General features: G+C 39.0%; 1 protein-coding gene, 2 long non-coding RNA genes and 2 pseudogenes across 8 annotated transcripts; 3 read left to right on the forward strand and 2 right to left on the reverse strand.

Annotated features, from left to right (window-relative positions):
- The first annotated feature begins 542 nt into the window (after positions 1-542).
- Positions 543-14,386, forward strand: LOC120104658 (uncharacterized). 4 transcript variants are annotated; one of them, XR_015975240.1, is made up of 4 exons: positions 543-777; positions 5,519-5,865; positions 13,306-13,396; positions 14,050-14,386. It is a non-coding gene; the product is annotated as an uncharacterized LOC120104658 (long non-coding RNA). The 4 variants fall into 4 exon arrangements; XR_015975241.1 differs by having other exon boundaries at positions 13,306-13,331; XR_015975242.1 differs by lacking the exon at positions 13,306-13,396.
- LOC103698194 (uncharacterized) lies at positions 6,730-13,154 on the reverse strand. Its single transcript, XR_015975238.2, has 5 exons — positions 12,712-13,154; positions 12,155-12,259; positions 8,357-11,272; positions 7,800-7,904; positions 6,730-6,917 (listed from the first exon to the last, which is right to left on the reverse strand). It is a non-coding gene; the product is annotated as an uncharacterized LOC103698194 (long non-coding RNA).
- Positions 14,387-16,103: 1,717 nt separating the features above from the next.
- On the reverse strand, positions 16,104-19,516 carry LOC149768267 (uncharacterized). Of its 2 annotated transcripts, XM_089928847.1 has the most exons (6): positions 19,149-19,511; positions 18,747-18,907; positions 18,473-18,538; positions 17,727-17,903; positions 17,374-17,472; positions 16,123-16,830 (listed from the first exon to the last, which is right to left on the reverse strand). In XM_089928847.1, the coding sequence occupies exons 1-6, from the start codon at positions 19,165-19,167 to the stop codon at positions 16,567-16,569; spliced, it is 786 nt and encodes a 261-aa protein (XP_089784973.1). In that variant the 5' UTR covers positions 19,168-19,511; the 3' UTR covers positions 16,123-16,566. The 2 variants fall into 2 exon arrangements, with proteins under 2 accessions (XP_089784974.1, XP_089784973.1); XM_089928848.1 differs by lacking the exon at positions 17,374-17,472 and having other exon boundaries at positions 16,104-16,830; positions 19,149-19,516.
- A 2,745-nt stretch (positions 19,517-22,261) lies between these two features.
- Positions 22,262-45,293, forward strand: LOC103723450 (putative lipoxygenase 8, chloroplastic; annotated as a pseudogene). The gene is made up of 10 exons (XR_015974707.2): positions 22,262-22,648; positions 23,845-24,116; positions 37,780-38,020; positions 38,385-38,705; positions 38,793-38,878; positions 39,243-39,344; positions 39,678-39,687; positions 40,506-40,806; positions 43,614-43,880; positions 44,410-45,293. The product of XR_015974707.2 is annotated as a putative lipoxygenase 8, chloroplastic (transcript).
- Positions 45,294-68,492: 23,199 nt separating this feature from the next.
- LOC148714650 (lipoxygenase 7, chloroplastic pseudogene) lies at positions 68,493-69,934 on the forward strand (annotated as a pseudogene).
- The last annotated feature ends 2,155 nt before the right edge of the window (positions 69,935-72,089 follow it).

Here is a 72,089-nt window from a genome sequence, read left to right on the forward strand (position 1 = left end):
GCAGACTATAAAGTAGTGAATGTTTCCTTATGCTCACAATGGTGATTATACCCAACTCCTTTTGCTTTAAGACGGCTGCATGCCACTTCAAAGTTCACACACGTAGAGAACTACGTGATCTCTTTATAAGCAGCCAACTATCTTGGTCTCTAAACCCCTTCATTAGAACCCTGGCCACCCATCTCATCTGAAAGAAGAGATGCTGAAGTCTCAGCTCCTTACAGCGAGCAGTGCTCCCTTCCTCTTCTTCTCCCATGGGCCCCTTCTTTCCTGCCACCGCTGGGCTTCGGCCGGCGACGGTCAAGCTCCAAAAGATACGGAAGCATGACTGCATTCGTTGTGCTTCAGGGAAAGTTCAATCTTCTTCAGCAGATAGCGATGCACGCATCGTTCTCAGAGCTGTTGTCGCCGTCAAAATGACGGTCGGAGGTTTACTGAGTAACCTCGGTCCCTCGCGTACACTCGATGACATTGCTGATCAGTTCGGTAAAAGTCTCCTCCTTGAGCTCCTGGCTGCCGAGGTCGATCCAAGTAAATGATCAGCTAAGCTCATGTAAGTGGAGGCTGGAGAAATCCTTAGCTCATTTTGTTACCCCATACATATTAGTAACGTTTCATGTTTCATATATGCATGGCCGCTAAGACTGCCGTTCACTAGTGCTGTTAGGGAATTTGCCCTTAAAATAACCTCGGTGCATGTCTCAATGAATAACGGACGAGTGAGTACTCATGGGATGGTCGAGCACCCAAGACTTGCCTACCATAAAAAGAGATGGGGTAATAATGTTCCCAGAAACTAGTCTGTTCTTTGTTATATTGTTTTTTTCTGTTCTTTATTATTTTCTGATGAGCTTGGGACATGGAGCTAAGATTTGATTCTATATTTGAGATTTTTGATTCTATCTTTATCATCGATGCAGATAGAATATGAGTTTAGCAACTATTTATTGTCTTCAAAAATATGGGTCGCGCTATAAGTCTATCACGTATATTAATTAGTCGAGGCAAGTCTAAGCTAATTTGACCAATTGTGAAGATTTTAACGAATAATTCAGGCATACAATTAAGCCACACGTTCACATTTTGGAAGGCTCTCGCCAAAGAACATGCCAACGAAATCAAGTACTGGGATTATTTAACAGAATGCTAAACATGTTTTGTGATATATATATTAAGGGCATGGTATATCGATCAGTTGGTCTTAAGTATGATGTCTCTCACCTATCTTTCACGTCGCCCTGCCCTTGGGAAATTTAGCTTCAGCTTTTAATTTGGGTGTCAACCTGGCAAATGTCCCCAGTTAACTTTATATTTCCTGTTCCTTATTTGGATGGCAGTTAAATAGTGTTTTAATCTCTATTAATTTACAAAACAAGACATTATTATTTATAAACATGGTTGGACTGATCATTCAATGACTGGCTCAAACCAAAAGCCCAACCTTAATCACCAATGATGTGATTATATGTACGACCCAGGATCAAGTGACACATGGTTGCCTTTGTCGCCGTTGCACTTACCAGTTCTTGAATGGTAGATATCTTGGATGGTGGAGATGCATCACATAAGTAGGGCAACGCGCAAATTCTCATGGCACGGATGATAAAGGAACAAGGAGACAAATGAAGATAGATAGCTGGAGTAAATTTTATTGGTCATGGCCTTGGCAAGGATTCATTCGGACTGACGTCTGATGATATTGACTGATGTATATTAATTTTTGCATGCAAGAAACGGGACTAGAAAAGGAGACAATGGAGCACTTTTGGTGAAAATGGAGCACTTTTGGTGACAAGTGAGCACCATAAGGAGTAAATGACAGTTAATACAGTAGTATAGTTCACGGAACCCGAGACGTGTCGCCTCCTGACGTCGCCAGCTGGCGCAGGATGTAACGAAGGACGTCCATGTTAACCTTTTAACCGACCAATCCGCTTCGTGCGCGTAGCAATTATAAGATAGATATCGTCGGCATAATAATTTCTACGCGGGGACACCGATCTCCCTCCCATAGCAAAGGGGCAGATGAGATGGTTTCCGCCCGGAGACTCGTACGGCAGATCGGGGTGCTCGCATAGGAATATCGCGAGTACCTTCTGATATCTTACGAGTGGCACGTCCGTACTTTTACATGGCGATTTCTAATTGGCTTTAGTGGGGTACACGTGGCAAGCTTGTTGGGAACGCCTTCGCTTGGAATTATAGAAGTTTCGGTGGTAAAATGGAGCATCATGACCGTTGGATCTGTCGTTTGGTCTCCAGATTCGTAATGGCCATAACTCGAGATGGCATGAGGCGACTCTCCGCGTGTGGCGAGTTGGTGGAGAGGTGAAAGCGGATTTTTTGGGATCTATTTTTATATTTAAATTATTTAAATATAAATAAATATTTAAATATTTAATTAATATCTGTATTTATATTTATATTTATTTTTTTTAACCGATGTAGATATGGATAGATAATTATCTAATCCAATATCTAATTCTATTTTTAATTTTATTTAATTTTATATAGTATTTAATATTTTTTTAAAAAAATAAATGACTATATTAATATACTATTAATTTTATTTATCATTGTAGTAGTTCTTTGATTATGTAATTATAAAGTTTTATCCATATTTCTGATATCTAATTTATATCTCTATCTATTTAAAATAAATATAAATATAAATTTTTATATCTAAATATTTATATTCATATTTTATTTTTTAAATAAAGTAAATATTTATATTTAATATCCAACTCGAATAGTTCGCCGGTCTTCATTTGGGGGGCGTTTGGTAACCCCAACAAGATCACTACGGTGATCTAAGATCTCCGGTGATCTGAATGTTAGGGTAATTTGATCCCTAGTGATCTAAGATCAATGTGTTTGGTAAGCCATGGTTCAGTGATTAAAAATTCACAGGTATCCATGAGTAACTTGTTTAGTATGTTACATAGATCCAAAATCACCGACTACATAATACAACAAATACTCCTGATATATCTTAGATGAATTTTTCATGTGTTTTTAATTCTCATGAATCAAAAATATAAGTCAATATGCTAATTCCTATAATAGTTCCATAATTTTATCACATATTCTACTTTTAGTAGCCCTTATTATATATTTATTAATCATATAAAATATATTATAATAAAATATTAATATAGTTTATCAATATATTAATTATTAATATATTCTATAAAAATATATTTATTACTCTTATAAATTATTAATCTTATAAAAATATGTTATTTTTCATTATAGAATTAATATTTTTATTTATACTTATAATAGATTTTTTAATACTACTAATTATTTTGATTAGGAAAATAAGGTAAATAGGAGTAATATATTAAATATTTTCACTATATAAATATAAAATATAATAATATATTTCTACTATAATTTAAAATTATCCTTCAATAATAATAGGATAATAATATGATTAGTAATATATTATAATATAATATATATATCATTAATATAATATATAGTATCAACATAATATTATATATATATATAATATTGACATAATATATTAATCGAATATTAATATATCAATTTTTCTGCTAAAATGAGGGGTATTTTTGTCTTTAATTTTCAACCTAGGATTACTGCTCTGGGGTGATCTTGGATTCCGGACCTCAAGGACGGATGTCCCATCACCGAGTTGGGCGGTGATTTAAGGAGTGGAGGTGATTTAGGATCACCGCCACGTAGGATTACCGTGGTGCAGCCAAATGCGGTAATCTCATCACCTCCATCCACATTATTCTTGATTCTGGGACGATCATCCCATACCAAACGCCTTGTACGTTGCCTTCCGGCGCTGCTTCCACATGAGGAATTGGTGAGCGAATAAAATAAATAAGTAAATAAATATAGGCGCCTACTTTAAGACATTCTAAAGGGTGTCACTAAGTTGGAAGGGTAAAGATGGATGACATTATGGCAGGCAGAGGGAAAACAAAAAAATATCAGGATGTTACTCCTGCACCTTTTAATTAGATACTGGGTTGGTGCGATCTGGCTCACCATTCTAGTTTGAACTTTGAAGCTTCATTTATTAATTTTCATAGTTTTCTCATAATTTCTTTATCCGATTACATTGCCATGTGATTTAGATGCAATTTTATTGGTGCAATTTTATAAAATTGCAATGCAATAGAAAAAACTTAAATTTTTATAAGTAGTAACCATTTGATTTAGATGCACATATGATTCTTGGAGAGTTCAAGTGGAACGTTGGGATCAGTCCAATTAAAATTCCATAAAAAAATGTTTGCGTGCAGCATAACATCCCCTATGCTAAGTTTAAAAGTGACATCATGGAATTCATATGCCCCTTCCTTTTACTTTTGTTTACATAAATTAAATACTCTTTGACCTACGATAACATTTTGGATTCACCAATATGATATCTTTTTGGATTCACCAATATGATATGATATGATAATATATATATATATATATATATATATATATATATATATATATATATATATATATATATATATATATATATATATATATATAATCAACAATTCCCTGGTGTAGATTAGAGGAGGCATTCTGAGAGAGACTAACAAAAAAAACATGAGAGTGAAAACCTTTCATTGAATTCATATCTTTGACATTGCAATGCAAAGTTGCTGTTGGATCAAACATATACGTCTATATATCTCTACATCCATGTAACACTTATGTCCTAAAGTAATTACGTCGCTTTTTATTTAGTTTTTTTTTAAGAAGAAGTCAGTATCCAAAAGTATGCGTATCTTATAACAAAATTATAGTAACAGAAGATCAAGGTAAAGCTATCCATGCTCCTAATTATATAATAGCATGTGTCCAGCAACTAACACAAGATGCTGAACTCTAGCTAAAATTGAAATCAAATTAATATAGTTTTAGAAATTCTGTTATCGTACGGTCATCTTCTTCATCTCCCCTTGATTGCATCAAATGGGCCAATGACCCATAGAGGGTATCATTCTACTCTCCAGCTTTATAAGAATTATGTTGGAGTATTTATGGGAAGAGCCGTACAGGCGTACGTTTAGTTCCACATTAATTATTTGTCAAAAAAATCGATATCAAATTATTTAATTACTGAGAGTTCATCAAAAATAAAGGTTAAAGCGTATGTTTAGTTCCACATTGATTATTCGCCGAAAAAATAGATATCAAAGTATTTAATTACTAAGAGTTCCCCAAAAACAAGGGCTAAGAAGGGGTAGGACAAGGCAACCTCCATGAGCTGGCCGCGTTTTCCCCGGTCTCGAAGGCGTCACCGACTCTTTCGTCTTCTCCTTCGCTAATAATTGCTTAAAATATGCACTCTGACCCACTATACACGGTAGTAGAATCTAAGGAAAAGAGATTAGCAAATGTTATACGTTATAGTACGTGGAAGGTGATGGTTAGAATATTATTACTGTTATTATTAGAATATCTTTGGGAATATGAGTGGTTTATATGTTCTCCAATGTATCGTATCATTATCGTCATCGTTACTTTTTTCTAGGTGAAAACGTGGTGCTTCTATGTTGAAAAAAATTGCGAAAAGTAAAAGGGATGGATTTGGAACGGATTTTTGTTGACCGAGATTGTATCATGAATTATGGAACCAGTTAGGTGGATGAAAAATAACTGGTTTTGTACGATGGAATGCCCCGAAATGGACCAACAGCGCTATATATGAAGGACTACATGATGCTCCATGCATTCATGGGTGATTGTAACACCACTGTTTGCCATTATTGTTTGCCGTTGTAGCGAAGCTGAATTTAGCACACGGATGAGCTCAAAGTTTGTCATCAAGTCCGAAGAAAAGGATTGAAAATGGCATCGGACCTAATTCTCAAATTGCTGGTAAGTGTTCGTTTGGGATTCAATTTGCTATATTTAGTCGCATTGTGAGTATTAGATATTCGATCTCCTAATTTTTTTTAAAATTGTTTAGGACTGTTTAATTTCTTTTTTTTTTTTTGATGTAAAAATATTGTTTGGCAGTTTGAAGAGGGCAATATGGGTGGAGATGAGATGATGAAGATCTAGACTTAGCTTATTATAGTCATAATTTTTCCAATTGTTTGAGTCTCAGTTTGGATTCATTTATTATCACCAAAAAAAACGGATCCATTCATTTACGACCACACTCTTGTCACTAGAGCCTTTTGAGTACGTTACGTTTGGTGTTGGGCCCAAAATTTATTGGCATAGCTACATTTACATGCCGCGAATCAAGTTTCTTGACCCCATTTACATGCACTTGATTAGGTCAAAATCATGGTGTTAAATCTTTCGAGTATAATTAGATAGTTTTTACCGATAGCAAGTTGCTTGCATCTAAATTAAGATCCCATTTCATTGGCATAAAACAATGGCTTATTATAAGCTCATAGAGTTTAATCTGCCATGACCCTATCAGACTTACCCTGCCTATGTTTGCACCTTGTTTACGTTCTCCCTCTCTGATCACTTTCAGAACACATGGCTCATTTGTCTCATCTTTCTTCCAATACAATTCGAGTAGAACATCAAATGCAGCAAGCACATGGAAATTATTGCCATTTTGTTAGAATTCCTTTTGGTGTCATTATCCTGCAAGATGTTCTCACATATATTGTCACGCCCCAAACCCAGCACCCGGGTCCGGCACGCGACCGGCCGCATGAGCCCTAGAGCAGTGCCCTAAAGATCATGCAAGGCCTATGATTATCAAAAATTCCAATAAATCCACAATTAATTTAGTAATTCAAATAGACAAATCCAACATGTCCACACCAGATAAACAAATTAGTTCAATTACAAGATCTTCAAATGTTCATCAACATCAAAGAAAGATAAACAAACCAACTAACTAATGACTCGGGTACTCGCACTCTGCACCCATCCCGTCCAAATCAATGCATCATGTAACTCTGGTAAAGAAAAAGAAGAAGAGGGGGTGAGCTTTACAGCCCAGTAAGAATCCCTACACATCCACACCAACACAATAATAATATAGATTTGAAAACCACGACAAATCGATGCACATTTCATGAAATCATAACCGGCTATCAAAAGGCCTTAAATAATCAACATAAGTATGTACGTCAAATATCAATGAAAGTCCAACCATGCAAGAATGATATAGCATATGATAGCTCATAAATCTTCATTAATATTTTCAATGCTTTTTCTTTCCATTCTATATTAACTTGATCCGGATCAATTATCTTTCCGACTTTGGGCTACATCCCGGTCACGTTTTCAGCCCGTGACGGGGCAATCGATAGTATCACATTTTCGGCCTGTGATGGGGCAATCGATAGTGTCACATTTTCGGCCTGTGACGGGGCAATCGATAGTATCACATTTCCAGCCTGTGACGGGGCAACCGATAGTATCACATTTCCAGCCTGTGACGGGGCAATCGATAATATCACATTTCCAGCCTGTGATGGGGCAATCAATACTAACGAGATAAGCCCAAAGTCCCTACTCATTTAACCAATTCACATACACACATCAATTCCTTTTTCCATCTTATATCCGGCCTAGACTAACCATGGTCACGTTTCCGGCCCGTGACAGGGCAACCAATATAACATGGTTAGTCCATACCACCACATTCATAAATTCAATTATGTAGGTATAAGATATACACATACATGCATCCATCATACTACCAATCACAAGCCAACACGATCAAAATATAATAAAATATAAAACTATTTTGCTTTGTCTGGATCATAGCAGATCAAACATATATGATGCAAAAATATTTATATCATGCAGGATTGGCGTACAAGGATTCTTACTCTTTATTGAAAACTCAGACAACTAATCACCCACCCTCACGGCGATCTATGAACCGGAATGCGCATGACTCTGCTCCGCGTCCTCTCGTCCAATAGATTGTTCCCCTACAGAACCAAGTCATCATTAAAATTTATCAAAGAGATATGATAATCTAGGACCCCTGTTTGATTCCTCTAAAGGGTCCTCTAAGATCTAGCATTTCCAAGACTATGTAGAGTCCTCAAAGCAATGAACTCCCCGGAACCCAACTAGAGAGAGGAAAATAAATTAAGAGAAAGGGAATGGGAAGCCCCTTTCTCTTTCTCTCTTCTTCCTTCTTCCCGGCGGAAAGGGGAGAAAAGGGGGGTTCGGCAGTAGGCAGCCCACGGCCGGCGACGCTCCATGGTCGTTGGCCTGTGGCGTGCCGGCGATGCCACGCCCGGCGTCGGCTGGCCGGAACGGAAGAGGAGAAGGCCGAACAGGGTTCGGCTTTCCCCATTCAGTCCGGCGGCTTCCCGGCTACAATCCCCAAGAGGTAATGGCCAAAGATGATGGAGGAGGAGGAGGAGGTGCTCACCTTGCCTCCGGCGAGGTCCTCCCGACCGGATCGACGACGACCGCTTCGATTCCTCCCGCGGCATGGTAAAATCCAATCTCCCTTCTTTTTTTTTTGTGTGGAAGCCTGTCGGCTGATGCCCTAGAAAGAGAGGAAGGAGATCTTAGCCTGATTTGGTAGGGTTTTATCACCCTATAATCTCCCCTCCGGAGGATTCGGGAGGGGGAGAGATTTTCGAAACAGGGGAGGGAGCATACTCCGATCGGGAGACTCCCTCCCCCCCTTTTTTTTTCATGTGTTGGGCCGCCTTATTTAGAGGCCGGCCCAATCCTAACATGGGTCTTCACATTCTCCCCCCTAAAAGAAGAATTTCGTCCTCGAAATTGACATACCTGAGGTTTCAAATAGTTGTGGATGGCTTGACCTTCATCTCTTTTTCGAGCTCTCAGGTAGCCTCTCTTTTCGTATGATTGTTTTATTGCACCTTCACAAAAGGAATGGTTTGATGTTGTAGTACCTGATCTTTTCTGTCCACAATTCATGTGGGAAACTCCTCATTGGTCAAATCCTCATAAAGATGTAATGGCTCATATGCTATCACATTACTCGGATCTGGGATGTATTTCTTCAACATTGACACATGAAAAACATTGTGCACACTGGATAAAGCCGGTGGTAAAGCCAGTCGATATGCCACATCTCCAACCTTGTCCAAAATCTCAAATGGACCAACATACTTAGAGCCCAATTTACCATGAACCCCAAATCTCATCACTCCTCTAGTGGGTGACACTCTCAAGAAAACATGATCCCCAATTTAAAATTTCAGTTTTCTCCTTCTATTATCGGCATAAGTCTTTTGACGACTCTGAGCTGTACGAAGTCGTTCTCTGATCACTTGCACCTTATCTATGGTCTATTGCACTATCTCTGCCCTAATAATTTTCCTCTCGCCCACATCATCCTAATAAATAGGAGATCCATGTTAAAACATTCCAAGTCTAAGACCAACCAAGGAATCATCAACCATTAATGCTAAATTTAAGATGCCCAAGATTCTCCCAAAAGTTGTCGACAATAGAAGAACCTACTAGCGAAAATTACATAGCTACCTTTAGATTATCCATAGAATCAACAACATTCTCCTCTACTAGAAACTAACTCAAGTGTTCCATCATAATACCTTTTAGATCAAATATTAATGTCCTTAACCAGTTTCAAAATAACTCAAACCACCACACTTCCGCTGCGCACTCTGATTTAATCCATTAAATACTCTAAAGCTTCTAAATGATTTATGACCGAAATATCACTTTGCTTTAGGAGTAAGAAAATCCAAATTTCAAAACTTTAATTGAGCAGAACCTCCAGATCTCTCTGTCCTCAATTTATGTAGAGTATACTTACCATAACTAACTCTTAAGCCATTAGTCAAGTTTAAGGTCACTACATGATCTCCACAACTTAGAATCTAAAATATCCAGATTTAATTAACTCTGGATTCCTTAGCAATTCAATTACATAATTTAGATTAATCTTCCTTCCAAAAAAAATTACTTCCAATTCAATGGGTTAGAAGTCATTGAGCCAATACACTATGATTATAAATTAACTCTATCGATCTCCAGATCTTTCTTCACCAAGATTCTTAACATCCATCAGCAATGCTATATATGATAATTCATGTAAGCATCTCATGACCAAAGTCTCTACTCAATATGACATTTATTAGTAGCTTTATCAACAATGACAAAAGATCCTGCCCAAATCTTAAATCTAGGCTTGAGTTTTAAATTTAACACATCAAATAATCTTCTACAATTATAGGTAAAATCCAGTAGCCCAATGCGAACATGAGAATTCAAATAATTAGAATTCCCCCGTCAATATGCATACTCTATGGCCTCAAAATAATCAAATACATCAATAGAAAATAGACCTATTTGCAATATCCAACATGCCAATACCAGATATAATCTACATATATATTCAACTTCGAGGAACATTCCTTTCAATATTATGAAATCTTCTTAGCTCACTCCAATACTATGGAAGATCTATGTACAAATCTCACTCTAATAATTAGCAGCAAAATCAAAAGTACAATCACATCAAAACCCATATCAAGTTTAAACTTTCAAGTCATTTAAATAATATATGAGCATGGAATAATCGATATGCCATTGTTGACCTTCCTACACTTATCTTAGGTCAACCCTTTTTTATCATGATCAAAGACAATTTATACTTTCCTTCCACACTCATCGAAAACCAAACCCGATACATACATTTTATCATAATGCCCAGTGATCTTACACCTTAAGCACTTAATTTAATTGTCATGTCCCAAGTGATCATAACCTTAAGCTATGATATATTTCTGTCACAATCCTTAGTGATCTTAAACATATGCTCAGATTCCAATTTTGTCACTATCCCCAATGATCTTAAACCTCAAACTCAAATGCCACTAAGGCCACAGTCCCTAGTGATTTTAAACTTTAGATTATAATATCATTCCTGTTACAATCTCAAGTGATTATAAACCAAGACTCTGATAGTTTTTCTATCATAATTCCCACTCACACTCACCTGAACCTAAACCCTAGGATACCTTAACCTTAAGCTCTGATACCACTCTGTCACACCCCGAACCAAGCACCCGGGTCCGGCACGCGACCGGCCGCATGAGCCCTAGAGCAGTGCCCTAAAGATCATGCAAGGCCTATGATTATCAAAAATTCCAATAAATCCATAATTAATTTAGTAATTCAAATAGACAAATCCAACATGTCCACACCAGATAAACAAATTAGTTCCATTACAAGATCTTCAAATGTTCATCAACATCAAAGAAAGATAAACAAACCAACTAACTAATGACTCGGGTACTCGCACTCTGCACCCATCCCGTCCAAATCAATGCATCATGTAACTCTGGTAAAGAAAAAGAAGAAGAGGGGGTGAGCTTTACAGCCCAGTAAGAATCCCTACACATCCACACCAACACAATAATAATATAGATTTGAAAACCACGATAAATCGATGCACATTTCATGAAATCATAAACCGGCTATCAAAAGGCCTTAAATAATCAACATAAGTATGTACGTCGAATATCAATGAAAGTCCAACCATGCAAGAATGATATAGCATATGATAGCTCATAAATCTTCATTAATATTTTCAATGCTTTTTCTTTCCATTCTATATTAACTTGATCCGGATCAATTATCTTTCCGACTTTGGGCTACATCCCGGTCACGTTTCCAGCCCGTGACGGGGCAATCGATAGTATCACATTTTCGGCCTGTGATGGGGCAATCGATAGTGTCACATTTCCAGCCTGTGACGGGGCAATCGATGGTATCACATTTCCAGCCTGTGACGGGGCAATCGACAGTATCACATTTCCAGCCTGTGACGGGGCAATCGATAATATCACATTTCCAGCCTGTGATGGGGCAATCAATACTAACGAGATAAGCCCAAAGTCCCTACTCATTTAACCAATTCACATACACACATCAATTCCTTTTTCCATCTTATATCCGGCCTAGACTAACTATGGTCACGTTTCCGGCCCGTGACAGGGCAACCAATATAACATGGTTAGTCCATACCACCACATTCATAAATTTAATTATATAGGTATAAGATATACACATACATGCATCCATCATACTACCAATCACAAGCCAACACGATCAAAATATAATAAAATATAAAACTATTTTGCTTTGTCTGGATCATAGCAGATCAAACATATATGATGCAAAAATATTTATATCATGCAGGATGGCGTACAAGAATTCTTACTCTTTATTGAAAACTCAGACAACTAATCACCCACCCTCACGGCGATCTATGAACCGGAATGCGCATGACTCTGCTCAGCGTCCTCTCGTCCAATGGATTGTTCCCCTACAGAACCAAGTCATCATTAAAATTTATCAAAGAGATATGATAATCTAGGACCTCTGTTTGATTCCTCTAAAGGGTCCTCTAAGATCTAGCATTTTCAAGACTATGTAGAGTCCTCAAAGCAATGAACTCCCCGGAACCCAACTAGAGAGAGGAAAATAAATTAAGAGAAAGGGAATGGGAAGCCCCTTTCTCTTTCTCTCTTCTTCCTTCTTCCCGGCGGAAAGGGGAGAAAAGGGGGGTTCGGCAGTAGGCAGCCCACGGCCGGCGACGCTCCATGGTCGTCGGCCTATGGCGTGCCGGCGATGCCACGCCCGGCGTCGGCTGGCCGGAACGGAAGAGGAGAAGGCCGAACAGGGTTCGGCTTTCCCCATTCAGTCCGGCGGCTTCCCGGCTACAATCCCCAAGAGGTAATGGCCAAAGATGATGGAGGAGGAGGAGGAGGTGCTCACCTTGCCTCCGGCGAGGTCCTCCCGACCGGATCGACGGCGACCGCTTCGATTCCTCCCGCGGCATGGTAAAATCCAATCTCCCTTCTCCTTTTTTTTTTTGTGTGGAAGCCTGTCGGCTGATGCCCTAGAAAGAGAGGAAGGAGATCTTAGCCTGATTTGGCAGGGTTTTATCACCCTATAATCTCCCCTCCGGAGGATTCGGGAGGGGGAGAGATTTTCGAAACAGGGGAGGGAGCATACTCCGATCGGGAGACTCCCTCCCCCCCTTTTTTTTTCATGTGTTGGGCCGCCTTATTTAGAGGCCGGCCCAATCCTAACATGGGTCTTCACATATATACCCTTAGTAAGGGAAGTGACTCTGCATGCACATTGCTCATTAGTATGAGAGGACATTATCATCCAATCATCCTAATCTAGTGCAGGCCCTTGGTTGTCTGTTCTAATTAAAAAACTGTTTTCTCTTCTTCATCACATGAATTCTATTGGGATTATATTTTAGCTACTTGTCCCTTTGATACAAGCACATGCAAACATTAATATTACTCTTTTTAAATGCATGCAACGGTGGTTACGACTTTGCCGACGGTGGTTCAGGAGCTCTTGTCCAGAGTTGGTGAGAGGTAAGCATCGCGGGGTCTTTTCTTAATTTGATTCCCACTGGAGGGGGAGAAGAGGAAGCACAATGGTTAGGCCACGTTCTCCCTTTCTTCCTTTGATTTGTATTCTGGAATGAGATGGGTTGTTTCTGGACACTCAACAATCTCCTCATTAAAGTCATGGTCCACCTTCACCTACACATCCGGCAGCACAATGGTTAGGCTCTTCTTTTTCTTTCTCCTCCCTTTTTTATGGAGAAGCAACCGACTGAACTCGTTCCTCTGCGACGTTGCTCCATCTTCCACAGACAAAGTTAATGCCACATGTTGCAATTTACTTTGCCATGATTTTTGACCTACTGATAGATTCCATGACTGTCCTTGTTATTTCTTATATCAACTAGTTGTGGTCCATTGGGATCTTCTCATGTTTCACTGATTTTGCTTAAACTAAATTATTATGCATCTCCTGGTTGTTTGCTTATCACATTTGCAATCACAGAAAATTACTTCTTTCTTGCTGGAGTTCTCCAAGGTAAGGAGGGGGAGGAATAAAGGGAAGGAGAAGCATCCTTTCTGGCTTTGTCTTTTCTGACACTCTCATATGAACCAAGAAATCTATAAACTATCATACAAGAACCAAATGATCAATAAATAAATTATAGCTATATTTCCGGATGAAAGTACATAACACGATTGGCATTGCTCAGCCTAGTAACTCCATCTCACTTGTCTGATACAGGGGCTATTGGACAAACTGGCTTTGGGCGCCGTTCATGATTCGAGCCACATTTGGGTGATAAAGGAGAGGAAATAACAAAGATTGAAGAAACCATGCAATCAGAGTCAACTGGACTCGGGCTTTTTGAAATTTCTGCACATAGGGTAGCCATCAGCAATGCACTTGGATCCTCACCACTGCGCGCAATTTGTTAGGCTGTATAACATTTTTCTAAGTAAAAGTTGTTTGTAAGAGATTTAATGTTTTAGCAATTTTATTTCAAAAAAAATATGTGTACATGTTTAAATTCATTAATTCGAATTTACCTATGAATCTGACATGAGATGCAGTTTCTTATCTCAGCGAGACTTCATGTGGTGCTTTTTTTTTTTTCGTTTTTTGTTTTTGTTTTTGTGATGATGATGATGAACCTCTGACCGCATACTGCATACTCTCTCGGTAAAACAGGTTATATTTTATCCAATGAGTAGTTCTTAACTTACTTGGGATGCGGGAAAGAATTAGGATTTTACTCTTGAAAGACCAAGCACAGTCTCAAAATTGCTTATGATTGCAAAGCTTGCGGCTTGCTTAAGATTATGACCGATTATAGTTAGATTACATGATATTGCTTATGATTTATTTTATTTTTTTTTGGTGAGAAGGCCCAGAGCAATCACAAGACAAAATACGATCAAATGCCTGCGGCACACGATCGGACATACCTCATAATACAATTCCGGAGTGGTAGGCTGCATAGGAGGCGACGCAGTCTGCAGCACTGTTCGCCTTCCAAAATACATATAAGACCTGAAATAAAGCAAGCTCCTCTACTATGCGCCAAATATATATTCTAGAGTAGTGGGTGCAGATCCAGCTTAGCCTGCCGGCACCGGATCCAGTCGACCACTGTGGCCGAGTCGCCCTTTAGGAATATCCGCCGAGCACCCAGATGCACTCTAGCACAGACAAGACCCTACCATGCCACGTGCAGCTCTGCCACAAGAATGGTTCCACCGAATGTACGCCGACCTCCGTCCATAATCATCTGCAGTCCTGGTCTCTAATCACAAAATCCACGCCACCCCTGTTACCGCCATCCGATATGTTGCCGTCAAAATTTATCTTGAGAAAACCAGGAAGTGGGGGCTCCCAGGATACCATCGGTATCATCGCATACCTAGGCGCTACAGGAGCCAAAGAGGAACCCCAGGTGTCCTTATCATTTCTAGGTGAAATATTAGCTGCAGCGCTCACCAACTCAGCTACATATGCAAAAGCTCTATCAACCACTGATCTCGGGTAAAACCCTCTACCCTCGAAGATCCACGCATTCCTATCCAGCCAGATATGATATGCCACATAGGCCCATGCAACTCCCCAATCTGCCATGTCAAGTCTCCGAGCTGAGTGTCTCAACTGACTCAGAAAGGACTTCGTCGAAGAGAAGGTCTGCCGGTGGATCGATGCAAGGCCCCAAATTTGAAGCGTTCGCGGGCAGGTGAACAAAACATGACCGATGGTCTTCTCCACCCCAGGGCATCTCTCACAGTCACCTAGTATCTGAACCCCCCTCCTTATGATAGTTTTAGGATGCATACTTACTAAACTATGAGGATCCATACACTACCAGAAAACACGCGTATAGTGACGAAAATTTCCGTCACTATACCATGTTTCCGGTCACTAATACGGAATTTGTGACCGGAGCTCCCGTCACTGAATTGGTTACAAAAACACGCGTCACTAAATTCTCAGTGACGGCGGCAATTCCCGTCACTAAACTCCGTGACAGAATCACCGTCACTAAACCATTACAAATCCAAAAATTAAATATTTAAGAAATTATGTATTTCCCGTCACTAACCAGTCATTGAGTTAGTGACGAAGGTAACTTGGTCACTGATTTTGTCACAGAATTCGGTCACAAATTTGGTCACTGATCTGTCACAACCTTCAGTGACAAATTTAGTCGTTACAGACATGGTCACAAATTTTGTCACTAAATTTGTTATTAATTCCGTCATTGATCTAGTAACAAGATTACCGTCACTAATTTGTCACAACTCACTGAGCATAATCAATTTTTAGTAACCAAAACTCTGTCACTAAATTTATGGCTGCTCGTCACAATACTTGGTAAACAATTCAGTAACCAAATTTAGTCACTGATCACATTCCAATAACCTGGTACATTTGGTACATTGATTGGCTCATAATAATAATAACAATATCATTAATAGCAAAGGCATTCAACATTACGCAAAAGTTTTTTAACATGTCATTCAAAATAGGCATCAACATGTCCTAAATCCATCAAAATCAAAGTACAAAAAGTATGTCATAACAGAGATTTCATTCCTCCTAGAAATGCAAAGACCTATCATCTAAGGCAAAAGCAATTATAATGAAGCATGATCAGCAGAACCAGAATCACCATTACCCCCCGTTCTGCATGCCATGGTCCAAAGCCAATCTCTTCTCTCATCTTTTGAAGAACCTCCTCTTGCCATTTTTTCTTTTAGTGCTCAAAAATACCTAGAAGGTCTTCACGCGAGTACAGCTCTGGAGCTTGACTTGTAGAGGTAGAAGAGGATGATGATTGCCCAATAATTCCAGTGAGATCCTCCAGGGGACTAAAGCCATAGCTGAGGCGCCGGACATAAAATGGTGCCGTTCGTCAAAGGACCTGGCTCTCTTGAGGGCATCCTTGCTCAGGACAAAACCCTTGGCCAGCATGCTGCTCACCACATCCTCTGCCTTCCTCACTGCAGACTCAGTTGACGAGAGCTTCCCTTCCTTCTGCAGCACCAGAAAAAAAAGAAGATGGGAAGACAAAAACAGTGAAACCTTTTGAATTATTATAAGTAGGTTGAAATTACAAAACTGGAACTGAAAAAACAAAACAAAACAAAATAACAATTACAAGCCTGATAATCTCACTAAATGGTTCCCAATCCCTAAGACAGTAATATATAAAAGGTCGTTATCTCTGACATGTTCCTTCTTGTTGAAACATAACATGCGAGCAAGACCTATAATCCCAAAAATGAAAGACACAGGAAAAATTTTGGTCCACCAGTTCAGAACTTTTGTTTTTGAAAATTATCACCACAACCTACTGGTACAATTTTAAAGTAACACTCGAACGATGAAACGCTAATGAACGTGGCCCACACAGCTTTGTTTTTTCATTCATTCTTTTTTCAAGGAGAAAACCACCACGTATACAAAATTAAAAGCAAAAAGTCACAATATGGCTTTCATGTCATGCAGAAACCTGAGAGTCAGATGATGAAGAAATCTATTAAATATTCACAATTTTCTCTTATATTTCCCTCCCACCTGAAATCCAGGCCTCATAACAAGAACAGATCTTCCATATTTGTCAGAGTAATCAGCCCGGTAAATCTTTCCGGTAGCAGCTTCATGGGCAACATCTTCCTGTTGTCAACAAGAAATTACATCAGGAAACAGAAAGCTACAAACAAACTTGTAATCATGTAGGCTTTACCAAAATATCAAGAATGAGTGGACTCTAAAAATTCTATACAGTTGATAAATAGCAATTTATCTGCACTTTCTTTCAAAATAAGGGCTTTGGAGATATAAAAATTTGATGCAGAAATAATTTGATTGGTCAGTGACCAACTTGTGTTAAACTACAGTTTTTCAAGAACATAAAGAACTACCCATACCCAGCGAATGGCTTCTGGCTTGTATTTCAATCTCCATTTCACAGTCTCTTTCAGCATTTTACTTGCCTTTTCTGCATTCCAGTTTCTTGACCGGAGGTACCTTGATATTGAAGCATCTGAATAGAAGTCTGGCAGTGCTTCCGACAATGGACCATTCATCCTTCGAACTTCATTTATCTGCTTGGAAAAGGCATCAACATTACCTATATATGATAAGCATGATACAACAGGAACCCCTTAACAATGTTGTGAGACATAATATTCCATAAAGATCTTAACATGCTTTCTCAGAAAAAGGAAGGAGCTTAAGATGCTCTTCAAGTGAAAACTATAAGATGCTTTTCAAGTGAACACTATAAGATGCTTCAAGTGATAACCAAAATTCGGAATGAAGATGTCATGCATAAAACTTAAGAGGCATAAATAGAAGCATTTAGTTGGTTAAAATGAGTATGTTTACCTTTGCTTGCTGTTCTTCAGGAGCCGTTGAGGTTGAACTGAATTCTCAAGGAGAAAGAATCGAATAGCAATTTAACAAGGGATAGTACAAGGTCAATACAAAAGCAATGAACATTGAAAACAATATCAGCATAAAAGAAAATGATGCTCTTCATATAAAAAGTTTCTGAAGTAAATTCAGGACTAAGGGAAATGGAAATGCAGAGAGCAATCAAGCAATTTAACAAACAGCAATTGAAAATCAACAAAAGAAGAGATTGCACAATCCCTTGCTTAGAATCACTGACCTTAGTGAGTTGTTTTGTAGCATATGTTCTGAGTCGAACATCGAAAGATGATAAAATTTCATTTGCCTAACACAAAAAAGAAAGAGTTCAGATGATTTTTATCCACATATGTTCTTGACAAGATTGACTAGAAATAAATTTCTCAAGTAACTAAATTACGCGATGTTTTATGAGCTATAGCATCAAACACTCCATTAGAGGAATAAAAAAGAGATATAGAGGAAAAAATAATTCAAGTTCATAAAATCATGCTGGAGAGGTATGACAGGAAAACCTCAATTAGGGTCACACAGATATAGTCTTTAACATGGGAGTAACGTTGATGAACATCTCCAATGATGAAATCACTAATTTCACCACTGAACTCAACACCGGTTGGACCACCTCCAATAACAACACAGTGCAACAGTCTCCTCTTTTCTTCTTCTGATATGCCTATATTTGCCAAAAAAAAAATCAAGTATTAAATGCATTACACCAAATCACTGTATACTCTAATATTTGCTGTTCAAAGAATGCACAAATGCAGGATTTGGCAGTGCTTGAACTACATAACATTATTTGCAAAAAACAAATATCATAGCAGGCTGAAATCATTATAAGAAAACAAATTTACACAAGGTACTAATTAATGCAATAACATCCATGATGTTTCCTATCTTCTGAAATGGCATACCGGGCACATCAGACAGCATCAGATTGAGAAGGAGCTTCCTCCGAATCTCTTGGGCATGGTGAACCTCACGGAGAAAGACCGCATGCTCTCTTACACCACGTATACCAAAGGTCGAGGCCTCTGCTCCGGATGCAATGACCAACTTGTCATATGAAACCTTAAATTTCCATGGCTCCAGAGTGTCACTGGCACTCCCATCAGTAACGGTCTCACAATGCACCTTTCAAAGCAAAACAAAAAAACTTAACTTTATAGACAAAAAATACTTAATAAATTACCAAATTAAAATTTCTACATCAAATGGTATAAGGAACAAGTCCACTGATTCTAAGCAGGGGCGGCCCAATGCATTTGGGGGCCTAAGGCAAACTCACTAAGGAGGGGCCTTTTTTTTTTTTTTTTTTGAAATGATGAAAGAATTTTTACCTTTCATGATCAAACTGCAACCACACATTTTTTGTATTCCATTTTCCACCATTCTCCTCCTTATCCTCTCTGCTTCTTCCCATTTTTCTGAAGCAGCATAAATATTCGATAGCACTACATATTGTGCATCATTAGTGGATCCAGCACTAGAATTCATGGTTCCAATCTCATTCCTCTCAAGCATTTCATCGAATAACTTACGAGCAACAGCGGGCTGATGACATTTACAGTACACAGAGACAAATGTGGTAGTCATTGTGTTGATACCAATGAGCATAGACAGGCAAATCAAAAAATATATTGTTGTATGCAGTTACAAGATTCATAATCATATGTTGTTACAAGACATACACAACCTAAAGACATATAGTTGCATATAGTGGGTGAATAGGTGTCAGATCAAATTTGTTGGAGTTGTGACAGGGGACTACCAAATGGGAAAGACTCAAAAATCATAGAATGAGGTCATCTGACAATCAAAGAAGTAAAAACAGTGCCATCTCGCCGATGCTCAAAATCCATTTGGAATCTAGAAAATGTCTGATTTTTGCAATTGGTTAAACAAAAGATTGAAAAACCCCAAATGTATGACCAGCCTTTAGAATGCTCGCATCGAGAGCAACCGGAAAGAACCATCGGAATCTAAACTGGGGCTCCAGAACGAAATCCCGCGATTGGCCTCGGACGTGAGCTCTCGAAGCGAGAATCCGTATTCGAGGAGACTCGAAGAAGATCAGGTAGCTCTCGTCGGCATAGGGAGGAGGAGAAGGGGTTAGGAAATCCGGACGGTCATCCCTGCCGTGGACAGCCTTCCGGTTAGGGATTTGTTGGATTTGGGTTGGGGGGGAGGAGGAGGGGTTAGGGATCGCCCGGGGGGGGGGGGGGGGGGGTGGGTGTGGTGTGGGGGGGTTGAGGGGCGGCTGCAGGGGCTAGGGTTAGGGGGATTAGAATTTTGGTGTTGGCGCTGGGCGGGCGGGCGGGCGGGCGGGGGGGGGGGGGGAATTAGAAATTAAGCGCGGCACTCTTAGTTCATTTTAGATTTCCTCCTTTTATCTTTTTTTCTTTTTTTATTTATAATTACTCAAAAATATTATTTTTAATATTTTTAGAATTAGAAATTAAATTTGGTGACGAAAATTTCTGTCAATAATCCGTCACTATCAAAAATAATTTTTTAAAAATTTATAAACATTTGGGTTACGATTTTTGTGACGGATGAATTTGTCACTGTCTCGTTGTAATTTCAGTTACCAGTTTTGTGACAGATATCCCGTCACTACGGTGGTCACTAAGTTTTGGCGCCCACCCTACCCGCGTATTTTGTGACCGGTCGGTCACTAATCTGTCACTAAGTTCACGCCACAGTGACCAAATTTCTGTCTGTCACTAATCCGTCACAAATAGTGACTGATAATGGGTCGTCACTAATTTCCCGTCACTATACGCGTGTTTTCTGGTAGTGATATGGATATATATTCAGTTTTATATTAGCTATGTACTAGTTAGATCTTGGATACTTATAGAGGATTAAGTAATTCAAATAATACCCTCTTAACTAGCCTTTTTGTATAAGATCCTAAATTGCTACAAATGGTATTAGAGTGAACCCAGCCCATGATCCGTATGGACTAGAGGATACTATGGCAAAAGGTCCATTAATTCGGACTAACCATGCATGAGATGATTATGAACTTTTCTGGAGGAGGTTTGGGTCGTAACATAAAAAGTTAACAGTTGTAACATTAGGGTTTAGATTGGTTCAAAATGTCTTAAAAAAGGAGGGGAGAATGGCAATCTACCAAGAATGAGTTCAATTTTTTTTTTTCCTTTCACTTTGGAAGGTATACAACACATATCAATCAGCACAAACTAATGAAAAAGAGGCATTATTATTCATGTTTATGTCACACATATTGGAAACTATCTCAACCAAAATAAAATAATGCAGCGATAGTATTGGTGATACATATCTCTAGACATAATTGTTTAAGTATTTAATTAGAGTTTATCCAAAGAAACTTGAAAAAAGAGTCTAACCTATGCCTCCGTAAAAGCTATAAAACCAATGATATCACAGGCTTAAAAATAGGCTAGGCTAGGAACCATTATCGAACAACCAAAGCATCATTAGTTTCCTTCAATCAAAAAAACTACCTTAGGCATAACTACATTTAGTGGATAGTTACCTACCACCCAAATTCATCCAATAACTAAACCATGTGGGCCGCATAGAAATGTGCCTAATATTCTTTTACTTGGTCCATATGTAGTCAGACAATCCTCATAAATGATAGTTAATACAATACTAAACCATGCGAATTACCTCGCTAGTGGTAAAATATGTTGTTACTTTAGGTAGGTTGGTCTACCTTGCGATCAAGCGGTCTAGGGAACGGTAAGAGAACCCCCAACCCAAACTAATATACCAACAATAAGAGTGGAACAAGATGCATCCTCGGCAAGTCTGACAGTGTTCTCCCTCTGTTTTGCACTGATTGGCATGCGGGCAGGCCTTTTATCTGCAAATCATTTCCAGACTATAAAGTGGTGAATGTTTCCTTATGCTCACAATGGTGCTGATACCCAACTCCTTTTGCTTTTAGACTCCTGCATGCCGCTTCAAAGTTCCCACACGTAGAGAACTACGTGATCTCTTTATAAGCAGCCAACTATCTTGATCTCTAAACCCCTTCATTAGAACCCTGGCCACCCATCTCATCTGAAGGAAGAGATGCTGAAGCCTCAGCTCCTCACAGCGAGCAGTGCTCCCTTCCTCTTCTTCTCCCATGGGCCCCTTCTTTCCAGCCACCGCTCCTTGCCGCTCGGGCTTCGGCCGGCGACGGTCAAGCTCCAAAAGATACGGAAGCATGACAGCATTCGTTGTGCTTCAGGGAAAGTTCAATCTTCTTCAGCAGATAGCGATGCACGCATCGTTCTCAGAGCGGTTGTCGCCGTCAAAATGACGGTCGGAGGTTTACTGAGTAACCTCCGTCCCTCGCGTCCCCTCGATGACCTTGCTGATCAGTTCCGTAAAAGTCTCCACCTTGAGCTCCTGGCTGCTGAGCTCGATCCAAGTAAGTGATCAGCTAAGCTCATGTAAGTGGAGGCTGGAGAAATCCTTAGCTCATTTTGGTACTCCATACATATTAGTAACGTTTCATGTTTTATATATGCATGGCCGCTAAGACTGCAGTTCACTAGTGCTGTTAGGGAATTTGCCCTTAAATAACCTCGGTGTCTCAATGAATAACGGACGAGTGAGTACTCATGGGATGGTCGAGCACCCAAGACTTGCCTACCATAAAAAGAGATGGAGTAATAATGTTCCCAGAAACTAGTCAGTTCTTTGTTATATTGGTTTTTTCTGTTCTTTATTATTTTCTGGTGAGCTTGGGACATGGAGCTAAGATTTGATTCTATATTTGATATTTTTGATTCTATCTTTATCATCGATGCAGATAGCATATGAGTTTAGCAACTATTTATTGTCTTCAAAAATATGGGTCACGCTATAAGTCTATCACGTATATTAATTAGTCGAGGCAAGTCTAAGCTAATTTAACCAATTGTGATGATTTTAACGAGTAATTCAGGCATACGATTAAGCCACACGCTCACATTTTGAACGGCTCCCGCCAAAGAACATGCCAACGAAATCAAGTACTAGGATCATTTAACAGAATGCTAAACATGTTTTGATATATATATATATATTAAGGGCATGGTATCGATCAGTTGGTCTCATGTATGATGTCTCCCCCATCCTTCGTGCGCCCTGCCCTTGGGAAACTTAGCTTCAGCTTTTAATTTGGGTGTCAATCTAGCGAATGTCCCCAATTAACTTTATATTTCCTGTTCCTTATTTGGATGGCAGTTAAATAGTGTTTTAATCTCTATTAATTTACAAAACAAGACATTATTATTTATAAACATGGTTAGACTGTGATCATTCAACGACTGGCTCAAACCAAAAGCCCAACCTTAATCACCAACGATGTGATTATATGTACGACCCGGATCAAGTGGCACAAGATTGTCTTTGTCGCCGTTGGACTTGACCAATTTTTGAATGGTAGATATCTTGAATAGTGGAGAAGCATCACATCGGTAGGGCAACGTGCAAATTCTCATGGCACGGATGATAAAGGAACAAGGAGACAAATGAAGATAGATAGCCAGAGTAAATTTTATTGGTCATGGCCTTGGCAAGGATTCATTCGGACTGACGTCTGATGATATTGACTGATGTATATTCATTTTTGCATGCAAGAAACGGGACTAGAAAAGGAGACGATTCAAGCCTGCGCTCCCAAGGGCAGCCAAGTTACAGATGACATCAAGTATGATCAGTATGACTTTCCGGTACCCAAGAGTTTTGGTGAAATTGGAGCGGTTTTGGTGACAAATGAGAACGATAGGGAGATGTTTCTCAAGGACATCACATTCAGCTCCGACGATACTACCACCCTTACAATAAGTTGCAATTCGTGGGTGCGTGCCAAATCCGACAATCCAGAGAAGAGAATCTTCTTCACCAACAAGGTAAGTCTTTGCATTACTCTTCCACCAATGACTTATAATTTTCTAAGCAATTATTCGAGAATTAATGCAAAGACCAATTACGTTATAGCAATCTAAAATTCTACATCTTACTTTGCATTATAACTTTCTTATATACATCACTTGCGTGCGCATGGTCATGAAAGCCACAGAAGCAACACATGCATTTGCGACCTTTCGTCTTTTCTTGGATTCAGCATATATAGCTTACCATCTCCATCCGTAAGATTTGATAGCCATGAATTAAAAGTCCAAACATAAATTATTCTGCTCAGCTGCAATCCTAATCACAGGACAAAAAGGCTCGTTTGAGCTTACAAAATTAAGCGCCTGTTTGGTTCACAATTAAAATGGGAGCCGAAATCAAAAAATAGATTAGAATAAAAATCGAAATAGTCATATCCTTTGTTGTATTTAGTTCGTGATCAGAATCGAATTACTATTTGAATATTGGAGAGAGTCGGAATTGAGTTTTGGAGAATACAAGTATTTTTATTCTCTTTGAAATCAAAATAGAAATGAAGTTTTTTCAAACTAAACAATTAGAATGGGAGTCACTCATTCTCAGTTTCATTCCAAAGCCAAACTCCTTTCCACGAAATATACCTTAGGGCTCATTTGATTCGCGGGAAGCATTTTCTTTTCTAGGAATATGACTCCTGGGAAACAAATTTCTAGAAAGAGGATGCCTAGGAAAGTACTTTTGGCATGTTTGGTTGACCATTAGAAAGTGACAAATTTCCAAAGTACTTATGTTTGGTTAGCCATCCACTTTCCTAGAAAAGTTATGTATAATTCCTATTATGCCCTTAATAAAAATTAGGTATTTAATGCCTCTTTAATGCTTCTTTAATGTTGAAGGGCCTTTTTGGAAAAAAGTAAAAATAGAGTAATTCTCGCCTCATGGGAAAGTTACTTTTCCATGTTTCTCATGGGAAAACTTTTCCATGAAATGTGGGAATCATATTCCCATGGGAATACAACTTTTCCGTCTCTCTCCTTTGAAAATTCCAACCAAACAAGAGGCATCTCATTACTTTTCCGTTGACCACATTTCCCCCCTTCTTTTCCTGCGAACCAAACAAGCCCTTAAGGTTTTTCAGCTACTTCAATTACCACTTTCATCTCCCGTATTGTAATTTGGAGGAGTAATTATGACAAAAGTCTCTCGAAACCTGTCAATATACAAAGTGTTGCCCAGTAGATACAACCCAAGAGGGGGGGTGAATTGGGTCTTTTAAAACTTTTATGCTACTTCTAAAACTTTTTGATTAACTATCCTAAGTTGTATAGATGCACAGTGAAAGTTAAACTTAGCAAGGGTTTGATGTATAGACTTCGACTTGATTAGATATGCTTGCAACTAAAGGATGTGCGGATAAGAATTAAGCAAGCAATTTATCTAAGTAAGTAAGTGTGTTAGTTAGACAATAATTAGAGGCATTACAAACACAAAGGACATATAGTGGTTCGGTGCACCCCAGCACCTACATCCACTCCCCAAGACCTCTTGGGAATTTCACTATAATCCTACCGATTTCAGCCGGTTGTTTTACAAGCTCACAACCCAACTTGTTGTTTTACGAGCGCACAACGAACTCGGTCGGTTTTCCCAGGCTCACCGACTAGAACCAACCCCGATTGTTTTCCCGGGCTCACAATCAAACCCTTACATGTTGGTTTTATCCTCGGCTCACCAACAAACCTAAACCCCGTTGGTTTTCCCTTTGGCTCACCAACAAACCTTAATCCCGTTGGTTTTCCCTTTGGCTCACCAACAAACCTTAATCCCGTTGGTTTTCCCTTTGGCTCACCAACAAACCTTAACCCCTTGATTCAATCCCTTGATTGAATCAAGTTACAAGATATTAAAACAAAGTATAAAACAAAACAAAGCTTCTTAAACAAACAAATATGACAATATAAACAAATAGAGTAAAGAGAAGCCCTCAAACGAGTTTTGAAGATGGAGGAGCTCGGCTTCTTCTTTACTTGATCCTCCTCTGATTTGGCATGAAGTAGAGGATCCCCGAGGCAGCACACGGATGGAGAGGAAGCTTTCGGATTCACTTGGATGCTCTTCTTCTCTCTATTTCGTTTTGGATGGCCCTTTTGTGCTTATGGGAGATTTCCTTTGTAATCTCTTTGAGATCTCTTTCCTAGATGATCTCTCCCACTTCCATGAGTTCTCCCCTAGCTCTCTTCTTGTTTTTATAGCTTTAGATGGCGTGGAAACAAGAATATAGCCGTTAGAGACAAAAATAGAGCCGTTGGACACAGTCTGCACTTCCTGACAATATTACCGTTGGGATCGGAGTCGACTCGCGCGATCAGGAGTCGACTCGCCTGTTGCAGGAGTCGGCTCGTGCTTTACTGGAGACGACTCGGCCACTGTTCCAAATTTGAATTAAAGTGCATGCCTTGACTGGGAGTCGACTCGACTTAACCCGGAGTCGACTCGCCAACATCTGGAGCTGACTTGGCATTTTCGGAGTCGGCTCATCCACTGAAGTCCGTGGATCCAATTTTGAATTTTGTCCTCTCGAGTCGACTCGACTGTCCTGGGAGTCGACTCGAATCTCAGAGCCCGAACTCCCGATCCTCTGTCTTTTGGCTCGTCCAGTCTTGGAGTCGACTCGAACTTCCTTGGAGTCGACTCGGCTCTCAGTTTGCGAAACACAGCCTTCTGCCATCTTGGTGTAGCGCTGCCTTGGAGTCGACTCGAGCTGTCTGGGAGTCGACTCGAATCTCAGAGGCAGTAACTTGGTATTCTGTCTGTTGATGGTCGCGGAGTCTCGGAGTCGACTCGTGCAATGCGGGAGTCGACTCGAATCTCAGAGTCCCAAAAATGCTCTCTGACTTTTTCTTTGTGTTCCGCTTAGAGTCGACTCATGCTTTCTTTGGAGTCGACTTGCCAATCATTGGAGTCGACTCGCGTGCCACTGGAGTCGACTCGAATCTCAGACCCGAAAACTACTCTCTGACTTTTCTGCCTGTGACTCCTAGGAGTCGACTCATACTTCTCCGGAGTCGACTCATACTTCTCCGGAGTCGACTCGAATTCCACTGGAGTCGACTCGAAGACTGTTCTTTTGAATTTTTCCTTTGATTTTACTCCTCCAATTTTAATCCTTTGAACTTTAAACTTTGGACCAATAAATTGTAGCTTTCTTCCAACTTGAGAGCTTTGGAGGCCTTCTTGTGTTCTTCCAACTTAGCTATGTATTACTTCTAAAAATAAATATCTTTCTCCTTGCAACATAAACATTAGTATCTATACTTCAAGGTTTTGTGATCATCAAAATCAATCTATGAATCAATCTTTGGGTCATCAATCTTCCCCTTTTTGATGATGACAAAACTTGGAGTATATGCAATATAAAAGATATTGATTTCTAGAAGTAATACATAGCTAAGTTGCATGAAGTAGAAAATATATATATGTAAAAACATACTTCATGATAATGCTTTAGATTTAATCAGTTTAACACAATTAACATATTTAAATTTTAAGCTGATTTGTATTCAATTCAAAGTAATAAAGCATTATGAGTATATATAGCATAATATATAGCATATACTTAGATATTTCTCCCCCTTTTTAACAACATCAAAAAGATAGTGAAACATTAAGCACAAAGATCAGAGCAGAACACATCGAGTGTGAATTCAAGAGGTTTTCTAATTTGATACCACAGATAGTTTTCTAATCAAGTGTAGGTGGAATCTTCCTTAGGTTAATTCAAGAAGTACTACAAATGATATTCAAGGAAAAACATGAGTGGAAATCTAACCTCTCTTCACTGAGTATGAAAGCTTGTTCGTTTAAGACCTTTTGCCCAATCTATTAAGTATTTTATCAACCATGAGAGCAATTTAATTAATTTTCTTAATGACTTCAAAGTTCTTTTATGATAATAGGAGCATTGGGGCACAAATATCAAAATATACATTCATGCAATTTTTGATACATCTTAGAGCTCTTTTAAAGACTTTCTTTTATTTCTTTAGAAAATAAGCACAATTTGATACATAAAATAATGAATTTGCACAAAATTGAAGTTCCAAAAAGCAAGCCAATTAGAGCTCATTAGTGAGGTTCCAAAAATAGATTTTCTAAGAGATACTCAAGAAAATTTAACACATTATTCTCCCCTTTTTCATTAAATTAGAGGCTCTTAAGATTTGCAATTTGGTTCAAGAGTGATGCATGAGATATACTAACCAAATAACACGCCTCAAAGTGTATCATAAAAATTTTCTTTCTCCCCCTCAATTGATCATTCCATTTAAGAGTTTAGAATCCTAAGATAATGTTCAATAAGATTGTCAATCTCAAAAATATATTTCAGCTTATTTTCATAAGACTCAAGGTTTGAGATAAGACAACCTTTATAGAACTCATCTCAAGAAAATTAAAGCATGTCTTGCAATATAAGGAGGTTCATCAAAATCAATCCATAAAATTCAAAGTATGCCTCAAAATAAAGTGTCTTTGGGATAGGATACTGAATATCTAAAGCTCCCCCTCAAAAGATGCATTCTTCTTTAATCATTTTAATTGTTGAATTTCAGATTTTAGTGATAAACGTGAATAACACTGAAATTCTGTAATATCAAGAATGTAGAGTGATCTAGAATTATTCAGAATTTATAGTAATCACTCTTTCTAATCCTTTAAGACAAAATTATGCTTTCTCCTAATCTTAGAGAAAATGTATAAAAGTATTAATCAGAAAATGATTCAATTGAAGTTCAATTTCTTTCAAAACCATTTACATTTTCTTTCTTTTAGAATCATTTGAGTGAGCTGAAATATTTCTAGCTTTAAAATCATTCACTCTATATATATTCTGATGGAAGTCTTGAAGAATATAGGAGAGAAAAACATATAGATGATCATTGAGGTATATAGATTTATAGAACTTAATTACTTAATCACAGTTTTTCAGCAATATATACATGAAACACAATAAAATTTTTTAATATCAAAATAAAATCATATATTTAGAAATTTTTGTTTGCAATCAAGATCATCAAAAGATACATCATTTGAATTAATATTAGTATACTTTGAAGATAAGAAATGATATGTTTCGGATGCGTATCGGAGCAATCACCAAAGGCATCAAAATTAATTCTGTTTTTCAAAATCATACTTTGAGATATGTATCTTCCACATTATAGCTCATCTTAAATGATTACGATTGAAAATACATATTTCAAACATATAAGAGCATATTCAGAATCTTTGTATTAAATGTTGAGTTTTGGTACGAATTTGAACATTATATACCAAATTTAGGCAAGTTGAAGGATAGAACAAAATCAATTTATTTTCCCTAAATAAAGATATCCTTCTCTTCTCCTTTATTCAACTTTCAGGTTTTAATGATGATTGTTAACAACCAATCTGAAAATTTCTTTTCAATAATGCCAAACAAAAATTTATGTAATATTCCAAACATTCAATCAAATTGTCCAAGCATGGAGCATTACAAAATATTGAGAACCCATAAATCAAGACATCATACCATATGCAAAATATATCATGTGTTAAGTCATGCATTAAAATACTAAGAACAAGCATGTCAAGGATCAAAATCAATTCTTTTCAAATAAACTCCTCCTATTTAAATATTATCTTGCACTGATTTCATCCTTAAAGTGTGTTTTCAAGTGATTAAAAATTTGACTTGATTCTTTCTCGTATACTTTCATTTACTTTGTCTTTCTTTTAACTTTCTTAAGCTCTATAATCTATTTGCTCCCTATCCGGTGGAGTTGGGAAGGGGCACGAGGTACTATCACTAGCCTCCCTCTTGTGCCGTCCCTAATATGCCCTACACCGAATAGTTGGGTCAAATAGTGCCGGGTACTACCACTAGCCTCCCCATTGGCACCATCCCTATGATGAGCAATATAGACAGGTTAAAATGTTTACTTCAAACTCTCCCTGTTTGAGTGTAATTAATTATAGATTTTATCCCTTCCAAATGTGCCGAATATATTATGCTTGTTTTGCTTTTCCTTAAGATTGAAGTACTTGCCTTGCTTAGATTTTTCATCTCTTGAATAATGTCCACTTTCTTTTCTTTATCTCTCTCTCTCTTTTGTTATTCTCAAGTAATTTACATGAAAGAGCAGAATAAAGAAATAATCTTATGTATCATATATATGTATATCATGCAAACAACATTTTCATTATGCTCAAGGATTCATAACTTCTCACAAGTTATTTTACATCAAAATTTTAAGCATATACTTGTGTATTTCATGGTTATGATATAGGCAAAGAAATAATTTAGTTTGGGCAAACCATGAAACAGTTTCTAAAAGTACAAGTCAGTCAATACACATATAGACATGATATCAAAAATTAATAATTAAAGAATTTAATCATGCCATAATAAGATTTAAGTTATTGACTTTGCTCAATTAATTTGTGAGAGAAGTATCTAGAATTACCAATTCATTCTGCATTCTTCAGTCAAATACCTACTAGATTCCTTATGTATGAACTTTTGGCTGAAGAAGGTTCTCTCTCTTGTTTGCATGTGAATATTTATTGTATCTTACACGGAGATATCCTTCAAGTTGAGATCTTTCATTTTCTTGCTCAAGGATCCTGCATTATTAACAAACTCCTTTTCTTTCTTGAAAGAAGGTCTTTAGTTTCTTTAAGATACAAAATATTCATTCAACATATAATAATTTTTTTTTTAAACTAGATGACTCAACATAAGGTAAGACAATAGTTGAATATTGAGTCACTTTACTTCAAGAGAATGCCTAAATATAAGCAAGCACATATCACTTGAACTAATGAGATAGTTTCATTAACCAAGATAGTTCAAGGACAAGCATGTGAGGCAATAGAAAGATTTATCGAGGTCAAATCAATTTCTTATTTTCAAGATCAATTTAGTTTGGATTCTATTTGCTTAAGATAATTATTAATAAGGCATGCTAGCTAAGTTTTGATCAAATTGCCTTAAACAATTGTTTCTATCAAAATTCAGATTATGATTCATTTGTTATCAATAAATTATGATTCATTAGAGTTAGATTGAAGTCTTGCACAAGGGCACATAATGATCACACAATCTGGTCTATTAGGTATATGATAAAATGATAATTCTATCATGCTTTTAATGCTTGTTCCAAATCACAAATTGCTTTATCATATTTGTAATGAATGTTTTCAAATAAGGTGGTTATTTTACATAGATTCCTTTTTTAATGAAATAACCACATAGGAGTCCATTCTACACATTCATTTGATAGAATATAAAGCTCATAAAGCAAGCAAGTGATAATGGTGATTTTTACTTTTAATTATGCAAGAAACTTATCAAGATCTATTTCATTTTTTCTTGATTTAGTCTTTTAACAGTCATCACTTTTTCTTCATTAAGAGCATATCTGAAAAATCCAAGTTGGTTCTAATTATTAACAAGTTTTTCAGATTGTTATATGTAAAAGATTAACCATATACTTACATAATTTAATTTTAGTATCTTGATAATAAATCATTAGTCTGATAAAGAATAAAATACCTTGATATTTTTGCAACTAAAAACTTTTCATTGAATACTCTATATGCATTGCTTGATGAATGATATCCAAGGATAGACATATCTCTATCAGATTTGGCATTATTTTCATAAGAGCATATCAAGCATAACATGTACGACTGAAAAATATGAAAGATATGCAATGGTTCATTTTTCATTTTTTCAGAAGATCAAAATTTTCATCAGAAATAGATCTAATAGAAATCATATGTATGACAAGCAGTGATGATAGTCTTTTAAAAGATGACTATCATACATAATTGTCTTTTTCATTTCTTCAAGAATTCTATTAACCCCTTTTTACTTATGATGTCCATGGAGCTGAAATAATTGAATTTAATACTATTTTCTGTATAACCTTAATCTGGATTTTGGTTTTCAACACTGTGCCATGATCTTCACAGTTTGGAAACCTTTTTCATTTGAAACGCTTCTACAAGATTTAGTAAATACAGAAAAATACTTCAGTTTTATTCTCCAAGAACAAGTCCAATATAAGCTTTTGAAGACTTAGAGATGGAAACAACATCTTTAGATTTAGAAATGATTTTTGTTTGTTTCCTTAGTTAGCATGCATAGCAAAACTTTGACCTTTAAGTAGATAATCTAAGCAAGCCTATGGCAAGGTCTTTTGAGATTAAGTACATACTAGCATGAGTTGATTCTATGTGCGAAGGATGGTTTCTTTAATCTTGGTATTTATAGTGCATATATTCAAAAGCATACCAAGTACACATTATCATATTGATGATCAATAAAAATAATGCCATGGATAAAAATTCTTAATCAAGCATATAGAGGGTTCATAGAGTTATTTTTAATGAATTAATTAATCATTTAGCAACTTATCCAATAGTGAGTGGAGCATACAAAAAAAAATGAAGTGATTTGAATATATTTTCTTTTCATACCCAAAAAGACAAATATCACTTATATCACAAAAATGATTAATACTTTCAAGTTATGTTTTAATCAACTAATAAAGTAATTTCAATACGAGAAGATGTAAGAATTACTTATTTCATCCTTTCTTTCATTTAAATCATTCTTTTTAATTACATTTTAAATTCAATTCTTTAACACATGTCTAGAGCACCCATTGTTTAGATAATATCTTTCATTAGGACCTTGGATAGCTAGACATGCTTGCTGAAAGAATAATCATATTTTCAACTTAGGAACCCAAGCTCTTTTGGGTCCTTGTAGGTTAGCTATAATTGTTCCTTTTGGAACCCATATTCTCTTAATAGCTATTTTGTCCATGAATTTACAAATTTTAGGATTACAAGGGATGTATTTCTGTATCCTCTTGTTGAATTTAACAAACTTAGATCGAACATGAGTAGTAGGAAAACTTTTAATTTTCTGTTTCTCCCTTTTTGGTTCATCAAATTTGTAATGTATAGATTTAGGAATAACAGAAGAGATTTTACTTAGCTTTTGTTTATAAGAATCTGTTTTAGAGTAATTAAAAACTGTTTTAACAAACATATTCTTAAAAGGTTTTTGGGTGTACCAAGGTTGATATCCTAATGTAACTTTATCAAATTCAGCTCCTTGATTATTTATCATTAGGTTCAATTTTTCAGAGCTGAGGGTAAATCTTTCAACAACAGGTTTTAATCTGTCAACTTCTTTAGTTAATCTTCTGTTATCTTCTGAAAGTAACTCATTGTTTTTCTTAAGTTTATCATGACTTTCAGTGAGAAGTTGATCTCTTTGATTTAGTTCTTGATTTTCTTTAATTAAGATTTCAGTTTTACTGGTTAGTTTCAGTTTTTCATCTATTAGAATTTGATTTTCAATCTTCAAGTTTTTGTTCTTACAAATAAGTTTCTTATATTCTAAATACAAATCAGAAAAGGCATCATGGAGTTCATCAAATGTAAAATTGCTTTCAGTTTCAGCATGTACCTCTTGTGCCACCAAGCATGGATTTTCAATATGATACTGCTCTCCTTCTACACATGATGTTTCAGATTTGTTAGTGCATTCATATTTGTCTTCAAGCATATTCCATATTTCTTTAGCAGTCATGCAAGAAGACATGCAATTAAACTCATTCCTATCTAATGCACAATATAAAAGGTTCATGGCATCAGCATTCAATTGTGCTATATCCTTTTCATTAAAAGTTTGAGAGAGTGTGTGAAGATCATTTATTATGATTTTCCATAAATAATAGTTTTGTGATTGAATAAAGATGCGCATGCGTATTTTCCAATGTGTATAGTTTATGCCATTAAATAGTGGAGGCGTATCAATTGATTGTCCTTCTCCTAGAAAACTATCTATTTGAGTTGTCATGATCTTTGGCTCTTGATCGTGAGATCAATAATTAATCTTGAGCACCTGCTCTGATACCACTTGTTGCCCAGTAGATACAACCCAAGAGGGGGGGTGAATTGGGTCTTTTAAAACTTTTATGCTACTTCTAAAACTTTTTGATTAACTATCCTAAGTTGTATAGATGCACAGTGAAAGTTAAACTTAGCAAGGGTTTGATGTATAGACTTCGACTTGATTAGATATGCTTGCAACTAAAGGATGTGCGGATAAGAATTAAGCAAGCAATTTATCTAAGTAAGTAAGTGTGTTAGTTAGACAATAATTAGAGGCATTACAAACACAAAGGACATATAGTGGTTCGGTGCACCCCAGCACCTACATCCACTCCCCAAGACCTCTTGGGAATTTCACTATAATCCTACCGATTTCAGCCGGTTGTTTTACAAGCTCACAACCCAACTTGTTGTTTTACGAGCGCACAACGAACTCGGTCGGTTTTTCCAGGCTCACCGACTAGAACCAACCCCGATTGTTTTCCCGGGCTCACAATCAAACCCTTACATGTTGGTTTTATCCTCGGCTCACCAACAAACCTAAACCCCGTTGGTTTTTCCTTTGGCTCACCAACAAACCTTAATCCCGTTGGTTTTCCCTTTGGCTCACCAACAAACCTTAATCCCGTTGGTTTTCCCTTTAACTCACCAACAAACCTTAACCCCTTGATTCAATCCCTTGATTGAATCAAGTTACAAGATATTAAAACAAAGTATAAAACAAAACAAAGCTTCTTAAACAAGCAAATATGACAATATAAACAAATAGAGTAAAGAGAAGCCCTCAAACGAGTTTTGAAGATGGAGGAGCTCGGCTTCTTCTTTACTTGATCCTCCTCTGATTTGGCATGAAGTAGAGGATCCCCGAGGCAGCACACGGATGGAGAGGAAGCTTTCGGATTCACTTGGATGCTCTTCTTCTCTCTATTTCGTTTTGGATGGCCCTTTTGTGCTTATGGGAGATTTCCTTTGTAATCTCTTTGAGATCTCTTTCCTAGATGATCTCTCCCACTTCCATGAGTTCTCCCCTAGCTCTCTTCTTGTTTTTATAGCTTTAGATGGCGTGGAAACAAGAATATAGCCGTTAGAGACAAAAATAGAGCCGTTGGACACAGTCTGCACTTCCTGACAATATTACCGTTGGGATCGGAGTCGACTCGCGCGATCAGGAGTCGACTCGCCTGTTGCAGGAGTCGGCTCGTGCTTTACTGGAGACGACTCGGCCACTGTTCCAAATTTGAATTAAAGTGCATGCCTTGACTGGGAGTCGACTCGACTTAACCCGGAGTCGACTCGCCAACATCTGGAGCTGACTTGGCATTTTCGGAGTCGGCTCATCCACTGAAGTCCGTGGATCCAATTTTGAATTTTGTCCTCTCGAGTCGACTCGACTGTCCTGGGAGTCGACTCGAATCTCAGAGCCCGAACTCCCGATCCTCTGTCTTTTGGCTCGTCCAGTCTTGGAGTCGACTCGAACTTCCTTGGAGTTGACTCGGCTCTCAGTTTGCGAAACACAGCCTTCTGCCATCTTGGTGTAGCGCTGCCTTGGAGTCGACTCGAGCTGTCTGGGAGTCGACTCGAATCTCAGAGGCAGTAACTTGGTATTCTGTCTGTTGATGGTCGCGGAGTCTCGGAGTCGACTCGTGCAATGCGGGAGTCGACTCGAATCTCAGAGTCCCAAAAATGCTCTCTGACTTTTTCTTTGTGTTCCGCTTAGAGTCGACTCATGCTTTCTTTGGAGTCGACTTGCCAATCATTGGAGTCGACTCGCGTGCCACTGGAGTCGACTCGAATCTCAGACCCGAAAACTACTCTCTGACTTTTCTGCCTGTGACTCCTAGGAGTCGACTCATACTTCTCCGGAGTCGACTCATACTTCTCCGGAGTCGACTCGAATTCCACTGGAGTCGACTCGAAGACTGTTCTTTTGAATTTTTCCTTTGATTTTACTCCTCCAATTTGAATTCTTTGAACTTTAAACTTTGGACCAATAAATTGTAGCTTTCTTCCAACTTGAGAGCTTTGGAGGCCTTCTTGTGTTCTTCCAACTTGCTATGTTCCTTGCAAAAATAAATATCTTTCTCCTTGCAACATAAACATTAGTATCTATACTTCAAGGTTTTGTGATCATCAAAATCAATCTATGAATCAATCTTTGGGTCATCACAAAGTACCATGACTTGAACAATGTTGGATGTAACTTTTCCATATGATTAGGTTTCTTGATGTGTTTTAGTGCGACGTTTGTCTCCAATGTAACAAGCTTCAACATATAGAGCATGGATGGTCCAATATGGACGTTGTATGGGAAAGATTTGATTGAATTTGATAATATGCGAGCATTTTAGAGCCTCATGCAGAGAATATAAACCTACCCTCTCTCTTTATGGTATACCTTGGTTAGACACTATTGCAAATGTTTTATATTGGACTAAAACTACTCTCAAATTAAAACCTCTTTATTTACGAGGAAAAGTGTAATAAAAAAAAGGTATGAAAAGTAATAAACTAGGGTGGTTATACTTTTATTATGATAGTAATAACATTGATGTAATAAAAAAATACAATTTTTGTTATGAAGAGTGTGCGTAATTTAAAATAATGGTGGTTATAATATTATAACAGCTAGTTTCAAAAGAAATTTTGTATATTATATATATGAATAACAAATTTCTAAACTATGGTCGTTATTTGACCATTATTTTGTTATGACACCATTTTATCACAAAATTTAGTATTTTAAATTCAAATTTTCTTACTAGTTAGAAATACTTTTTATTTGTTCCACAATATTTTCTTCATTTATATATCAACAATGATTTGGATCAATAATTGTAATTTTCATTATTATTTTTTAAAAAAGTCATTATTAATTGTTATTTCCTATTATAATTACAAGTAACAACCATCCGTCAGACTATTACAGCAATTACTATTTTAAATCAAAAAAATCTCATCCTACATAATTTCGATTTCGCGGAAAAGAACTGTGTAATGATTTTAATAGGAATCTATTATTATGGGTTATAGGTAGAGATGATTTTCATTTCCGAAGGAAAAGCTTGCATATATGCAAAATTGCTTCAACATGCACAGATTCCATGATGTTCATATAGATTGCAATAATCCAATATTGATGGTAGGATATACTTGGAGCAAAATAACTTTTCCTATTATTCTATAGATACAATGATTTCACTTTGAAAGGTATATAACTTATCATCTTCACAAATCTTAAAGCGGACTTGATCATGCTGACTTTTCTCCTCCTCCTTTTTTGTCCCGTTCTTCTTCCTCTTGTTTTCATGTGCTAATCTTGCTAGGCTCTTTATGGTAGATGTTGACGAACCTAATCTCTTTTATAGAATTTTGATATTCAAGTTTAAAGTAAAATGTTATATACCTTCCTTAGAATGTATTGTGAATAAAAGCACTCAACAATTGAAAACAAAATAAAAAGAAAAGAAAAGAAAAGAAAAGAAGAAAAGACCTCTCTTTGCGCCCGTTTTGGACATACTTGGCAAATGTAGCAGTTCTATTGCCTAGAATTCCATTAAGATATTTATTTGCTTTTAAAATAAATGTTATGGATATTACATTATATTCGGCATTAAGAAAACAAAAACAAAACAAAACTATCCTAGCATATAACATTACCAATCACACCTAAATATTTTCATTACATCGTTGTCACGATCTCTCTAACATACCCATTCTTTCTACCAGTCTTACTTGCCAGCCCAAACTCCAAGCGGCCTTCGTAGGTCGAGGAGTGAAGAACTTGAAATCAAGCGAGGTGATGGTCATGGAGAACGCAAGGATTTCGAAAGGATTTATGACTGTGACGTGTACAACGATCTAGGTGATCCTGATGTTGACGAGGACAAAGCTAGACCAGTCCTTGGTGATAGCAAGGAATATCCCTACCCAAGGCGCTGCCGGACCGGACGCCCCAGAACACGGAAAGGTAAAACATATGCATGCTTGTAGTTGTTTGCCCCATATTTGATGCAGCCTAGAGAGAGTTTGGGATTCTTTTGGCAGCAAACTGTGTGTGTCTCCCATGAAACGACCTAAGATGGATTAACAGTAAACAACACGATGTTTTCCATTCTTTTCCGGGCTACCTGTTTGGATGTTGGCGTATAAGCTTTAATTGTCTCATACACATGATACGTAATGGTTAGATTTATGCTTCCTTATTAATTGTCTCAAAATTAAGGTGCAAACAGGGATGCTTAATGGCCGATCGATGGATGATGACATATGTACGTAGATAAATATTGTAATCTCATGCAACTTATGTGAACAAATCTGTAAACTGTGAACAGACCCTCTATCGGAAACAAGGAGCAGCTCCATGTATGTACCGAGGGATGAGGCCTTCCCCGAAGTGAAATCTTTATATTTCCTGGGAAAGGCGTTTCGATCTGGGCTGCATGCGGTCGTTCCCTCGGTCCAAACTGCACTCATCGATGATAATCTCGGCTTTCCTTATTTCACTGCCATTGATAAGTTATATGACAAAGGCTTCACCTTGCCAAAGAAAGAAGGGCATGGCCTCCTCCAAAGAATGACCCATTGGTTGGAGAAGGTCATTAGTGATGGCATCGATGAGGTCGTGAAATTTGACCCACCAGCCATGATTGAAAGTGACTTCTCTCTCCTTTTTCTCGCTTTTGATCATGTAACACGATTTATGTCCCCATGGCTAAGTTCATCTGTTTCACAAACTGTAGAGGATAAGTTCTCATGGCTTAGAGATGAAGAGTTCTCTCGGCAAACGTTGGCGGGTGTCAACCCTTATGCCATTCAGCTGGTTACGGTAAGGCTACCTTTGAGCATTATATATAGTTCTGCCATCAGTTTACATTTGCATTTTACTGGTTGAATGGCTCATTGTTTTATTACATAATTGTTACATTGTTTATAATTATTAAATTATTTACATATTTTCAGATTAAACTCCTTTTTCTTAAAAAAAACCTTGGTTCGCTATTGATCAATTAAAATTTGAGTTTTTTCTTTTTACTGTAATTTTACTGAATGTCTTTCACAGAACCTATTTGTCTTTTAGAATTTAAAATTATGATTAGCGATCAATACTCAATCAAACTCAGTAATCTTTAGATGATTAGATATGGACTCATAAGTAACCTAGACTACATGTGCTCTCTAACATTGTGCAGGAGTTCCCATTGAAAAGCAAACTTGATCCACAGGTCTACGGCACTCCTGAGTCTGCTATCACCGTAGAGATGATCGAAGAAGAAATAGGAGGCTTCATGACAGTGGAAGAGGTAATACTTGCGTTCTATTAGATATTAAACATGTACAGTTGCAAGAAAATGATGGGGGGAAGATTAGAACAAAAACTCTATGTTTCTTCTTTTATTTTTCAGACATTCATGTGCACATGCAACAAACTATGCAAATTGGGCTGGCCAATGGGCCAAAATTTACATTGCTCACGTTGAATCTGTTGAATATTTGGAAAAACCTAAGCCTGAGACTGAGACATTTGTATCCCTATCCACGGAATTACTCAGACTTCTAACAATGCATTGATAGATTTCGACTTGTATAAGAAATGTCAAAAGCAAACAGAGAATGGTAGAATCCAGGTTGAGATCGGTCACCACCCGAGGTGTGCTGAGGTTGGTGGAATCAAGCTGAAATGTAGGTCAACCGAGAGAATGCTTGAGATTCTGTGTCGCGAAGCTTGAAGGCGAGTACGATTTGCAAAGAACTCCACTTGCTAGAAAGTTTTCGGCCAGGAACACTTCGATGCTTATGTTAGTGGAGATTTAGAGCAACGGTGGGAAAATAGAGAGAAAGTGGGAGTTTGAAAAAGCTTACCTAAGAGTGCCCCGGTCATCCCAATATATAGGATGAGAATGATGTCCGTTACCTAATTTATCGGAAAGTGCCATAACCGCACGATAACAGCTAATCGTGCATTAATTGTATAGTAACAGCTTTCTAAGATTGACATGCGATGATAATCGAATTGATAGTGTCTTTACTACTGTACTAGTGTAACTGTTGCCAAGACCATGATTGCAACTTATTCAATAACCTTTGCGTCATTCCTAGGCAAGACCGACCAAAATGGCATGTCGGCCAATACCGAGGTCATTCACTTCGGTTAAGGCCGGAGTCAAGGAGGTTGGTACAACCTGAAGTCAGGATGACTAATATTTTCCCCATCAACCACCATGTTGAATCCCTCATAGCCATAGTTCTTACTGCAAACAACTTTTGGTAGGGGCATGGTGGAGAGTTCAAAATGTATCCTATTCTACAAAGATCTTTTTTTTTTCTTTCTTTTTTTTTAAAGAGAAGGAAGAAAGGGAGATTGTGCTTTAAAAATCCTCCGAAAAACACAGGATGCCCATGATTGGTGTTAATGACTAGCTCATAGCAATTTCTTCTCGTCTTAATTTCTGCAGGCACTCAAGCAAAAAGGTTGTTCATGCTGGACTACCACGATCTTTTCCTTCCATTTGTGCACAAAGTTCGAGAGCTAGAAGGCACCACCTTGTATGGATCACGTACGATCTTCTTCCTTACAAACAAGGGCACTCTGAGACCGCTTGCCATCGAGCTCACCCGGCCAGCCTCCCCGATCAAGCCCCAGTGGAAGCAAGTCTTCATGCCTTGCTGGGATGCCACTGGGGCTTGGCTCTGGAAACTCGCCAAAGCTCACATTGGTGCTCATGATTCCGGTTACCATGAGCTCATCATCCACTGGTACGTGTCGTATCTTAATTAATATTAGCTTATCCTAAGTTTTTACATTAAACGTAACACATTTTATTTATTCAATCATCCAGTTGGCTCATTTGCGTCTACAATCCAAAAGTAATATCCTTTTCTGATTGCGTCCAGTATTTAATTTAACCTTGACTTGGAGGGCTAGATTTGATTGGCAAGAGTACAAAGAGTGATAAGCATTAATTGAGTAATTACAAGGGGAATGGGCAAAGCATAAACCAAACCTACAATCCTCATGGAATTGTTATTTGCAAAGCAGTTAGGATGGCAATCCCTCCACTATTGCAGGGTACTTGGGGAAAGGATAGCATCCTTCGACTCTTCATGTCTAAACGAATGTGGGCCTTCGTGGCTAGTTCTTTTCCTGCCTGATTGCTTGATCTTGTTTTTGTATCCCTTCTAGTGGTGTATTGATATTTGGTTTGAAAGAATCCTTAAACTCGATGCAGATCAATTTGGTTACTACATGGACGGTTGAATAGAGTTCAGAAGTAAGATTTACCATATCAAAAAGCCGATTCATATGTCAAATTTTCAAAAGCTATAACTTAGTCATACGACGTTCGATTAAGATAATCTTTATTTTGAAATCAGGTAAGTTTTTGAAATATATGACGTGACATTGTGCCCTTTAAAGGGTGGCGACCCTAACGATCATACCCAAACTCCATCGTTTAGATCTTGAAATGGGCCGGTTAGATCGAACATTTCTTTTTCGGATAAGATTTTAATTAAACTTATCTCTCAATTTGAAAAAAAACTAGCCGAGGCGACAGAAGGTAGAGTTGATGTAGAAGTCGAGATCTACCTCCTAAAGAATTTTAGCTTTTTCGAGTTTATTTTTATTAGTTATATCTATTTTAAGAAAGAAAGTCTAATTATAAAAATTAAGAAGAGGAATCCGACCCAAATTGTGCAAAGGCGGACATCACCATTACAGAAAAAGGTTGCGTACCTTAGTTTTAGATTATCAATAAAAGAAAAGAATACCTAAGCCCTATTTTCGCAATTCTTCTATCTTTTTTAAAATTTCTTTGGAGAGATTTAAGTTAAGTGGGTCGAGAAAAATTTTTTCTTCTCTCCGATTGAATCAATTTTCAAAAAAAATAAATAGTATACATCATAATTTATTAATTCTAATGGCCATCCATACATGTAAAATTAGTACTAGTATCTCAGATGATCTAACATGATGAAGAGTAATTGTTGGAGTTCATTTTGGACGAATATATATCTGCTGACAAATATACTAGGTGAGTCACGAGCGGTTCATAGTATTCTACTGATTCTTATCAAAGAGTTAGTGACATTGGCTTGTTCCTCTGAAACGTAGAAGTCATATTGGTGGATTTGTTCCTTTATCACGGGAAATATTTCCTGTACTTGTGGAGGGTAAAAGTTCTCATAAGATATAGCATTGGCATAAAAATGAACGAAAATCATCCCAAATTCAAATTAGGCCCAGGATCCTTAATTAGCCTTAGCTAGTCCAATCTAATCACGCCCAGGACCTCAGCCAATCAAACTCGCTATCCAAATAATGGCACCTATAACATTATAATAATATATTATAAAAAAATTTCAAGACCCAAGTTATGATCATCAAACCATTAATTTGGGCTCCTCTAATGAAAGCAGTGTTTTGCCGTTTTGTCAAATGCTAGGATTGCTTGTCTGTCTAATTTCTTGGGCCTTGGCCTGCTTTCCTGGCCTTTTCGCGTAGTTTCAGCTATCTCAATGGAATGTTGGTTAGTGTTTTAAACTTTTTCTTGCTTATCTAATTAAAATGCTGTGAGTTTAAGGCCCCATTTAGGAGAGCTTTTGGAGGGCTAAAGAGGCTCTTTTAAATGAAATAGGGATATTTGATAAAAATTTCAGAAAGCTGTTTTAGCTTTTTCAGAAAGCTAAAAACAGCTTTTTGGGAGAAACTCCATTTTGGAGCTTTCCGGAAAGCATTTTTAGGCCTAGTTAAAAAACTGTTTATTGACCAAAATACCTATGATAAAATATATAAATTATACAAAATGTCCTTTTAATAATTGGTTAACCAATTTTATCACATAGCTAGAAAATTTGTTATATTATGAAAAATTAATTTACACTAATAATTATAATATTTTATATCTTTTTATTATTGTTTTATATTATAAATATAATATTATATTACATTATATAATAATACATTGATATGTTATGTTAAATAATTTAATATTATATTAAATTATTATGCTATAGTATACAATATTATATTACTATATTATAATAATATTATATTACATTGTAGTAATATTATACTATATTATATATTTATGTATTAATACATATTATATTTTATTATACTCTGTTGTATAATATTCTTTATGGTCATTTTGTTATACCAAAAGTACTTTTTTAGTTTGTTTACCAAACATATGTTAAAGTGGCACGACACTTTAAAAATGTAGTTACTAAACAGCAAACAACTTTTTATAAAAAATTTATTTCAGAAAGCTCTACTTTGAAAAGCTCTACTATCGACAGCTCCCCTAAACGAGGCCTAAATTTAGTTATATATTTTCGTGGTTCCTCAAAAAAGATATTTTTTTTCTACCAAAAGATAATATATCATTTAGTGCTAACATAATACTTTGTGGGAAATCAATAGTGACATAATTGGATACCACCGATAATGTGTTATTATATATGGTCCATTACTTTTTGTAATAATAAATATAGCAAGTGTTATTATTAAGTTATAGAGAAATATCATTGTTATTAAGAAAGCTTTCGATTGTAATTTGCAGGCTAAGAACTCATGCCTGCATCGAGCCATACATCATTGCAGCAAATCGACAACTCAGTACGATGCATCCGATTTACCGGCTCTTGCACCCACATTTCCGCTACACCATGGACATCAACTCACGTGCTCGGCAAAACCTTATAAGCGCAGGTGGGATCATAGAGTCATCCTTCTCCCCACTCAAATACTCCATGGAGATCAGCTCCGTCGCCTATGACCAGTTCTGGCGCTTTGACATGGAGGCCCTGCCAGCCGACTTGATTCGGAGGTATTCCTCTTCTATTACAAATTATCGTATTGACTTTGCGACCATCGATCACTTGACCGTAGAACAAAATTAAAAAAAAAAAGAAGAAGCTCCACATTAATAAGCTTCTATCTCCATCATAAAGCAGTGGGCCTTGCAACGTTTCCCCTGAAAAAATGAAGGCATTATAATGGCCGAAAAGGCCCAACTTGTTCCCTTTCCCAAACCTTGTCCAACTATACCCCACCTAGATAAAGCAATCAAAGAGTGGGAGCCCCCATCATAGGAGTGATTATTAGTTGGACCAGATCTACTGCTGATCTGGTTGACCAGTTCAACTGCACAGCAGCACGTGCATAGCAGGATAACATAGAAAAAAGTGTGCAATAGATATGCTTTTGATCGTGTTGCTTCACCATTGGACTGATCAGTGAGTGGATTTGGTCCAACCAATAATTAGCAACCTCACGGACCACTTGAATCAAGGCCTTATAGATTCAACTGGGTCCACATTAGAAACTCTAACAAAGTTCTTCTCTTTTAATGTCAGGGGAATGGCGGTCGAAGATCCAACAGCTGAACACGGGCTGAGGCTAACCATCGAGGACTATCCTTTTGCAACCGATGGCCTTTTGATCTGGTCTGCCATCAAGCAGTGGGTCCAGGACTACGTCTCGCACTACTACCCGGACCCAAGCCATGTGTTAGAAGACTACGAGCTCCAAGAGTTTTGGAACGAGGTCAGGACCAAAGGTCATGGCGACAAGAAAGACGAGCCATGGTGGCCAAAAATGGACAGCCCGGAGAACCTAATCCACATCTGACCACCATAACATGGGTGGCCTCGGCACACCACGCTGCCGTCAACTTCGGCCAGTATCACTATGGTGGCTACTTCCCCAACCGGCCAACCATTGCACGCGTTAAGGTACCGGTGGAGGACTCACAAGAAGAGGAGTTTATCAAATTTTTGGAGAAGCTAGAAGTTGCTCTTTTACGGTGCCTTCCCTCTCAAATTCAAGCAATGCGGGTGATGGCGGTGCTCGACGTGCTATCGAGCCATTCACCGGACGAGGAGTACCTTGGTGGGGAGCCAGAGTTGCCTTGGGTGCATGATCCGATAATAAAAGCAGCACATGAGAGGTTCAATGGAAGGTTGAAGGAGATTGAAGGAAATATTGATGATCGGAATAGAGATCCAAAACTTAAGAATAGGTTTGGAGCCGGCACAGTTTTTATGAATCCATGAAGCCTTTCTCTAAGCCTGGGGTCACAGGGATGGGAATCCCTAACAGCATTTCCATTTGAAATTAGTTAATTGCTATTACTTCACCTATCTTTGGACTTCAGAGAAGATCTATTGTCTGTTGGAAGTTACAACAAATCAAAACGTTTGGTAATGGGTAGTTAATATGTGGTAATGGGTAGTCAATAATTGTGTGGTAATGGGCTGCCTAATTATATGGTAATGGGTAGTCAATGTGTGGTAATGGGTAGTCAATAATTGTGTGGTAATGGGCTGCCTAATTATATGGTAATGGGTAGTCAGTTTTTTTTTCTTCTTTTAGAGTTAAGTGGTTTTACGTTTTCATTTTGCATTGTAATGCCTATATAAGGCTACCTAGTTTTTCAGTTTATATGAGATTGGAAAGTTATTACAAACTATTGTGTGCTTTGGAAAGAGAGTGGTATAGTTCATAGACTTATTATAGTCCGTAAATTTTTTCCAATATTGGCATCAGAGCCACTTAGAGTGGTATAACCTTCTCTTCTTCTCATGGCCTCCACCAATACCCTAGTCAATTCACAAGTACCCAAGTTATCGAAAGATAACTATAAGAGTTGGTCAATCCAGATGAGAGCTTTATTAGGTTCCCAAGACTTATGGGAGCTAATAGTTGTTGGGTTCACGAAACCCACACCGGAGGAAGAAGCCACCTACATTGCCGAACAAAAGAAGGCTCTTAGGGAGCAAAGAAGGAAAGATAGTAGGACTCGTTTCCTACTCTCTCAAGGGTTGGATGAGTCTACCTTCGAAAGAGTTGCCAAAGCAACGACGAGCAAGGAAGCACGGGAAATCTTTGCTACAATCTACAAAGGAGTCAAGCGGGTTTAAGCGAATTCGTCTCCAAACTCTGAGGGGCGATTTTAAAGCCGCTCAAATGAAAGACGAAGAAACTATTTCCGACTATTATTTGCGACTAGTATTAATCATAAATAATATGAGGAGAAATGGAGAAAAAATAGAAGATGTCCAAGGAGAAGTTGCTCCGATCCCTCTCATGAAAGTTCGAGCATGTGGTGGCGGCGATAGAGGAGTCGAAGAATTTGGAGGAGATCTCAATTGAGGAGCTCTTGGGATTTCTCCAAGTTCATGAGCAATGCATGCAAAAGAAAACTATCTCCATAGCTTTGGAACAAGCACTAGAGTCAAAGTTGACTTTAAGTGATCGAGGCTCACATGGTAGAGGCCATGGTCATGGTAGAGGCAGGGGACGTGGTCCCCAACAACGAACCACTCAAAATCAAGTGGAGACCCAAAGCTTCAGAGGCCAAGGATGATGCAATCAGGGAAGATTCACACTTGGGCATGGAAATAACAAGAATGTTCAGTGCTACAACTGTCATAAGTTTGGGCACTATGCATCAAATTGCTGGCACAAAATCGAAGAGCAAACCAATCTCGCCGAAGCAACAAATAATGAGGGTAACAACTCAACACTTCTTCTTGCTCATGATGATTCAAGTGTTCAGAATGATGCTTGGTACCTTGACTCGGGTGCTAGCAACCACATGTGCGAGAAGAAAAAATTTTTCATGGAACTCACAGAAGGAGTTCATGGAAATGTGAGTTTGGGAGATTCTTCAAAACTCACAGTTAAAGGCAAAAAAAAGATCAAAATCTATGAAAAGAATGGTAAGCCCGAGTATATTTCTGATGTTTACTATATTCTTAACATGAAAAGCAATATTATTAGTATCGGTCAACTATTCGGAAAGGAATACGTAGTACATATGGAGAACAACCATCTTTGGTTGAAAAATGTAAATGGAAGCCTCATAGCTTGTGTTAAGATGACAAAGAACCGTATGTTCCCCTTGCATCTAAATACAGAATTCGAGAAGTGTTTTCAAGGACTCGTTGAGAATGAGTCATGGAGGTGGCATCTTCGCTTCGGCCATCTAAACTTTAATGGCATGAAGCTGCTTTCTACAGTCGGCATGGTACATGGCCTACCAGCAATCGATCCACCAATCATGTTTGTGAAGGTTGCATACTTGGCAAGCAACCACGGCTTCCTTTTTCTAGTGGAAAGTCATGGAGAGCAGAGGCACCATTGCAACTTGTTCACACTGACATCTGCGGACCGATTGAGCCTGTCTCTTTAGGAGGTAATAGATATTTCATTACCTTCATTGATGACTTCAGTAAAAAATTGTGGGTGTACCTTCTTAAAGAAAAATCTGCCGCTTTCATTACCTTCAAGCACTTCAAAGCTCTAGTTGAAGCGGAGAGTGGTTACAAGTTTTTAACTCTCCGATCTGATCGAGATGGTGAGTACACCTCAAATGTCTTTCAAGAATATTGCAGGGAGCAAGGCATAAAGAGGTAGTTTACTACTGCATACACACCACAGTAAAACGACATCATAGAGAGAAAGAACCGAACCATTCTTGACATGACAAGAACCATGCTCAAAGAAAAGGGACTGCCGAAGCAGTTCTGGGCGGAAGCTGTGGCATGCTCAACTTATTTGCTCAACCGATGCCTGACGAAGATAGTAAAGAACAAGACACATCAAGAGGCATGGAGTGGTTACAAGCTAGCCTAGTGTGGCACACCTATGAATATTTGGGTGTGTTGCATATGCTCAAGTACCTGATATCAAAAGGAAGAAACTTGATAATCGCGGTAAAAAATGTATCTTCATTGGATACAGTGAGGAGTCGATATAAGCTCTATAACCCACTAATCAAGAAACTACTGGTTAGTAGAGATGCCGTCTTCAACGAAGGAGAATCATGGAACTGGAGCAATGAAGAAACTGCCAAAGAGCAACTTGTGGTGGATGAACCTGATGAACCCCCACAGGAGGTTCCACCACTAGCTACACCACCATCTCCTCAACAAGCTACACCCTTTCCTGGAAGAGGCTCTTCATCATCTGGGGGAGGTAGTGGCAACAAATCTGCCATGCATAGAGGTCCCATCAGAATGAGAAGCCTTAGGGAGATTTATGAGCAGATAGAAGATGACAATGAGCTCAATTTTTTCTGTTTATATGCTGATCATGAGCCTCTCACCTTCCAAGAGGCCGAGGAAGAGGATTGTTGGCGATCGGCAATGGAGGAGGAGATTCATGCCATCCAAAAGAATAACACCTGAGAGTTGACAACACTCCCACAAAATCATAAGGTGATTGGTGTCAAGTGGGTATGCAAGATTCACTATAGAAAATATGTGTTTTCCCGACGCTAGGGGCAAGCGTTGGGAGATTTTCGTTGAGCGCCGAGCTTTACCGACGCTTTTAAAAAGCATCGGTAAATTTACGGAATCGACGACGCTTTTTAAGCGTCGACGAAAGCCCTTCACAACCGCTCGCCCCCCTCTCCTTATACTCTCTCGATTGATGCCCTAGCCACCCCTATTCTCTGTGTCTCTGATCTACATCTGCCCCACTCCATTCTTCCTTCTTCCCTCTTTGGCCGCGATGGATTTGGCTTCGAGCCCTCTGGCGCGATGAAGGTGACCGTTGTCTCTCGCAGCGGCAGAAAAGTCATCAACGGCGGGATCGAGCTCAAGGATTCGGTGTGCCCCTTTCCTTTTCTCTCTTTGTTTTCAGAAAAGTTTTGATTTTTATATTCTCTCTTCTTCCTTCTTCCCTCTTTGGCCGTGGTGGATTTGGCTTCGAACCCTCGAGCGCGATGAAGGTGACCGTTGTCTCTCGCAGCAGCAGAGAAGTTATCAAGGGCGAGATCGAGCTCAAGGATCCGGTGTGCCCCTTTCCTTTTCTCACTTTGTTTCCAGAAAAGTTTCGATTTTTATGTTCTCTCGGTTTGTTTTAGATCCGTCAAAGTTTGGATTTTTTGTGTTCTATACTTCTAGTCTTTTTAAGTGCATCCGTGTTACTTGTTGAAATTACCCTGTGGATCTGAAATTATCCGTATTGCTTGTTAAAACTATTCTTTGATGTGTTTGCAGGCCACCGTGAGCGATCCACACCATTCTTTGATGTGTTTGCAGCATTCACTACACCATAAAATTGTTAATGTGCTGCACCAGAAGAAATAATTCATGCTTGAAGAAAGTGATCGAGAGGATCTCTGTTACGATTTTTCCTTGTTACGATTTCATGCTCTAAATAACGCTGAAGGCTCTTAAAGAACAGAAATCATCCTTATTTTGATGAATGTATGAATGCCGTGAACAGACCCCCTCCTATATTTTTTTTTTTTCAAATTTGAGGCTTTTAGCGACGCTTTTAAGTGTCGCTATAAAGCATCGCTAAAAACCAACCTATTACGACGTTTTTCCAAAGCATCGGAAAAAATATTTTCCACTCAGGTATCGCTGACGCTTCGGCGATGCTTTTGGAAGCGTCGGGCAAATTCTAGCCGATGCTTATAAGCGTCGGTAAAGACCTAAAAAAACGTCACTAATGCCCCTTTTTCTTGTAGTGATTAAGCACACAGCAGATGGTGGAATTGATCGGTATAAGGCAAGACTTGTAGCGAAAGGCTACAAACAGAAATATGGCATCGATTATGAAAAAGTATTTGCCCTGGTTGCTCGACTAGATATGGTGAGATTATTGATTTCACTTGCAGCTCATCACAGGTGGAAGATATACCACCTTGATGTCACCACGACGCGCATATCGTGTCATTGCTCTTCGCCCCGCTTCTATCTGTCTAGCTGTGATCCAAGCGGGTTCAAGCGCCTGAAGAGCGTATCCGCCGAAACAAATATGATTGCCTCGATAAGATATTCCCTTCATTCTTCCTCTATATTGTTTACTCAATGGCGTACTTGAGGAAGAGGTGTATGTGTAACAACTAGAAAGTTTTCTGGTAAAAGGGTAAGAGAACAAAGTTTACCGCATAAAGAAAGCCTTGTATAGCTTAAAGCAAGCACCGGATGTCCCTACGAGCATGCCGTCTACATGAAAAGAAACCATCAAGGCGAATTTCTAATGATTTGCCTTTATGTTGATGACTTGCTATGCACAGGTAATAGTGCTGAGATGTTTGCAAAGTTCAAGATATCCATGTTCAATGAATTTAAGATGAAGGATAATGGGTTGATGTCCTACTTCCTTGGCATCGAAGTAAAGCAGCAGCAAGATGGGATCTTTATATCCCAAAAAAAGTACATGAAGGAGATCTTGGAGAAATTCAATATGAGTAACTGCAACCCAGTGAACACCCCAGTAGCCACAGGAATGAAGCTATCTAGAGAAGGAAATGGAGGTTTCATGGACTCGACTCTTTTTAAGGGCTCGTTTGGTTCGCGGGAAGTATTTTCCCTCCTAGGAATATGATTCCTGGGAATCAGATTCCTAGGAAGAGGATACCTAGGAAAGTACTTTTGACATGTTTGGTTAACCATGGGAAAGTGACTAATTTCCAAAGTGCTTATGTTTGGTTGACCATCCACTTTCCTAGGAAAGTTATGTATAATTCCTATTATGCCCTTAATAAAAATTAGGTCTTTAATGCCTCTTTAATGCTTCTTTAATGCTGAAGGGTCTTTTTGGGAAAAAATAAAAAAGGAGTGATTCCCACCTCATGGGAAAGTAACTTTCCCATGTTTCTCATGGAAAAGACTTTCCCATGAAATGTGGGAATCATATTCCCATGGGAATACCACTTTCCCATCTCTCTCCTTTGAAAACTCCAACCAAACAAGAGGCATTTCATTACTTTCCCGTTGACCACACTTTCCCCCCTCATTTTCCTGCGAACCAAACGAGCCCTAAGAGTCTAGTTGGTAGCCTGAGGTACTTGACGATCACTAGGCCCGATATTGTTTATGGAGTCAGACTTGTGAGTCGCTACATGGAGACACCAAAGGAGTCTCATTGGCTAGCTACGAAGAGGGTTATAAGATAAATTATTGGCGCTCTCAACCTTGGTCTTTTCTATGCTTATGGTGAAATTGTACAACTAGTTGGCTATTCAGATAGTGATTGGGGAGATAACCAAGATGAGAGAAAAAACACCACAGGATATGTCTTCTATCTTGGGTCAACTGCATTTTCTTGGACCTCCAAGAAGCAAGAAGTTGTGGCCTTGTCTTCATGCGAAACAGAATATGTGGCAGTTTCATCAACCGTTTGTGAAGCAATCGGGCTACGGAATTTGTTAAAAGAGTTGGAACATGCACAAAAAGAATCGATAGTGATATATGTGGATAACAGATTAGCCATAAAGCTCCCAAAAAATTCAGTGCAACATGGGAGGAGCAAGCACATTGATACTCGGTTCCATTTTCTTAGGGATCATATAAAGAAGAAAACTATGAATTAGAGTATTGTCATACAATGGAGTAAGCAACTGACATTTTTACCAAGCCGTTGCTGTTTGAATCCTACATAAGGCTAACAAAAATGCTCGGATTGAGAACGTTTTAATTTGAGGGGACATGTTGGAAGTTACAACAAATCAAAACGTTTGGTAATGGGTAGTTAATGTGTGGTACATAATGGGTAGTCAATGTGCGGTAATAGGTAGTCAATAATTGTGTGGTAATGGGCTGCCTAATTATGTGGTAATAGGTAGTCGATGTGTGGTAATGGTAGTCAATAATTGTGTGGTAATGGGCTACCTAATTATGTGGTAATGGGTAATCAGTTTTTTTTCTTCTTTTAGAGTTAAGTAGTAGATTTACGTTTTCATTTTGCATTGTAGTGCCTATATAAGGCTGCCTAGTTTTTCATTTTATATGAGATTGAAAAGAAATTACAAACTATTATGTGCTTTGAAAAGAGAGTGGTATAGTCCGTAGATTTTTTCCAACATTGTCTACAAATTTAAAATATAATGCTGTAGCAAACAAAGGCTAGAATACAATGGTGTGACTTATATTTGACAATGTTATATCTCCTAGAGTTTAGTACATGGACGGCGTTGCAATTTTCAAATTAATTTGATGAATTTTTTTTCATGGGCTGCCTGCAGTTAATAGGGTGTGGAGCTTTGACGTGGGCATTAGATACAACCTCCTACCATTTCATTTCTATCTTCTTTCATATTTTTCTTTTTTCTTTTTTATGTTTTTCTGATCTAGTTTCATGTACCTATGCAACGTACGTGGCTATTGACTATTTTATGTCTCATTAAAATTAATTACCACGTATACATGGATGAGAAATAACCTAGAAACCATCTGACTCTCAACCTTTCTTCGAAAACTTGTGCTTGGATTGGAGATGCAAATGCTTCTCTTAAACAGCCCAACCCATTGTTCTGATGTTATTCGCTGCAAGAGTTTTCCTCAACAAACATGCCTCAATTGCATCAACGACATTCAGAGGTCTCGTTCTTTTCGGTGACTAGTCCGCCTTATGTGGTCAGAAGCTTTTTCCAGCATCTGAAAAAATATGGGACAAATTAAGTAAAGAACCTCTCGACTCTATTATCCGATGCATGGACACTCGCCCTTCTGGTAATGAAGCTTCCATGTTTATAAAATGATGGTTTGCCCACAGTCAGCTCTCCGGTAATATGCCACTTATTGGAGAAGAATATATCATCCAATTTTTAGAAGCTGATGCTGTCAACAGCTACAGCCCACTCCTTGAGGATGTTATTCGGTGCTTTTCATCTCAGGGTGTGTGTTGGCTGAAAACAAAAGAAGTCTCAACCACTGCAAATGGAAGATAAGATCGTTGGTCTGGCTACATTGATGCTGCTTCTACATTGAAAAAAATCCTACCATGGGTTACTGCAATCCATATAAAAATCATTTTGCATTTATACTTTTGCATTTTAAAATGAAAATCACTATTTTGGGAAGGAAATATTATTTTATATATGAGTCAAATTGCTATCATCCTCAACTATGAAGAGGTGGATGGAGGAGAAGAATATTGTAGTATTTTTCACTAAAGAATGAAGAGGACTTTTCTCTATATTAGATTTCTTCAATTCTCTTCATTACAAAATGACTCAAATAACAACCCTTTATACACTACAAAAAATTAGACTTTTCCCGACTCTTTCCCGCCGACGCTATCAAAAAGCGTCGGCGAATTTCAAGCGGGGTCGAAACTCGACGACGCTTTTTGTTAGCGTCGGGTGAAATTTAGAGATGACGACGCTTTAAAGCGTCGTCGAAGGCCAAAAGATACGACGACGCTTTAAAGCGTCGTCGGAGGCCAAAAGGGGCCCAACTCTTGGCCTTTCCTCCTTCACCCAGCACCCCCGGTCTTAGAGACGACGACGCTTTAAAGCGTCGTCGGAGGTCCCTCCTTCTTCACCCAGCCGCTCCCCCGATCCCTCCTTTTTCTGCCGCTCCATCCGCCCACCCCACCATCCGCCCACCCCACCATCGTTCTTCTTTTAATCCCACACCGGAGACCCCACCCGTTCTCCCCTAATTTCTTTTAATCCGCCGCCGCCTGGGCTTCGAAGCAGGGGCACTCGAGGGCTCCTCCGGATCGCCGTCTGAACCAGCCCAGCCACCACACGGCTCCATCGAGGTGTCCGTCGGCGTCGACTTGGTGCACAACCCGGCCGTGCTCCTGCTCGACGAGCCGACGTCGGGGCTGGACTCTGCCTCGGCTCTCCACATCGTCGCCTTGCTCAAGTCGATGGCCGTGCTCCAGGGAAAGAAGAGGTCCTCGACCAGGTCGTGCTCATCTCCGACGGAACCGTCCGGCACCAGAGAACGGTCGCCCTTCTGGAGAGCCGGCACCAGAGAACGGTTGCTAACGCCGACGCTTATAAGCGTCGGCGTTGAGTATTTTCCCGACGCTTTCATTAGCGTCGGGAAAGTCCTGTTTTTGCCGACGCTTTCCCTTAGCGTCGGCAAAAACCGTACCCACGCCCACCTGCCCGACGTTTGACCCACGCTTTGTGAAGCGTGGGCTGGGAATTCGCCGATGCTTATAAGCGTCGGTAGAGACATAAAAAAGCGTCGCGAGTTCTTCCTTCTTTTGTAGTGATAAAGAGGATTTTACAACCCTTCAAGTAACCCTATACAAAATACTAAGAGTCATATTTATGAATGACACTTCGGTTTCATTCATGAAGAGGAATTCTAAGTAACTTTCATAGATAAGATAAAAGGTCTTTTTGGAAACACAAATGTCTTAAATAATATCTCTTGAATCAATGCACAATTAAGTTTATCTATTTCCAACACCCCCCTTTAAACTTAATTGTCTTCCATCCTTCATACCAAGCAAATCTTTGAATTTGTTGAAGAGATCAACTCCAAGTGGTTTAGTAAAAATGTCCGCAACTTGATCATGAGTCTTCACATAAATAAGCTCCACATCTTTGTTCTTCACATACTCCCGGATTGAGTGAAAACGAACATCTATATGTTTGCTTCTTTGATGATAAACTGGATTCTTCCCTAAAGCAATTGCCGACTTGCTATCAATGTAAATTTGTGTAGCTTCATTTTGATCAATATTAATCTCTTTTAGCAAGCTCCTTAGCCATATTGCATGACTAACACATGAAGATGCCGCAACATATTCTGCTTCACAAGTTGAGAGAGTAACAATTGCTTGCTTCTTAGACATCCATGAGAATGCCGTATTACCCATAAAAAATACAAATCCGGAAGTACTTTTTCGGTCATCCAAGTCTCCACCCCAATCACTATCAGAATAGCCTTCAAGTTGAAAATTATTAGAATAAAAATAGAATAAGCCAAGGCTTAGAGTACCTTGAACATAACGTAGGATTCTCTTTGCCGCCTTCCAATGAGATGATTTTGGTTCCTCCATGAACCGACTCACCAAACCAACGCCATATAGTATGTCCGATCTTGTACATGTCAAGTATCTCAAACACCCTACCAAGCTTTTGTAGAGTGTAGGATCAATCACCTTGCCTTCATCATTCTTGGACAATTTTACACCACAATCCACTGGTGTGTTAATAGGATTGCAATCTTCCATCTTGAACCTTTTAATCACTTCCTTTGCATAGTGCTCTTGGGAAAGAAAAATTCCATCTTCTAATTGATTCACTTCCAAACCAAGAAAATAGGACATAAGTCCCATGTCGGTCATTTCGAACTCCTTTGCCATTGCTTGTTTGAATTCTTTGATCAATTGTATAGAATTGCCGGTGAAGATAAGATCATCAACATATAATGACACAAGTAATTTGTTCCCTTCCTTCTCTTTGATATAGAGAGCTTGTTCATAGGGGCATTGAACAAACCCATTTGCCTTGAAATAAGCATCAATTCTTGAATTCCAAGCTCTAGGTGCTTGCTTCAAACCGTAGAGCGCCCTTTTTAATTTCAACACTTTGTCTTCTTGTCCACTTCTGACATAACCTTTGGGTTGCTCAATGTACACTTCTTCATTCAAATAGCCATTAAGAAAGGCTGATTTGACATCAAGTTGAAAAATCTTCCATTTGTTTTGAGCCGCCAAAGAAATCACCAAGCGAATGGTCTCCATTCGAGCAACGGGAGCAAAAACCTCCTCATAGTCAATTCCGGCCTTTTGCTTGTAGCCTTTAGCCACAAGTCGTGCTTTGTATTTCTCCACTTCACCTTGTGGATTTCTTTTGACTTTGTAAACCCACTTTACTCCAATTGGTTCAAGCCCACTTGGTAGAGAAGTAAGCTCCCATGTCTCATTTTTTTCTATGGCTTCTATCTCTTCATTCATGGCTTTCCTCCACTTCTTATCTTTGATAGCATCTTCAAAAGAAATTATTTCTTCATTAGCAAAAAGACAAATAAGATTTAAGGGAGTTGTCACCTCATATAAATCTTGAATGCTTCTTGTCTTTAATGGTGTTGAAACATCTTCAACCGATGAAGTAGGAGATGAAGGTGGTGTTGGAACTCTAATTTGCTCCTTGATCTGCTCTTCATCTTGTATCATCACCATGTTAGTGTTCCAATTCCAAACACCGTCTTCTTGAAACTCCACATCTCGGCTTACAATGACTTTCTTCTCCTTTGGTTCATAAAGTTTATAAGCTTTGGATCTTGCATTGTACCCAATGAAGATGCATGGTAAGCTTTTATCATCTAACTTGCTTCTCTTTTGATCCGGAATGTGTGCATAAGCTATGCACCCAAACACCTTCAAATGAGAGATATCAGGCTTGTATCCACTCCATGCTTCTTGTGGTGTTACTTCTTCCAAGTTCTTTGTGGGGCATCTATTAAGCAAATAGACCGCACAATTGACAGCCTCGCCCCAAAACTCCTTCGACAACTCCTTTGTTTTAAGCATGCTTCGGACCATGTCAAGTATAGTCCGATTTTTTCTTTCCGCGACGCCATTTTGTTGAGGTGAGTATGGAGCGGTCAAGGGCCTCCAAATGCCATGAGTTTTGCAAAAAGCTTCAAACTCCTTGGATGTGAATTCTCCTCCACGATCTGACCGCAACGCCTTGATAGTATAGCCACTTTAATTCTCCACCAAAGTTTTAAACTCCTTGAAAGCTTGAAATGCTTCTGACTTCTCCTTCAAGAGATACACCCATGTTTTCCTGCTGAAATCATCAATAAAAGTTAGAAAATAGCGACGACCTCCAAATGAGCTTGGAGTGATTGGCCCGCAAATGTCGGTGTGGATAAGTTGAAGTGGTGTTTTTGCTTTGTTGTGAGACTTCTTTGGAAAGCTCCTCCTTGAGTGTTTGCCAAGAACACACCCCTCACATATATTATTAGGGACATCAATATAAGGCAGCCCCTTCACCATTCTTTTACTTGAGAGAAGCTTTAGAGCACCGAAGTTTACATGTCCGAACCGCAAATGCCAAAGCCAAGATACATCCTTCATACATGCACTTAGACATTTGGCAACAATATGATTTATGTTTAATACAAACATGCGGTTATTTGACATAGGAACATGAGCAGTCAATTTATTTTGTTTCCTTAGATAGAAGCTTCCTTCCTTTAGTTGCATATCAAATCCTCTCTCCAAGAGTTGCCCAATACTAAGAATATTGGTTTTCATATCAGGCACATAATAGACATTGGAAATAAATTGTTGGCTTCCATCTTTGAGTTGAATAAGTATCTTACCAATGCCCTTCACCTTTACCTTGGAAGCATCTCCAAATGAGACATGGCCATTCACCGATTCATCAAGCTCCATGAAAATTTCTTTGTGCCCCGACATGTGGTTACTTGCACCGGAGTCCAAGTACCACATATTTTGATTGATAGCATCTCCTCCTTTTCGTGCTAGTAGAAGCACGTCATCTCCATCATCTTCCTTTTTGACATAATTGGCTTTATCATGAACTTGACTAGATTGATTAGAGTAGCACTCAAAAGAATAATGCCCAAATTTGTTGCAATTGTAACATTGAACTTGACCCTTGTCATACCTTCGGCCTCTACCTCTTTGTCCTCTTCCTCCACGATTTTGGTTGCCTTCCTCAATATTATTGTGGTCATCACGGCCTCTACCACGACCATAAGATCCACCTCGACCATAAGATCCACCTCGACCTCTACCATGAACACGTCCTCGGCCACGACCACGGCCTCTTTGGCTACTTTCGCCTCTTGACTCCTCCTTTTTGTTATTGATGGAGAGCTTGCTTTGTAGAACTTGCTCCAATGGCTCTTGTCTTCTCTTTAGTATTCTTTGCTCATGGGCTTGAAGTGAACCCATAAGCTCATCTACCGTCATAGTGTCCAAGTCTTTGGACTCTTCAATGGCCACCACAACATAATCAAATTTGTGGTCCAAGGATCGTAGGATTTTTTCCACAACCCGATTATCATCAAGTGTCTCACCGTTCCTCCTCAATTGGTTCACAACGGTCAACACCCTTGTGAAATAGTCCGACACAACTTCGGACTCCTTCATTTGCAAAGCTTCACACTCGCCTCTCAAGCTTTGGAGGCGAACCTTCTTCACCTTTTCTACACCTTTGTAAGAATTTTGTAAAATCTCCCATGCTTGCTTGGAATTGGTAGCACTAGCAACCTTCTCAAAAGCGGCCTCATCTAGGCCTTGGTAGATGAAGTAGATAGCCTTCTTGTCTTTCTTCAAAGTCTCTCGTTGTTGCGCCGTAAGAATATCTCTATCTTCGGCTTCTATATAGCCTCTTTCGACTATGTCCCAAATATCTTGAGATCCAAGCAACGCCTTCATTTGGATACTCCAATTCTCATAGTTGGTATTGGTAAGACGAGGAATGGGAAGCACTCCGGTAGCCATGATCTAGCTCTGATACCACTTTGAAGAGGTGGATGGAGGAGAAGAATATTGTAGTATTTTTCACTAAAGAATGAAGAGGACTTTTCTCTATATTAGATTTCTTCAATTCTCTTCATTACAAAATGACTCAAATAACAACCCTTTATAAAGAGGATTTTACAACCCTTCAAGTAACCCTATACAAAATACTAAGAGTCATATTTATGAATGACACTTCGGTTTCATTCATGAAGAGGAATTCTAAGTAACTTTCATAGATAAGATAAAAGGTCTTTTTGGAAACACAAATGTCTTAAATAATATCTCTTGAATCAATGCACAATTAAGTTTATCTTTTTCCAACAAACTATACATATTCATATGTCGATAGATAGTAGAGAGAGAAATCTCAAAAACCAAACATGCCAATCATCTCTACTTACAATCCATTATATAATAGTTTCATATTAAAATTATTATTGAACATTATAATTATTGGGAAAATATAATCAAGAAACAGTAATATACCCCAATTTTTTTTCCTCCTTGTGCAATTAAATGGGATATTAATATAATTCACCAAGCAACAATAATCTCTACCATCTACACAAATAATTAACAAGCAAAATAATCAAGCAATCCACAAATAAGAGACAACATAATTATTAACGTAAAAAATTCTTAGATATGAAGGAAAATAATCACGAGACATAGTCTAACCAAAATCTTCCATTATTTATAATAATAAAATTACAAGAGGTTTTCTAAGCTTTACAGCCCAGTAAGAGTCCCTATACAATCACACCAATATAATAATAATATAATTTAAAAATTGCAAGAAATCATTGCATACATCATGAAATCACAAACTGATTAATAATGATGCTCGAATAATTAATATAAATATATACATCAAGTATCAATAGAAATTTAGCTACTTAAAAATAATATATCATATGTTATCACGTAAATCTTCAATAGTATTTTCAATGCTTTTTATTCCATTCCTCTTTAAATCGATTCGAATCTAGGATCAATTATCTTTTCGACTTTGGACGAAATCTCAATTACATTTTTTGCCCATAACGGGGCAATCAATAGATGTCACGCTTTCCGCCTATGATGGGGCAATCGATAGTATCACATTTTCAGCCTGTGACGGGGCAATCAATGATCACGAGATCAGGCCAAAGTTCAAGTTCACATCTACACATTAATTCTTTTATTTTCGGTTTTAGACTAATTATGGTCATGTTTTCCGACCGTGATGGGACAACCGATAAGTATTACATTTTCAGTCTTTAATGGGGCAACCAATAAGTTTCACATTTTCTACCAATGACCCGGCCCACATCCTCAACGACTAGAGCTCGCAGGATGGTGGACTGAGGTCCGAACCAACGGTCATGAGGACAAGAAGGACGAGCAATAGCCTGCAAGACGATGCCGGCGGAGGACAAGCCGGAGGGTGAAGCGGCTCGGTTCTGGGATGAGCCGCACTTTTGGAGTGCCTCCCGAGCCCAGTCCAGGCCGCCCAGTTCATGGCGTGGTTGCTTGCATGTGCTCACGAGCCACGCCTCCGACGAGGAGTACCTGGGCTGGGCAAGGACCCAGTGGTCAGGGCGGTCTCCAACAAGTTCCATAGGATGCTCAAGGAGATCGAAAAGGCACCCATTTGTAAAAGTGGATAGAAAGCTGAAGAATAGGTGTGGGGCGGGCATTGCACCCTACGAGATATTAAAGCCATTCTCCAGGCCCGGGGTCACAGGGATGGGGATTCCTAACAGCATACCCATTTGAAAAAGCGGCTCGCCAAAGTGTTGCCTGGGTACTGATTGATGGATATTTGGTCGACATATTTGGTTGCGTAACGTTGAAGATGATGAGATCCCTCAAAAATAAAGAAAAAAGAAGAAATCAAAACATTGGAAAAGATGAATGCACGATAATCATCTGTACGTGTCATAGTGCACCTCCTTTGTAGGTGTTTGGACCTACATACCAACTTTGTTATAGGTTAGCCGTTAGCACCGAGCAACTAAATAAATATATTCTCTTTTGGAAACTTCTTCATTTTATACTACCAACTCGTTTTCTGCGACGGCTAAAATCTGTTATAGGTTAGCCGTTAGCACTAAGCAACTAAATAAATGTATTCTGCGACAGCTAAAATCATCGGTGCGTAATTTGTCTCTGTTAGCGACAGCGCAGAAAGCTCGATTTTGTAATATTTGCCCAGGGTTTGAATCTTTTTAACTTTGGTTAGGGGCTTTCTCTAGATTGGGCGGTCATTCCAGAGCTTAGGCCCTATTTGGAAAAGTTTTTGGAGAGCCAAAAAGTATTTTCTGATCCTCCAAAAATACTTTTGGATTAAAAATAGTGTTTGATAAAAATTTTGGAAAGTTGTTTTAGTTTTTCAGAAAGCTAAAAATAGCTTTTTTGGAGCTTTTCAAAAATGTTGTTTTCAGTTTTGACGAAAAGCTGTTTCTTTGACCAAAATACCTCTATTTAAAAGTCCATTTTTCCTCCAAAAACCCTCCATCCTGCGCTTTGTCGGTGAACCCATAGCTGCCCACGGTGGCAGCCACCTGCCGGACACCACCAGTGGCTGGTGACCCCTCCGCAGGTCATCGCGATGTCATCTGTGGCGCGCAGCCGATCCGTGGAGTGGCCGCGCTCGGCCGTGGGGTAGCCGAGCCTCCGCCAGCCGTGGGACAACGGCGTCCCAGCCACGGAACCACGATGTCCCAGCCGCGGGACCGGGGGAGGCGAGCTGCAACGAAGCCCCTATGGCGGCCGGCCGTGGGGTGCTCTTTTGGGCGGCGACGTCGCCCGCGGTGGCGGCGGACGAGCCGCTTCGGCTCTCTTCCTTCGAGACTGCTGCTGGTCAGCCGCGGCCGCCACCAGCCACGGCCCGACCCCCTCCCGCGTCCGCTGCGGCATACGCCCCTTCTGGTGCTACCGGCCTTGCGAGAGGAGAAGAAAAGAGAAGAAGGGAAGGAAGGAAGGAAGGAGAAGACGAGAAGAAAAAAGAAGGGAAAAAGAAAAGAAAAAAAAGAAGAAAAGGGGAAAAAAAAGAAAAAGGAAAAAAAAAGAGAAGAAAAGAAAAAGAAAAGAAAAGAAAAAATAAATAATAAATAAATGCATAAATAAGGAGAAGAAGAGAAGAAAAAAGAAAAGAAAAAAAAGAAGAGAAGGAAAGAAAAAAAAGGAAAAGAAAAAAAGAGAAGAAAAAGAAGAGAAGGAAAGGAAAAGAAAAGAAAATAAATAAATAAATAAATGTATAAGTAAATATATATATATAAATGAACGAATAAATAAATAAATAAATATATTTTAATGAAATAAAATAATAAATAAATAAATAAATATATTAATGAAAATGTAACCAATTTTATCATCTAGCTAGAAAATTTGTTAGAGAGATAAATTGTCATCAGAAGGATGAAAAATAAATTTACACTAATAATTATAACATTTTATATATTTATTATTGTATTATACTATAAATATAATATTATATTACATTATATCATAATACATTGATATATTATGTTAAATAATTTAATTTTATATTAAATTATTATTCTATAGTACACAATATTATAGTACTATATTATAATAATATTATATTACATTACATTAATATTATACTATATCATATATTTGTATTAATACATATTATATTTTATTATGCTCTGTTGTATAATATTAGTAATATTCTTTATGGCCATTTTATTAAATAAAAGTATTTTCTCAATTTGTTTACCAAATATATGTTAAAGTGCCACAGCATTTTAGAAATATAGTTACTAAATAACAAACAATTTTACCAAATAGCTTTATTTTTAAGAGTTCAACTTTCAAAAATTATACTGCCAACAACTCTCCCAAATTGAGGTTTACTCGTCAAACACGTGCACGGAAAAAGCGTAAGCTCCTTTTTCTGTGGGGATAAGAATACACGAGGATGTGGGCCCGTGTGTAGAGAGGACAAGGATCACTGTAACCAAGCTTCATCCCTTTTTTCTTTTTTTTTTCTTGTGTTGATGGAAAGGCTTCATCCTTTCTTGCCTTTCAAAGATATGAACTTTTCCTTACGTGTGTACCTTTCCAAACTTTCAACTGACGTCTATAACACTATAATTAGCTTTCTTGTGCAGTTTAACACTTTTTTCTCCTCTTTTTGGCAACAGTGGACGGGCCAACTGTTCGTGTTATTAAAGTTGTGAAATAGGAGCGCATTGAGCAATGGAATAGAGACACCCGGATGGTCAGGAAAGAAACGGTCCCTACCAACACACTACTTCATGATCATTGATCCCAGCAGGGGGAGCCCTACTAACGCACCGGGCCGTACCCTAAAAAGAGTATAGCCCACTCTGTGAAACAATCCCAAAGGACCCTAAGCACCCCACTCCGAACAACCGGAGAGTTGACACCTCTTTGGTTAACTAAAGACAATTTAACCGGAAAAAGAAATCCAAATTATCCTTTTAAACCTGTCTTATGCCCTTCAAGATTTTCATGACAATCAACTCGAGAGAATGTATACTTGTAACCTTGAAGGCTGAATAATGTTATTATACCACCAAATTGCGGTCAGCCCATCGTCCTTGAACAGATTTTGACGTTAGGGGAGTGGGGTCGCAGGACAAAGTCATCTTGCAGAAGTACACATTCGCTTCGAACGTATGGACAAACAGACATTACAAAGGAATACTATTTCTATTGGTTTGAGACGGAAATCGGGATACCAAACTGTCACGCCGTGAACTTAAACTTCGAGTTCGGTATGCAACACGGCCGCACACTCTCTATGGCAGAGCTCTAAAGAATATGAATTATGCAACCTCAATATCTGTAATCAATAATGATCTCAATTCATGCCAAACAATAAAGTTGATCCAATTACAAAATTTGATGATCCAATTAGTATCAGTGATGCTCTATCTAATCATCCCTCCACCTGCGATCTCAAACATAGCCGCATACTATATAACTAGTAACTCTAAAAAGGAGAAAGAGAAAGGGGTTGTGAGTTTTACAACCCAGTAAGAATTTTCATATATCCACACCAACACAATAATATATAAGTTTGAACACCATAAGAAATTATTGCACACATCATGAATTCACAAACTGGCTATAAATAATGCTAGAATAATCAGTATAAAATATATACATCAAATATCAATATAAATCCAATCACTCAAAAGTGATAAATCATATGACATCTCATAAATCTTCATTATTATTTTCAATGCTTTCCATTCCATTCTTTATTAACTTGATCTGGATTAATTATCTTTTCGACTTTGGGCTAAATCTCGGTCACATTTCTGACCTATGATGGGAACTAAGAGGATTTTCCTGCCATGCCACCGAAACAAATAGGTGTTGTCCCTACCCCTGTAGGTGATATCTGTGTCATGCATCCATGGACACCCAAGCAAGACATGGCAAGCATCTATGTCCACCACATCACACACAACCTCAAACTTGTAATACCGCCCAATGGATAATGGAACCTTGCACACCTTGTCCACTCTTGTTTCGGCACCCTTCTTAATCCACTCAATCTTGTAAGGAGACGGATGATCTTCGGTCCTCAATCCCATTGCATGAACCAGCGCCAAGGAAGCAATGTTCTCGCTGCTGCTACTATCAAGAATCACATTACATACCGTTTTATTGAAGGTGCAGCAAGTCTTGAGATTGTTGTGGCATTAGAACTCCTCTTCAGCCTTTGGAGAAAGCAAAATTCGCTGAACTACAAAAGAAGCTGAAACCCCTTGATCAGGCGTTGTCATGGTCACCTCTTCCTCTTCTGACCGCTCCTCCTCTTGCTCTTCTTCCTCATAGAACACCCCTTCATCCTCCTCTGCCTCTACTACATTGACAGTCCGCCGCCTCGAGCACTCATTGGAACGATGCCCAACCTCCTGACACCTGTAACGTCTAATGGGCATAGGTTTCTCATAAGAATTGTTGCCTTTCGGTGCTGCAAGTTGCTTGTTGGAATTTCCAACGCCCTTTGATATGGTTGGAGGTGGTGGCTGACTCGAGGAGGCTGCACCATCAACGCCCTTCGACTTCGCCATGGTGGGGCGTGAAGGAGTAGCCCGGTTTGTGGGCTGAAATTGATTCACCTGTCGTGCCGCCTGCACCTCCAATTTCAAGGCTAAACTTGTGGCTTCAGATAGGCTCCACACCAAATATAGGTCTCCCTGATCTCTGATCACCGGCTTCAACCTGCCGATGTACCTCTCCACCTGCTGATTTTCTGTTTCCGACAGGTTGTTGCGGGCATTGAGTCGGTTGAATTCATCTATATATTCGGTTACCATCCGAGGGCCCTATCGACAATTTTGATATTGGTGGTAGAGCGCTTACTCGTAGTCAGGTGGGAGGAAACGACTCTGCAAGTGCTGCTTCATCTTGCGCTAGGTAGAGATCTGCATCTTTTCCTGCCGCAAGCGATTGTGTTGTAGTTGCTCCCACCACGCGGAGGCTCCACCCTTCACTTGTAGGCAACCAACTTTACCTTTTTCTGATTTGGGATCTCCATGTAATCGAAGAATTTCTCCACCTTGGCCGGCCAATCTAGAAATCCCTCGATGTGGAGGTTGTTGCTGAATGTTGGAAGATCCACTTTCAGTCTGAAATAAGAAGAGCCATGGTCTCCTCTTTCACACCAGAAACCCGCTGGTTCCGGGTTCCGTCGTGGATGCGACCCGCCAATGCTGTCGTAGACCCCTTCTCTATCAGGGGATCGACATCTCCGTCCGCCTCTTGCATGCCTGAAATCAGCCTGCTCGAGGTTTCTTCTCGGGCATAGACCATCGAACTCGAAGAAGGCGGGTCCTTCTTCCTCCTCTTTGGACAAGTCCATGAGGGCTTGCTGCCTACGCTGGTGGGGAAGATCTCGTGCAGGTGCTAGTGAGGGAAGGCCTCGCCGGTCGGCATCCATTCTCGGTTGAGATCCCCATTGTTTCTGATCCTCAGCCCCTGAAGCGCATGCTGGATGTCACGCACAGCACCTTCAAGGCCTCGAATCGCTGCCCAAAGGGCCGGCACCCCGTGATCGCCATCGACGGGGTGAATGCTTGCGACGTTGTCATCTGTCATCGAAGCAGGAGAAGCCTGCTCTGATACCACCTGATGCGGGGAAGTGTGAGATTCAATCTCCTGCTGCCCGCTGCAAATTACAGCAACAAAAAACAGGGGAGTTTGGGCTTAGGAAAATAGAGCTTCAATGTTTTTATTCACGGTAAGCAAAAACACCAGCCAAAAGGAAGAAGACGACGGCCCTTTACACCAATCCTTTTATAGGGCCATGAACTCCCTCTAAACTCTAACAATAAGGACTCAATTCCTAACCAAATTTGAATTAAAATAGACTCCTAATCAAACTAAAATCAGACCAGATTTCAGAACAAAATTCAGACTTTAACAGACTCAAGTCAGAAGTTCCAAACAAAATAGGACTCAATTAAACTGACATTCAGGATCTTGTAGACCTTGATCTCTTGGATCAGGAGATCAAGTGAATTTGTTGGAATCTAAGGATCGCACACCATCTGCATCGTCTTCCTTGGTTTCGTCACGCTCATACCCACCCAGTTCTCAGGCCAGCAAAACTTCAGCAACAGGGGACTCTTCATGGAAATTTTTAGCAATTCTTCGATCTACATCACCGTTGCACACTCTGGTCTAACCTATCAAATACTCTAAAGACGCTGATAATTTCTGACCAAAATATCACTTTGCATTGAGACTAAGAAAATCCAAATTTCAAAATTTCAGCTCGAGTAGATCCTCTAGATTTCTTTGTTCTCAATTTATATGGAGTATACTTACCATAACTAATCCTCAAGCCATTAGTCAAGTTTATGGTCACTGCATCCAAAATATCTAGATTTAATTTAAAATGGGTTAACCCAAGATTCCCTTAGCAATTTGCTTAGACAATCTAGATTGGTCTTCTTTCCAAAAGGATTTACTCCAAATTCAATGGTTTAGAAGTCTTTGAGCCAATATCACTATGAGTAAAATTATCTCTATTAATTTCCAAATCTTTCTTCACTAGGATTCTTATATCTAGCTTCAAAGCTACATGTCATAATTCACATAAGCATCCCATGACAGAAGTCTCTACTCAATATGATATTTTACTAGTGCTTCATCAATAATGATAAAAGATCTCTGCTCAAATCATAAACTTAGATTTGAGTTTAAATTACCACATCTATCTCCAACAATTATACGAAAAATCCAGTAGCCCAATCCAAATAGAAAAAATTAAATAATTAGAATATTCCACCTATAGCATTAAGAATTTAATCCACCAATAGAATACACCTATTTGCAATATCCAACATGCTAATACCAAATATAATCCACATACAGATTTAATCTTGAAGAACAATCTGCTCTAATACTATGAAAAATCTTTCTTAACTCACTCCAATACTATGACAGATCCATGCACAAACTCCACTCTAATAATTAGCAGCAAAACTAAAAGTGTGATCACATCTATACCCATATCAAGTTTCAACTTTCAGGTCATTTAAACAATATTTGAACAATAAATATGGTACAGTATAACCAACTAATATAGTATGCTATGGTTAACCTTTCTATACTCATCTAAGGTCAAACCTCTCTTATCATAATCAAAGACAAATCATCTAATCTTTTTGTATTCATCGTATACCAAACCCAATATATATATTTTATCAGAATGCCTAGTGATTTTATCCGGTCATTTATTGCTCAATATCAGGTCAGGCGGCTAACACTGAAAAATCACATATCATATTTAGTCCCTCAACCCCAAGAGCAACAAAAAGAAGGATTTCCACTTTGTTAGGATAGTGGATAAGCAAGGAGTTTGGAAATATTTAGGAGTTCTCATTTCAGGTATGCCCCTGGGATCATCTGAATTTAATTTTGTAGGGCCTTGTCTCTAGCTGGCGTGCAACTTTGCTCCAATCAGTGCTCCCATCCATCCCTCTATACTGCATGCCATGCATGCGTATTCCATTAGCTATGTTGCATATAATGGAGAAAGAACTCCGAGCTTTTTTATGGGGACATTCATCAGAGAGAAGGGGTCTGCATCTCATTTCATGGCACTACACTTGTTTACCTCGGGAGAGTGGAGGTCTTGGCATATATGTTCCCCCTAGTTATTTATGTAAGCTGGCTGCTTATCTTCCTCTCCGAGGGCACTGGTGGTCAGTGCCAAGTACCGGTTCATAGGATCATGACACAGCTACAAGAGGCTGAATAGATGCTCTTCAATCTGGACCAAATTTACCTCATCATATGGATCAAAGGTTCGTTATCATCAGTTTCAGTGGAATGTAGGTAATGGTTCATCTATTGCACTGACTGCACAATAATGCGCGTCCAGAATTTGATTGACTGAAACAGAGAATGGAACACTACTCTATTGTCTAGCTAGTCTCTTCGCAGTTGAAATGATGAACCGGATCTGCAAAATTCCAATTGCGAAAGGTATCGGGCCCGATCAATTATGCTAGGGGAAGAATAGATTGAGTCAAATAGAACTCAAAGAAAGTTATCAGATTTCGGATCTTTTTTCTGATGTATCAGTACAACAGTCCTTTGCTTGGATATGGAAACTTGAAGTCCCTATGAGAGTAAAGCCTTTTGGTGGCGACTCTCATGGAGGCGAAGTGGAAGACTGTGAACATGCTATCACCAGCTGTCCGTATCCCAGGGCCTGTTGGGCTGCTCTGCGTTGCATCCATAGGGCAGCCTTTCTTTTTTACGAAGAGGGAGGCAAAGCGACCCAACCTTTGTTTAAAAAAAAGAAGTTTATAGGCACTATTTATAAAAAAATTGTATAAAAAAATATAAAAAAAATATTTATTTTTACATTAAATAGAGTTCTATAAGTAGACCTATTATACTATTCAACAAACTGAAAAATCTCATGAGTGATTTGAAGAATCTTTATATCTTGTATATGCAACTAAACAACGGAGCAGCCTTTTGTCCTTTGACTTTGCCGGCGTTGGAACAATTTCTTTAGGGATTGGAGGTTCTTTTTGCATGTGTTGCATGGTAAATCTCGAATGCCAAGAATGTCGGAATTTTTTTCGTAAAAAATGATAGTATCATACATAGCGTGTACGGATACAATTAAAAAAATTAAAAAGCAAAACATCACGGATGGCACCAAGTAACAAACAAAAATGGTACTGTCTCGAGTGGTTAGAATGGCAGGATGCGTGTGCTTGGAATTGATCGCCCAGCAGATGCAGCCACATTCTCAGCCTCCGTCAGGGCGCTGGGTAACCACTACTCAATCTCCTTACACACCGTCTGTCCCTTTAGTTAGGTGGTTTCCCCCACCCATGGGAGTTTTGAAAATTAATTTTTATGCATCAGTTGCCAATTCAGAATCGGCAGCAGCATTTGTTATTAGGAATCAATGATGGCAGGTTGATTAGAGCTGGAGCTCAGCTTCTGCCATCTTATTCGGTGCCTTTCGCAAAACTAACTGCCGCTCGGTTGGGGCTCAAGGTAGCTATAATGGAGTTGAAAGACCGGCAATTATGGCTTGAAGGTGTTTTCGAAAACTGTGATGACTTGGCCTACCACTAACATAAATGTCAACCGTGACACAAACTGTGATAACTCGTACTTCTGTAATCTCTGTTCTGCTTCCTATTGTATCCCGACTTTATTGTTAGCTTTAAGTCCTTGTACCAAAAAAAATAAGAAAAAACCGAAAGTTGAGTAAGAGCCATCATGTAACAATTGAACTCACGGGCAGCACGGTAATCTTATATGCACAAAAGTTGATGCCCAAACTATTGTGAGGGGAATGACAGCCGAGGATCCAGCAGCAGAACATTTGCCTACGACGCCTTCTCATATGGCCCACGTCCTCGACGACTACGAACTCTAAGGATGGTGGACTGAGGTCCGAACCAAGGGCCATGAGGACAAGAAGGACGAGCCATGGTTGCCCATACTGGACAGCCCAGAACCCAGCAGCCCAGAGTCCTAACACCATCATTTGGGTCGCTTCGGGCCACCACGCGGCCGTGAACTTCGGGCGGTCACAGTACGTGGGCTACATCCCCTAGCGGCCCACAATAGCCCGCACGACGATGCCCGTGGAGAACAAGCCGGGGGCGAAGATGAGCCCGAGGCCGGCCGCACTTTTGGAGTGCCTCCCGAGCCCGGTCCAGGCCGCCCAGTTCATGGCATGGTTGCATGTGCTCTGATCTCGAACCACGCCTCCGACGAGGAGTACCTGGGCGGGGTCCTGAAGCTGGGCTGGGCCAAGGACCCGGTGGTCAGGGTGGCCTACAAGAAGTTCCATAGGATGCTCAAGGAGATTGAGGGGATTCTCGACAAGAGGACCAGAGATAGAAAGCTGAAGAATAGGTGTGGGGCGGGCATCGCGCCCTATGAGGTATTAAAGCCACTCTCCAGGCCCGGGATCAAAGGGATGGGGATTCCTAACAGCATACCCATTTGAAAAAGTGGTTCGCCAAACTGTTGCCTGGGTACTGATTGATGGATATTTGGTCGACATATTTGGTTGCGTAACATTGAAGATGATGAGATCCCTCAAAAGAAAAGAAAAAAGAAGAAATCAAAACATTGGGAAAGATGAATGCACGCTAATCATGTGTACGTGTCATAGTGCACCTCCTTTGTAGGTGTTTGGACCTACATACCAATTCTGTTTTAGGTTAGCCGTTAGCACCAAGCAACTAAATAAATATATTCTCTTTTCGAAACTTCTTCATTTTATACCACCAACTCGTTTTCTGCGACAGCTAAAATCTGTTATAGGTCAGCCGTTAGCACTAAGAAACTAAATAAATGTATTCTCTTTTGGAAACTTCTTCATTTTATATTACCAACTCATTTTCTGCGACAGCTAAAATCATCGGTGCGTAATTTGTCTCTGTTAGCGACAGCGCAGAAAGCTCGATTTAGTAATATTTGCCACGGCTTTGAATCTTTTAACTTTGGTTAGGGGCTTTCTTTAGAATTTATTTTTTTTTTTTTCTTTTCTTTAGATTGAGCAGACGTTCCGGGGCCTAGTCGTCGAACATGTGCATGGAAAAAGCGGCTCCTACTTACTAGCTCTGAAACCGAGACGTGATTAGGTGGGGATAAGAATGCATGACGATGTGGGCCCGTGTGCAGAGAGGACAACGATCTTGTACTTACTTCATCTTGGACTAATTGAGAGGTAGATCATTGTAACCAAGCTTCATCCTTTTTTTTTCTTTTGTTGATGGAAAGGCTTCATCCTTTCTTGCCTTTCAAGATATGAGCTTTCTTTACGTGTGTACCTTTCCAAACTTTCAACTGACATCTATAACACTATAATTAGCTTTCTTGTGCAGTTTAACACTTTTTTCTCTTCTTTTTGGCCACAGTGGACGGGCCAACTATTCGTGTAATTAAAGTTGTGAAATAGGAACGCATTGAGCAATGGAATAGAGACACCCGGATGGTCAGGGAAGAAACGGTCCCTACTAATACACTACTTCATGATCATAGATCACTGCACCACTCTAAATAACTACCCCTACTACTGGATGACTCCAACCAAACCAAACAAGTGAAATGAGGCAGGATGTACCAACTAAACAAGCTGGCTGACTCCACTCTAACTACCCCCACTACTTCATGGTCATTAATCCCAACAGGGGGAGCCCTACCAACACACCGGGCCGTACCCAAAACAGAGTATAGCCCACTCTGTGAAACAGTTCCAAAGGACCCTAAGCACCCTACTCTGAACAACCGGAGAGTTGACACCTCTTTGGTTAACTTAAGACAATTTAGCTGAAAAAAGAAATCCAAATTATTCTTTTAAATCTGTATCATGCCCTTCAAGATTTTTCATGACAATCAACTTGAGAGAATGTATGCTTGTAACCTTGAAGGCTGAATAATGTTATTATACAACCAAATTGCAGTCAGCCCATCGTCCTTAAACAGAGTTTGACGTTAGGGGAGTGTAGTCACAGAACAAAGTCATCTTTACAGAAGTACACATTCGCGTCAAAAGTATGGCCGAGCAGACATTACAAAGGCATACTATTTCCCTTGGTTTCAGACCGAAATTAAGATACCCAACAAATAGCGATGTGAGAAGATTTGCACGGCATGCCAAGCCGGAATTTGAAGAAGATACAACCGGTTTCAGCTGCCTCGAATCTTTAGAAACTTTTGAGATCATAGGATGCTACCTCAATCTAATAGAAACTAGAGCAAAATAAAGAAAAGATAATATAAAAATAATTTTATTGATCCGAGCCTAGTCTTTTTTTACCGTTACAATTTGATATTTATACGTACTCTTAATTAGTAGGATAAATATTAATACTTAGCTTTGGATACTTGTCCTCACTATTATGTGCCACGTGGGCTACTATTGCTAAAGTAGGTAGTGCTTCCTTCCTCTCACGTCATGGATGGTGGAAAGATGCAAACTCTTCTTACGTCATGGGTAATGGAGCTTCTCCATTAAGACCTCATACTAAGCCGATAATTCTCGCCCTCTAGATATACATCCCGGCTCCTTAGCCTACATACTTGGCATATATTGACTTGCATCCTTAGTGTTATGGGGGAATTAAGCCGCCATGCCCCACGTGATCGGCACGCATATCCAGGAAAGCTACAGTTACCCTTTGACCCAGCACTCCGACCCCGAGTCGGACCTCCTCGGCTTCGCAGCCCGACCCCGGGTCGGCTGCCCTATGATCCAGCACTCCGACCCCGAGTCGGACCTCCCCGGCTCCGCAGCCCGACCCCGGGTCGGCTGCCCTATGATCCAGCACTC

This window comes from Phoenix dactylifera, chromosome 2, assembly GCF_051530095.1.
Source record: "Phoenix dactylifera cultivar Ajwa chromosome 2, Ajwa_hap1_PhDact_Kaust_v1.1, whole genome shotgun sequence".
In the NCBI taxonomy this organism is placed as follows: Eukaryota; Viridiplantae; Streptophyta; class Magnoliopsida; order Arecales; family Arecaceae; genus Phoenix; species Phoenix dactylifera.

Coding starts and splice junctions, on each gene's coding strand:
- LOC149768267 (XM_089928847.1), bottom strand. Junction 17,473..17,726: donor AGCCAGAAGCCATTCGCTGG/GTATGGGTAGTT, acceptor TGTTGACAACAG/GAAGATGTTGCCCATGAAGC. Junction 16,831..17,373: donor TTATGAGGCCTGGATTTCAG/GTGGGAGGGAAA, acceptor CTGGTGCTGCAG/AAGGAAGGGAAGCTCTCGTC.